Below are 70,352 nucleotides of genomic sequence, written 5' to 3'. Positions count from 1 at the left end.
CCTACAAGAAGCACTGCCTGAACATAAAGCAAAAAGTGGGCGCTAGAAAAAACATCATACGAAAGCTGACTGGCACAACCTGGGGATCACAACCAGACACAGTGAAGACATCTGCCCTTGCGCTGTGCTACTCTGCTGCTGAGTATGCATGCCCAGTGTGGAACACATCTCACCACAATAAAACAGTAGATGTGGCTCTTAATGAGACATGCCGCATTATCATGGGGTGCCTGCGCCCTACACCACTGGAGAAATTACACTGCTTAGCCGGTATCGCACCACCTGACATCCGCCGGGAAGTAGCAGCCAATAGTGAAAGGACCAAGGCAGAGACATCTCCAGCTCATCCCTTGTTTGGGTATCAGCCAGCACGTCAACAACTTAAATCTAGAAATAGTTTTCTAAGATCTACAGAGACACTCACTGGAACATCTCAGCAAGCGAGAGTCCAAAAGTGGCAGGCCCAAACCCAGCACCTCAATCCGTGCGTAATACCAGATGAGAGATTCCCTCTTGGGCACACAGAGGACTGGGAGACTTGGAAGGCTCTGAACAGACTGCGCTCTGGCACCACGAGATGCAGAGCCAACCTTCAGAAATGGGACCACAAAGTGGAATCCACGACATGCGAGTGCGGAGAAGAGCAAACCACTGACCACCTGCTGCAATGCACCCTGAGCCCTGCCACATGATGCACAAGGGAGGACCTTCTTGCGGCAACACCAGAGGCACTCCAAGGGGCCAGAGACTGGTCAAAGGACATTTAATCAGCTACCAAGTTTGCAAAATTTGTGTTTTGTCTGTTTGTTTGCTTTGTTCTGTTAGAAATGTAATATAATGGACTGGTTGCTCTGACACAACAAATAAATCCCAACAACCAGTCTCCCCAAGTGGGCCCATCAGAGGCCTTTGCTGCCCCCACAAAGAGACTGAATGCCACAAAAGGGGGGTTGCCACCAAAAAGGCTCTGCTACTGCCTGACTTCCTTCCTAGAGGGCCGTGCTGGAGGAAGTGGGTCAGCCGAAGTGTCCGACTCGCTCCGTCCCCACACCTACCGCCCTCGGTGGAGTAAGGCTACCCCTTTAAGAGAGGCTGGAGCAGGATTACAAAACAGAAAGAGACCCGCTTTGATCTCTCTGCAAAGGAAAAAAGAAGGCAACTGGAAAAGCAGCCCCTTCAGCATAAACAGGGGATGAGTCGCAGCAAACGCCAGCCAAGCGGAAGCCAACGCTAAGAATAGCAGCTTAGCAGCCGATGCCGCCTCCGCCACTGCATAGCCTTCCTTCAGGGGGGCAAAGGCAGCTCAATGGGGATTTGGGGAGGGGGAGATAGATAGGCCTGAAGAGACCCTTATGTGTGTCCCACTCCCACCTTCAGCTGTTGCCTTCTTGCAAACATGGCCCTTGCCTCCTGCCTGCTTGCCACATGCCACCAACGCCTGCCTCGAGCCGCCAGTTCAGGTCTTTGCAAGCAGACCGGTCCCAGGCCGTTCCCTTTTGAGCAAGTGCTCCGCTTGACCGTCAAATGTCACTTTCTGTTTGATGGGATCCTTTGAGAGCTGCACGTGGATGCTTTTGGCTCACACTTGCAAGATAATTGGGTGCCGGCTGCAGACGGGGACACACAAGGACACCCTCCAGAACCACCCGTGAAGAAGTTGCAACTTTGGCCATCTCTCCGGGTGTTTTGGACTTCAACTCCCACCATTCCTCAGCCTCAGCCCCCTTCCTTTCCCCCCTCAGCGGCTTAAGTGTTGCTTATGAGCCCAACAGTCAGTTTGACTATGGTTATGGGCCCAGCACTCAGCTTAACTTTGGTTATGGGCCCAGCACTCAGATTAATACCGCCCTGAGTCGCCTTCGGGCTGAAATGGGTGAGATAGAAATAATGTAAATAAATAAATTAACTATGATTATGGGCCCAGCACTCAGCTTCACTTTGGTTATGGGCCCAGCACTCAGCTTGACTATGGTTATGGGCCCAGCACTCAGCTTCACTTTGGTTATGGGCCCAGCACTCAGCTTCACTTTGGTTATGGGCCCAGCACTCAGCTTCACTTTGGTTATGGGCCCAGCACTCAGCTTGACTATGGTTATGGGCCCAGCACTCAGCTTCACTTTGGTTATGGGCCCAGCACTCAGCTTGACTATGGTTATGGGCCCAGCACTCAGCTTCACTTTGGTTATGGGCCCAGCACTCAGCTTGACTATGGTTATGGGCCCAGCACTCAGCTTCACTTTGGTTATGGGCCCAGCACTCAGCTTGACTATGGTTATGGGCCCAGCACTCAGCTTCACTTTGGTTATGGGCCCAGCACTCAGCTTGACTATGGTTATGGGCCCAGCACTCAGCTTCACTTTGGTTATGGGCCCAGCACTCAGCTTGACTAAGGTTATGGCCCCAGCACTCAGCTTCACTTTGGTTATGGGCCCAGCACTCAGCTTGACTATGGTTATGGGCCCAGCACTCAGCTTCACTTTGGTTATGGGCCCAGCACTCAGCTTGACTATGGTTATGGGCCCAGCACTCAGCTTCACTTTGGTTATGGGCCCAGCACTCAGCTTGACTATGGTTATGGGCCCAGCACTCAGCTTCACTTTGGTTATGGGCCCAGCACTCAGCTTGGCTATGGTTATGGGCCCAGCACTCAGCTTCACTTTGGTTATGGGCCCAGCACTCAGCTTAACTATGGTTATGGGCCCAGCACTCAGCATAAATAGAAGTTGGCAACAAAATAAGGAGAAAAGAGACCTTGTTCACAAGGAAGGAAAGGAGGAAGGGAGGGAGGCAGGAAGGAAGGAAGAGAGGGAGGGAGGGAGGAGAGAAGGAGAGAAGGAAGGAAGGGGAGAGGTAAAGAAGGAAGGAAGGGAGGGAGGGAGGGAGGAAAGGGAGAGGGAAGGAAGGAAGGGAGGGAGGGAGTGAGGAAGGGGAGAGAGAAAGAAAGAAAGAAAGTAGAGGAGAGAAGGAAAGAAGGAAGGAAGTGGAGAGGTAAAGAAGGAAAGAAGGAAGGAGGGAAGGAAGGAAGGAAGCGGAGAAGGAAAGAAGGGAGGGAGGGAGGGAGGGAGGGAGGGAGGGAGGAAAGGGAGACGGAAAGAAGGAAGGAAGGAAGGAAGGAAGGGGGAGGGAAAAAAGGAAAGAAGGAAGGAAGGGGAGAGGGAAAAGGAAGGAAGGAAGGAAGGGAGGGAGGGAGGGAGGGAGGGAGGGAGGGAGGGGGGGAGAGGTAAAGAAGGAAGGAGAGAAGGAAGGAAGGAAGGAAGGAAGGAAGGAAGGAAGGAAGGAAGGAGAGAAGGAAAGAAGTGAGGGAGGGAGGGAGGAAGGGAGGAAAGGGAGAGGGAAGGGAGGAAGGAAGGAAGGAAGGAAGGGGAGAGGGAAAGAAGGAATGAAGGAAGGAAGGGGAGAGGGAAAGAAGGAAGGAAGGAGAAAAGGGAGGAAGGAAGGAAAGGGTTAACTTTGGTTATAGGGCCAGCACTCAGCATAACTTTGGTTATGGGCCCAGCACTCAGCTTAATTTGGTTATGGGCCCAGCACTCAGCTTAACTTTGGTGATGGGCCTAGCACTCCACTTTGTTTATGGGCCCAACACTCAGATTAACGATGGTTATGGGCCCAGCACTCAGCTTAACTTTGGTTATGGGCCCAGCACACAGCTTAACTATGGTTATGGGCCCAGCACACAGCTTAACTATGGTTATGGGCCCAGCACACAGCTTGACTATGGTTATGGGCCCAGCACACAGCTTAACTATGGTTATGGGCCCAGCACACAGCTTAACTTTGGTTATGGGCCCAGCACTCAGCTTAACTTTGGTTATGGGCCCAGCACTCAGCTTAACTATGGTTATGGGCCCTGGGCACAGCTTAACTATGGTTATGGGCCCAGCACTCAGCTTAACCTTGGTTATGGGCCCAGCACTCAGCTTAACTATGGTTATGGGCCCAGCACTCAGCTTAACTTTGGTTATGGGCCCAGCACTCAGCTTAACTTTGGTTATGGGCCCTGGGCACAGCTTAACTATGGTTATGGGCCCAGCACACAGCTTAACTATGGTTATGGGCCCAGCACACAGCTTAACTATGGTTATGGGCCCAGCACACAGCTTAACTATGGTTATGGGCCCAGCACACAGCTTAACTATGGTTATGGGCCCAGCACACAGCTTAACTTTGGTTATGGGCCCAGCACTCAGCTTAACTATGGTTATGGGCCCAGCACACAGCTTAACTATGGTTATGGGCCCAGCACTCAGCTTAACTTTGGTTATGGGCCCAGCACACAGCTTAACTATGGTTATGGGCCCAACACACAGCTTAACTATGGTTATGGGCCCAGCACACAGCTTAACTATGGTTATGGGCCCAACACACAGCTTAACTATGGTTATGGGCCCAGCACTCAGCTTAACTTTGGTTATGGGCCCAGCACACAGCTTAACTATGGTTATGGGCCCAACACACAGCTTAACTATGGTTATGGGCCCAGCACTCAGCTTAACTTTGGTTATGGGCCCAGCATGCAGCTTAACTTTGGTTATGGGCCCAGCACTCAGCTTAACTATGGTTATGGGCCCAGCACTCAGCTTAACTTTGGTTATGGGCCCAGCACTCAGCTTAACTATGGTTATGGGCCCAGCACACAGCTTAACTATGGTTATGGGCCCAGCACTCAGCTTAACTTTGGTTATGGGCCCAGCACTCAGCTTAACTATGGTTATGGGCCCAGCACTCAGCTTCACTTTGGTTATGGGCCCAGCACACAGCTTAACTATGGTTATGGGCCCAGCACACAGCTTAACTATGGTTATGGGCCCAGCACGCAGCTTAACTTTGGATATGGGCCCAGCACTCAGCTTAACTATGGTTATGGGCCCAGCACTCAGCTTAACTTTGGTTATGGGCCCAGCACACAGCTTAACTATGGTTATGGGCCCAACACACAGCTTAACTATGGTTATGGGCCCAGCACTCAGCTTAAGCAGCTGAGGGGGGGAAAGGAAAAGGCCTTAGGCTATTAGGAATGGTGGGAGGTGAAGTCCAAAACACCTGGAGGGAGGGCCAAAGTTGGCCCAAGCCTGCTTTAGCCAGTCCTTGACTCACAAAAGCAGGGAAAGCAATGCAATGGCCCATTGAGGGAACCATTGCTGGATGTACATTCCTACTCTGCCATGGAGTACAATCCCCTCAGGATCATTGCAATCCTCTTCCAGGGAAGCAAACAATGCTTGGAATCCCACACCAAGGATTGCATAGGGCTCTCATTCATGGCATCCCAACAGATTGACAGCAACTTGGCAGCAGTTCACAACAACACTTATAGAATCCTAGAGTTGGAAGGGTCTCCAAGGGCCATCCAGTCCAACCCCGTTCCGCCAAGAAGCAGGGAAATTGCATTCAAAGCACCCCCGACAGATGGCCATCCAGCCTCTGTTTCAAAGCCTCCAAAGAAGGCGCCTCCACCACACTGAATCATAGAATCCTAGTCTTGGCAGAGACCTTGTGGGCTGGGATTGCAAAGCGATGGGAGTTGCAATACCTGCACTCCCTTCCTAAGACCATTACAACTGCCAACAATGATGGATCAGGACCACAATTTACACAGAGAGACCACATGACCCACTCTACATCCTGGTGCGGTTTGGAAGAATTTGACCATGGATGATGGGACTTGCAGTCACTTCACTCACTTCCTGAGACCACTGAGACTACTGAGACCTCCTTTTCTCCTTCCTGAGACCAATGACTGATCAAGACCAAACTTGGCACACAGAGTCCCCATGACCCACTCTACATCCTGGTGCACTTTCAAGGAGGACAGACCATGGATGATGGGACTTCAAGTACCTCCACTCCCTTACCAAGACTGCTGCAACCGTCATCTAATGTCCGTTCAAAACTAAACTTGGCCCACAGAGCCCCCATGACCCACTCTACATCCTACTGCGGTTTGGAGTAGGGCATACCATGGATGATGGGACTTGAAGTACCTCTACTCACTTTCTGAGACTGCTGTGACCTTTAACAATGACTGAAAAACACCAAACTTGACACATAGACCTCTCATGACCCACTTTACGCCCTGGTGTGGTTTGACTGTGGATCGAGCATGGATTATGGGAGTTGCAGTACCTTCACTCACTTCCTGAAACCGCAGTGACACTCATCCAAATACCAATAAAGACCAAACTTGGCACGGAGAGCCCCCATGGCCAACTCAACATTCTGGTGATGTTTGAGGGAGACTATGGATGACGGGACTTGCAGTACCTTAACTCACTTTCTGAGACTGCGGTGACCCTCATCCAATGACTGATCAAGACCAAACTTAACACAGAGAGCCTCCATGACCCACTCTCCATCCTGGTGCAGTTTAGAGGAGGATGAACCACAGATGATGGGACTCGCAGTACCTTCACTAACTTCCTGAGACCACTGCGAGCCATATAAATAACTGATAAAGACCAACCTTGATATACAATTCCTTTCTCAAATAACCCGGGCAACGCCGGGTCCCCAAGCTAGTAATAATAATAAAAACTTTATTTATACCCCGCCACCATCTCCCCATTGGGGACTCGGGGCAGCTTCCATGGGGCCAAGCCCACACAACAAATTACAACAGAATAAAACCGAAAACGCAAACAATAAACAACAACATCATCATAATTACAAACACATATGAATACATAATAATATAAAATTACAATAAACACAATCACAATGACATTGGGTGGGCTACATGCAATGGTTGAAAGAAAACTAATTAAAAACTAATTAAAAACTCGAGTGAGATGGGAGAAGCAGGTTATTTGGGGAAGAGGGCTCATTAAAACGGGCTTTGTGGAATTAAGCTTTCCTATACTCCAATGACAGGTGGATACTCCTTTCCTGTAGTTTGAAGACACAATCCAAGCCCTCCTGACAGATGTACATCTAACCTCTGCTTGAAAACACCTAGAGATGGAGACTCACTACCTCTGAGGATGCTTGCCATAGATGCAGGCGAAACGTCAGGAGAGAATGCCTCTAGACCATGGCCATATAGCCCGAAAAAACCTACAACAACCCACCAGAGGCGGTCGCATAATATCCCACTTTGAGGCAGGACTGGTCAAAACAATTCTAGAGACTGAAAAGATGAGGGAGGGAGGGAGGGAGGGAGGGAGGGATCCCAGAGGTCATCCAGCCCAACCCTCTTCTTTCTGCAGGTAGGGAGGCACCATCCAAGCCTTCCCGACAGACAACCATGCAGCCCCTGCTTCAGAATCACAAGAGAATCATAGAATCATAGAATCCTAGAGTTGGAAGAGACCTCCTGGGCCATCCAGTCCAACCCCATTCTACCAAGAAGCAGGAATATTGCATTCAAATCACCCCTGACAGATGGCCATCCAGCCTCTGCTTAAAAACCTCCAAAGAAGGAGCCTCCACCACACTCCGGGGCAGAGAGTTCCACTGCTGAACAGCTCTCACAGGCATAGAATCATAGAATCATAGCATCCTAGAGTTGGAAGAGACCTCCTGGGCCATCATCCAGTCCAACCCCATTCTGCCAAGAAGCAGGAATATTGCATTCAAAGCACCCCTGACAGATGGCCACCCAGCCTCTGTTTCAAAGCTTCCAAAGAAGGAGATTCCTGGACAGGAATGGGCAAATTTCGTCCTTCTAGGTGTTTTGGACTCCAACTCCCACTTTCCTCCAGCCTTGAGAAGGTGCTGCTTCCAGGATTCATGGGGTTGGAGACCCCCTCCCCCAAAAGGAGCCCTCCCTCGCCTTCCCACGGTTACCCACGCGAAACTCTCCGGAGCGAAGTTCTGCCGCCGCCGCCGCCGCTGCGCCTTCAGCCGGGATTGCGAAGGGAAGCAGCAGCGTGGGGAGGGAGACTCGCGTGTCTGTGGAGGGCAGGGCTTTGAGGGGGGCGGGGCCTGCGAGGGGAGGGGGAGAAGGGGAGGGCGGGGGAGGGACCCTCAGCTAGCCTTGGGCTGCGACTCCCCAGCACACATGGAAAGCACAAGAATGGCCATCAGGCAGCTTCATGGGGTAACATTAGGAAATGTGGACCATTTCTGCTCCCTTGGCAGCCACCTCTCCACCAAAGTCAACATTGACACTGAAATTCACCACCGCCTGAGCTCTGCGAGTGCAGCATTTTTCCGAATGAAGCAGAGAGTGTTTGAGGACCGGGACATCCGTAGGGAGACCAAGGTGCTTGTCTATAAAGCTATTGTCCTCCCAACCCTGATATACGCCTGCGAGACATGGACTGTCTACAAACATCAAGACTGAAATACAACACCGCCTGAGCTCTGCGAGTGCAGCAATTTTCCGAATGAAGCAGAGAGTGTTTGAGGACCGGGACATCCGTAGGGAGACCAAGGTGCTTGTCTATAAAGCTATTGTCCTCCCAACCCTGCTATACACCTGCGAGACATGGACTGTCTACAAACATCAAGACTGAAATACAACACCGCCTGAGCTCTGCGAGTGCAGCAATTTTCCGAATGAAGCAGAGAGTGTTTGAGGACCGGGACATCCGTAGGGATACCAAGGTGCTTGTCTATAAAGCTATTGTCCTCCCAACCCTGCTATACACCTGCGAGACATGGACTGTCTACAAACATCAAGACTGAAATACAACACCGCCTGAGCTCTGCGAGTGCAGCATTTTTCCGAATGAAGCAGAGAGTGTTTGAGGACCGGGACATCCGTAGGGAGACCAAGGTGCTTGTCTATAAAGCTATTGTCCTCCCAACCCTGCTATACACCTGCGAGACATGGACTGTCTACAAACATCAAGACTGAAATACAACACCGCCTGAGCTCTGCGAGTGCAGCAATTTTCCGAATGAAGCAGAGAGTGTTTGAGGACCGGGACATCCGTAGGGATACCAAGGTGCTTGTCTATAAAGCTATTGTCCTCCCAACCCTGCTATACACCTGCGAGACATGGACTGTCTACAAACATCAAGACTGAAATACAACACCGCCTGAGCTCTGCGAGTGCAGCATTTTTCCGAATGAAGCAGAGAGTGTTTGAGGACCGGGACATCCGTAGGGAGACCAAGGGGCTTGTCTATAAAGCTATTGTCCTCCCAACCCTGCTATACACCTGCGAGACATGGACTGTCTACAAACATCAAGACTGAAATACAACACCGCCTGAGCTCTGCGAGTGCAGCATTTTTCCGAATGAAGCAGAGAGTGTTTGAGGTCCAGGACATCCGTAGGGAAACCAAGGGGCTTGTCTATAAAGCTATTGTCCTCCCAACCCTGATATACGCCTCCAAGACGTGGACTGTCTACAAACATCAAGACTGAAATACAACACCGCCTGAGCTCTGCGAGTGCAGCATTTTTCTAAATGAAGCAGAGAGTGTTTGAGGACCGGGACATCCGTAGGGATACCAATATGCTTGTCTATAAAGCTATTGTCCTCCCAACCCTGCTATACACCTGCGAGACATGGACTGTCTACAAACATCAAGACTGAAATACAACACCGCCTGAGCTCTGCGAGTGCAGCATTTTTCCGAATGAAGCAGAGAGTGTTTGAGGTCCAGGACATCCGTAGGGAGACCAAGGGGCTTGTCTATAAAGCTATTGTCCTCCCAACCCTGATATACACCTGCGAGACATGGACTGTCTACAAACATCAAGACTGAAATACAACACCGCCTGAGCTCTGCGAGTGCAGCATTTTTCCGAATGAAGCAGAGAGTGTTTGAGGTCCAGGACATCCGTAGGGAGACCAAGGGGCTTGCCTATAAAGCTATTGTCCTCCCAACCCTGCTATACACCTGCGAGACATGGACTGTCTACAAACATCAAGACTGAAATACAACACCGCCTGAGCTCTGCGAGTGCAGCATTTTCCCGAATGAAGCAGAGAGTGTTTGAGGACCGGGACATCCGTAAGGAGACCAAGGGGCTTGATCCCTCCTTGGACAAGTAAGATGGTCTTCCATGATGGATTTCCTTGTGGATTCGTAGGTGGCTGTGGAGCCCTACACTTGATCTGCATCTTCTCCCACAGTGAGGGCATTGGTTTCCAGGTGGAAGGCGGTCCCGGTCGGGGTTGGCTTGACGCACCTTCCTTCTGGCACATTTCTCTTTTTCACCCTCCACTCGTGCCTCCTTGAATTCTGCAGCACTGCTGGTCACAGCTGACCTCCTGCTGGAGCAGTCAAGGGCCAGGGCTTCCCAGTTCTCAGTGTCTATGCCAGAGATTTTAAGGTTGGCTTTGAGCCCATCTTTCAGTCTCTTTTCCTGCCCGTCAACGTTCCATTTTCCATTCTTAAGTTCGGAGTAGAGCAACTGCTTTGGGAGACGGTGGTCAGGCATCCGGACAACGTGGCCGGCCCAGCGGAGTTGATGGCAGAGGACCATCGCTTCAATGCTGGTGGTCTTTGCTTCTTCCAGCACGCTGACATTTGTCCACTTGTCTTCCCAAGATATTTGCAGGATTTTCTGGAGGCAGCGCTGATGGAATTGTTCCAGGAGTTGCATGTGATGTCTGTAGACAGTCCACGTTTTGCAGGCATAGAGCAGGGTTGGGAGGACAATAGCTTTATAAACAACCTCCTTGGTCTCCTTACGGATGTCCTAGTCCTCAAACACTCTCTGCTTCATTCGGGAAAATGCTGCACTCGCAGAGCTCAGGTGGTGTTGTATTTTGGTGTCGATGTTGACTTTGGTGGAGAGGGGGCTGCCAAGGGGAGCGGAAATGATCAACATTTTCTAATGTTACACCATTAAGCTGTATCTCTGGCATTGGGGAGGGGATGGCAGGTGTCTTCTGCTGGAACAGCACCTTGGTTTTTTCAATGTTCAATGAGAGGCCGAGCTTCTCGTATGCTTCTGCAAAGGTGTTTAGAGTGGCTTGTACATCTTCTGAATGTGCATAGACGACGTTATCATCAGCATACTGGAGTTCTATAACAGATGTTGTTGTAACCTTGGTTTTGGCTTTCAGTCTGCTGGGGTTGAATAGCTTGCCATCTATCCGATAGATGATTTCCACTCCGGTGGGAAGCTTCCCATCAACAAGGTGGAGTATCATACCGATGAAGATGGAGAATAAGGTTGGGGCAATAACACATCATCCTTGTTTGATACTCTGTAGATTTCTAAGATCTACAGAGACACTCGCTGGAACCCCTCAGCAAGCGAGAGTCCAAAAGTGGCAGGCTCAAACCCAGCACCTCAACCAATGGCTGATACCAAATGAGAGACTCCCCCCTGGGCACACAGAAGACTGGGCGACTTGGAAGGCGCTGAACAGACTGCGCTCTGGCACCACGAGATGCAGAGCCAACCTCAAGAAATGGGGCCACAAAGTGGAATCCTCGGCATGCGAGTGTGGAGAGGAGCAAACCACTGACCACCTGCTGCAATGCAACTTACATGTACAATGGAGGACCTTCTTGCGGCAACACCGGAGGCACTCCAAGGGGCCAGCTACTGCTCAAAGGACATTTAATCAACTACCAAGCTTGATTAAATGTGTTTTGTTTGTTTGTTTGTTAGAAAATGCCATACAACTGTTTGGTTTGCTCCTGACACGATACATAAATAAATACCACAACATGAGGAACTGTTTTCAGGGGTGGCAGCATTGGGAAGGTTGAGAAACACTGATTTATAGAATTATTTAATTGGAAGGGACTCCCAAAGGTCATCCAGCCCAACCCCCTTCCTTCTCCCATCCAGACAGGCACAATCAAAGCCTTCCTGACAGATGGGCAGCCAGCCAGAGAAGGGGACTCCATTGTGCTCCCAGGAAGCGACACATTCCATTGCCAAACAGCCATAAACACAGCTGGGAAATTAATAGACAAGACTAAGACTCTGTTCCAAGAGGGTGGGGCTTCGAGGACAAACCTGCGATGTGATTGGCTGGCCGAAAGAGGGGCGGGGCCTCGAGTAATAGCCAGGTGTGAGTGACGTCATGGAATGGGTGGAGCGCCAGGCCGGAAGTGGAGCTGCTTTCCCCTTCTGCGATTGGCCAAGACGCGCTGCGGGGGAAGAGGGGGGCTGCGTCACGAGGAGGGGCGGGGCCAAGGCGCCTCACGGAGAAGGCGGAAGCGGAGACCCACCGGAAGCGAGGCAGGGGTGGGTCTCACCTGGGGAAAAGGCCGGAAGCAGCCCCCCCCTCTTTACCTGCCTCCACCTGTTGGGCGTAGGAAGGGGCTGCACTTCCGCCTCCTTCTGCATCCCCCTCCTTTTCCTTCCTTTCCCCTTCCTCTTCCGCCTTCTCTTCCCATCTTCCTGCTTCTTCTTCCCCTTCTTCTTCTTCTTCTTCCAACCCACTTCCTCCTTTTTTCCCCTTCCTCTTCCGCCTTCTCTTCCCATCCTCCTTCTTCCTCTCCTCTTCTTTTTCCTCCTTCCTTTTCTTCCTCTTCCTCCTTTCCTTCCTTTCCCCTTTCTCTTCCTCCTTCTCTTCCCATCCTCCTGCTTCTTCTTCCCCTTCTTCTTCCTACCCACTTCCTCCTTTTTCTCCCCTTCCTCTTCTTCTCTTCCCATCCCCCTGCTTCTTCTTCCCCTTCTTCCCCTTCTTCCCCTTCTTCCTCTTCTTCTTCTTCTTCTTCTTCTTCTTCCCTACTTCCTTTTTCTCCTCTTCCTCCTTCTCTTCCCATCCTCTCACTTCTTCCCCTTCTTCCTAACCACTTCCTCCTTTTTCTCCCCTTCCTCCTTCTCTTCCCATCCTCCTGCTTCTTCTTCCCCTTCTTCTTCCTCCTACCCACTTCCTCCTTCTTCTCCCCTTCCTCCTTCTCTTCCCATCCTCCTGCCTCTTCTTCCTCTTCTTCTTCCTACCCACTTCCTCCTTTTCCTCCTTCTCTTCCCATCCTCCTACTTCTTCCCTTTCTTCTTCTTCCTTCCCACTTCCTCTTTTTCTCCTCTTCCTCCTTTTCTTCCCATCCTCCTGCTCCTTCTTCCCCTTCTTCTTCTTCCTACCCACTTCCTCCTTTTTCTCCCCTTCGTCTTCCTCCTTCTCTTCCCATCATCCTACTTCTTCCCCTTCTTCCTAACCACTTCCTCCTTTTTCTCCCCTTCCTCTTCCTCCTTCTCTTCCCTTCCTCCTGCTTCTTATTCCCCTTCTTTTTCCTACCGACTTCCTCCTTTTTCTCCCCTTCCTCTTCCTCCTTCCCTGCATCCTTCCTTTACTTCCTCCTCCTCTTCTATCTTCTCCTTTCTCTCCTCACCTCCTCCTGTTTCTTCTTCCCCTTCTCCTTCCTCCTTGTTTTTCTTCTCCTTCCTCCTCTTCCTTTATTTCCTCCTTCTCTTCCTCCTAACCCCCTTCCCTGCATCTCACAAGTTTTCCTTCCTTCTCTCTCCCCTCCTTCCTATTCCTATTTCCTCTCGTTTTCCTTCCTTCTCTCTCCCCTCCTTCCTCTTCTTATTTCCTCTATTTCTCTTCAAGTTTTCCTTCCTCCTCTCTCCCCTCCTTCCTCTTCCTATTTCCTCTATTTCCTCTCATTTTCCTTCCTTCTTTCTCCCCTCCTTCCTCTTCCTATTTTATTTCCTCTCAAGTTTTCCTTCCTTCTCTCTCCCCTCTTTCCTCTTCCTATTTCCTCTATTTCCTCTCATTTTCCTTCCTTCTTTCTCCCCTCCTTCCTCTTCCTATTTTATTTCCTCTCAAGTTTTCCTTCCTCCTCTCTCCCCTCCTTCCTCTTCCTATTTCCTCTATTTCCTCTCAAGCTTTCCTTTCTTCTCTCTCTCCTCCTTCCTCTTCCTATTTCCTTTTTTCCTCTCAAGTTTTTCTTCCTTTTCTCTCCCCTCCTTCCTCTTCCTATTTCCTTTACTTCCTTCCTTCTTCTTGCTCCTTGGCCAGGGAGAGTATCCTTGGGGCAGACCTTCTAAGTCCCTCCCCATCTCTCCTTTCTGCAGGTCTTCCTTCTCATGGCGTCTTCTTCGTCAGAGGGGCAGGAGCCCCCCTTGGAGGATGGGGAGGGGGTCCCGGAGGAAGAGGCAACCTTGGCGGAGGAACTATCGCTGGGTTTTGGGGGCGACCTGGAAGTGAACCCCTTTGATGGGCTGCCCTTCTCCTCCCGCTACTATGAGCTGCTGCGCCAGCGCCGGGCCCTGCCCATCTGGGGGTCCAAATTCGCCTTCATGGAGCTGATGGAGGGCGAGGCTGGGGGTGTCGTCCTCATCTCCGGGGAACCGGGCACTGGAAAGAGCACCCAGGTGAGTGGATTGTGCCCGGCCTCCCTTTGGGGTTCCCTCCTGGCTCTTTTGAGTGGCAGGGGGAAATAACAGAAGAAACCGTGCAGAGACTCGTTAGCAGTACGTGTAAAAATATATATTGTAGACCTTGTGGACAACAAGTTAAACATGAGCCAGGAATGTCATGCAGCAGCTCAAAAAGCCAATGGGATTTTAGCCTGCATCAATAGGAACCTAGTGTCTAGATCCAGGGAAGTCCTGCTCCCCATGCTCTATTCCACTTTGGTTAGACCACTTTACCTGGAATATTGTGTCCAATTCTGGGCACCACAATCCAAGAGAGATATTGACAAAATGATCAAGGGTCAACTAAAATGATCAAGGGTCTTGAGAACAAACCCTATGAGGAGCGGCTTGAAGAGCTGGGCATGTTTACACTGCAGAAGCGAAGACTGAGAGGAGACATGATGAGGGCCACGTGTAAATATGTGAAAGGGTGTCATAAGTGCGAGGGAGCAGGCTTGTTTTCTTCTGCCCTGGAGACTAGGATGCAATGGAACAATATATTGTCGAAGGCTTTCATGGCCGGAGTCACTGTGTTGTTGTAGGTTTTTTCAGGCTATATGGCCATGTTCTAGAGGCATTCTCTCCTGACGTTTCACCTGCATCTGTGGCAAGCCTCCTCAGAGGTGTTGAAGGCCTTCATGGCCGGAATCACTGGGTTGTTGTAGGTTTTATGGCCATGGTCGAGAGGCATTCTCTCCTGATGTTTCGCCTGCATCTGTGGCAAGCATCCTCAGAGGTAGTGAGGTCTGTTGGAACTAGGCAAAAGGGGTTTATATACCTGTGGAATGACCAGGGTGGGACAAAGGACTCTTGTCTGCTGGAGCTAGGTGTGAATGTTTCAACACAAGCCTGTGGACAATTTCAACAGAAAGGAGAAAACAATGAATATGAACAAAATCTGGCTAGCAGTATTTAAAAAACTCTAAGATTACAACAGCACAACAACAGAGAGGAAACAAACAAGGACATCTAATCACCTCTCAACAAAAGATTGCCCCAGGCACTTTCAAGCCATTATATGCTAATCAGGGTGGTCAGTTGAAACATTCACACTTAGCTCCATTCATGCTTAAAACTGGCTGGGTTGGCCTACCTGGGACAGATATGTCTTTAAATGGGTTTTAGATTCCAACAACTCATTTAATTGTCGGAGCTCTTCCGGCAGGTCATTCCACATTCTTGTTTTCTGCCAGGCCTCCTTTTGGGGTTCCCTTCTGGCCATTCTAAGTGGCATCGCAAAGGAGAGGAAGAAGGGGCAGTGGGAAGGGGATTTCTTGAGGCTAGAGTTGGGGGTCCCTGCCAAAGGCCCAAGTCAAGCATAGCCCTTTCTGTTGGGTGAGTGGGCTTATTAACAAAAGACCCTCCTCATAACTTTATTAAGTTATTAGCCACAGCATGACCCGGCACCAGTAGCGTTTAATAGCCTAGCAGTTCCAGGCGTAACTTCTAACTGCCTGGGGGAATCCTTTGTTGAGAGGTGGTTAGCTGTCCCTTATTGTTTCTTGTCTGGAGTTCCCCTGTCTTTGAATATTCTTTCTTTACTGTTCCAATTTTAGAGTTTTTTAAATACTGTGAGCCATATTGTGTTCATTTTCATGGTTTCCTCCTTTCTGTTGAAATTGTCCACATGCTTCACGTGGATTTCAGTGTGTGTCGCCCGACATGGTGGTTGTGAGAGTGGTCCAGCATGTCTGCGTTCTCAAATAATATGATGTGCCTGGGTTGGTTCTTTAAGTGCTCTGCTATGGCTGACTTCTGTGGTTGAAGTAGTCAGCATGCCTTTCATGTTCCTTGATTTATTTCTGGGTAATGCTGCATTTGGTGGTCCCTATGTGGACTTGTCCACAGATGCATAGTATGTGGTAGCTTTACACACAGCAGCCTTCACACTGGAGCTTTCTCAAACGAGGCTTCTCTCACACAGAGGTTTACCTCACACTCTTCAGGACGATACTAGCCTTGGCTCACTAACTGTAACAGGCTTTGGCCTACTCACTCTCCTCAGGACGACACTAGCTTTGTCCCACTGACTCTTACAGGCTTCGGCCTACTCACTCTCCTCAGGACGACACTAGCTTTGGCCCACTGACTCTTAAAGGCTTCAGCCTACTCACTCTCCTCAGGACGACACTAGCTTTGTCCCACTGACTCTAACAGGCTTCAGCCTACTCACTCTCCTCAGGACGACACTAGCTTTGGCCCACTGACTCTTAAAGGCTTCAGCCTACTCACTCTCCTTAGGACGACACTAGCTTTGGCCCACTGACTCTTACAGGCTTCGGCCTACTCACTCTCCTCAGGACGACACTAGCTTTGGCCCACTGACTCTTAAAGGCTTCAGCCTACTCACTCTCCTCAGGACGACACTAGCTTTGTCCCACTGACTCTAACAGGCTTCAGCCTACTCACTCTCCTCAGGACGACACTAGCTTTGGCCCACTGACTCTTAAAGGCTTCAGCCTACTCACTCTCCTTAGGACGACACTAACTTTGGCCCACTGACTCTTATAGGCTTCAGCCTACTCACTCTCTACAGGCTTTGGCCTACTCACTCTCTTCAGGACGACACTAGCTTTGGCCCACTTACTCTTAAAGGCTTCAGCCTACTTACTCTCCTTAGGACGGCACTAGCTTTGGCCCGCTGACTCTACAGGCTTTGGCCTACTCATTCTCTTCAGGACGACACTAGCTTTGGCCCACTTACTCTTAAAGGCTTCAGCCTACTCACTCTCCTTAGGACGACACTAGCTTTGGCCCACTTACTCTTAAAGGCTTCAGCCTACTCACTCTCCTTAGGGCGACACTAGCTTTGGCCTACTCACTCTCCTTAGGACGACACTAGCTTTGGCCTACTGACTCCTATAGGCTTCAGCCTACTCACTCTCCTTAGGACGACACTAACTTTGGCACACTGACTCTAACAGACTTTGGCCTACTCACTCTCCTTAGTATGACACTAGCTTTGGCCCACTGACTCTCACAGGCTTTGGCCTACTCACTCTCCTCAGGACGACACAAGCTTTGGTCCACTGACTTTTAACAGGCTTCAGCCTACTCACTCTCCTTAGGAAAACACTAGCTTCGGCCTACTCACTCTCCTCAGGACGACACTAGCTTTGGCCCACTGACTCTTACAGGCTTCGGCCTGCTCACTCTCCTCAGGACGACACTAGCTTTGGCCCACTGACTCTCACAGGCTTTGGCCTACTCACTTTCCTCAGGACGACACTAACTTTGGCCCACTGACTCTAACAGGCTTCGGCCTACTCACTCTCCTTAGTACGACACTAGCTTTGGCCCACTGACTCTCACAGGCTTTGGCCTACTCACTCTCCTCGGGATGACACTAGCTTTGGCACACTGACTCTACCAGGCTTTGGCCTACTCACTCTCCTCAGGACGACACTAGCTTCGGCCCACTGACTCTAACAGGCTTTGGCCTACTCACTCTCTCCAGGACAACACTAGCTTTGGCCCACTGACTCTAACAGACTTTGGCCTACTCACTCTCTTCAAGACAATACTAGCTTTGGCCTAGTGACTCTTATAGTCTTCAGCCTACTCACTCTCCTTAGGACGACACTAGCTTTGGCACACTGACTCTAACACACTTCGGCCTACTCACTCTCCTCAGGACGACACTAGCTGTGGCACACTGACTCTAACACGCTTCGGCCTACTCACTCTCCTTAGGGCCACACTAGCTTTGTCCCACTGACTCTAACACGCTTCGGCCTACTCACTCTCTTCAGGACGACACTAGCTTTGGCCCACTTACTCTTAAAGGCTTCAGCCTACTCACTCTCCTTAGGACGACACTAGCTTTGGCCCACTTACTCTTAAAGGCTTCAGCCTACTCACTCTCCTTAGGGCGACACTAGCTTTGGCCTACTCACTCTCCTTAGGACGACACTAGCTTTGGCCTACTGACTCCTATAGGCTTCAGCCTACTCACTCTCCTTAGGACGACACTAACTTTGGCACACTGACTCTAACAGACTTTGGCCTACTCACTCTCCTTAGTATGACACTAGCTTTGGCCCACTGACTCTCACAGGCTTTGGCCTACTCACTCTCCTCAGGACGACACAAGCTTTGGTCCACTGACTTTTAACAGGCTTCAGCCTACTCACTCTCCTTAGGAAAACACTAGCTTCGGCCTACTCACTCTCCTCAGGACGACACTAGCTTTGGCCCACTGACTCTTACAGGCTTCGGCCTGCTCACTCTCCTCAGGACGACACTAGCTTTGGCCCACTGACTCTCACAGGCTTTGGCCTACTCACTTTCCTCAGGACGACACTAACTTTGGCCCACTGACTCTAACAGGCTTCGGCCTACTCACTCTCCTTAGTACGACACTAGCTTTGGCCCACTGACTCTACCAGGCTTTGGCCTACTCACTCTCCTCAGGACGACACTAGCTTTGGCCCACTTACTCTTAAAGGCTTCAGCCTACTCACTCTCCTTAGGACGACACTAGCTTTGGCCCACTTACTCTTAAAGGCTTCAGCCTACTCACTCTCCTTAGGGCGACACTAGCTTTGGCCTACTCACTCTCCTTAGGACGACACTAGCTTTGGCCTACTGACTCCTATAGGCTTCAGCCTACTCACTCTCCTTAGGACGACACTAACTTTGGCACACTGACTCTAACAGACTTTGGCCTACTCACTCTCCTTAGTATGACACTAGCTTTGGCCCACTGACTCTCACAGGCTTTGGCCTACTCACTCTCCTCAGGACGACACAAGCTTTGGTCCACTGACTTTTAACAGGCTTCAGCCTACTCACTCTCCTTAGGAAAACACTAGCTTCGGCCTACTCACTCTCCTCAGGACGACACTAGCTTTGGCCCACTGACTCTTACAGGCTTCGGCCTGCTCACTCTCCTCAGGACGACACTAGCTTTGGCCCACTGACTCTCACAGGCTTTGGCCTACTCACTTTCCTCAGGACGACACTAACTTTGGCCCACTGACTCTAACAGGCTTCGGCCTACTCACTCTCCTTAGTACGACACTAGCTTTGGCCCACTGACTCTCACAGGCTTTGGCCTACTCACTCTCCTCGGGATGACACTAGCTTTGGCACACTGACTCTACCAGGCTTTGGCCTACTCACTCTCCTCAGGACGACACTAGCTTCGGCCCACTGACTCTAACAGGCTTTGGCCTACTCACTCTCTCCAGGACAACACTAGCTTTGGCCCACTGACTCTAACAGACTTTGGCCTACTCACTCTCTTCAAGACAATACTAGCTTTGGCCTAGTGACTCTTATAGTCTTCAGCCTACTCACTCTCCTTAGGGCCACACTAGCTTTGGCACACTGACTCTAACACACTTCGGCCTACTCACTCTCCTCAGGACGACACTAGCTTTGACACACTGACTCTTAACAGGCTTTGGCCTACTCACTCTCCTTAGGACGACACTAGCTTTGGCACACTGACTCTAACAGGCTTCGGCCTACTCACTCTCCTTAGGACGACACTAGCTTTGGCTCACTGACTCTAACGGGCTTCGGCCTACTCACTCTCCTCAGGATGACACTAGCTTTAGCTCACTGACTCTAACAGGCTTCGGCCTACTCACTCTCTTCAGGACGACACTAGCTTTGGCGCACTGACTCTTAAAGGCTTCAGCCTACTCACTCTCCTTAGGACGACACTAGCTTTGGCCCACTGACACTTAAAGGCTTCAGCCTACTCACTCTCCTTAGGACGACACTAACTTTGGCCCACTGACTCTTATAGGCTTCAGCCTACTCACTCTCTACAGGCTTTGGCCTACTCACTCTCTTCAGGACGACACTAGCTTTGGCCCACTTACTCTTAAAGGCTTCAGCCTACTTACTCTCCTTAGGACGGCACTAGCTTTGGCCCGCTGACTCTACAGGCTTTGGCCTACTCATTCTCTTCAGGACGACACTAGCTTTGGCCCACTTACTCTTAAAGGCTTCAGCCTACTCACTCTCCTTAGGATGACACTAGCTTTGGCCTACTCACTCTCCTTAGGACGACACTAGCTTTGGCCTACTGACTCCTATAGGCTTCAGCCTACTCACTCTCCTTAGGACGACACTAGCTTTGGCCCACTGACTCTCACAGGCTTTGGCCTACTCACTCTCCTCAGGACGACACTAACTTTGGCACACTGACTCTAACAGACTTTGGCCTACTCACTCTCTTCAGGAGGACACTAGCTTTGGCCCACTGACTCTAACAGGCTTCGGCCTACTCACTCTCCTTAGTATGACACTAGCTTTGGCCCACTGACTCTCACAGGCTTTGGCCTACTCACTCTCCTCAGGACGACACAAGCTTTGGTCCACTGACTTTTAACAGGCTTCAGCCTACTCACTCTCTTCAGGACGACACTAACTTTGGCACACTGACTCTAACAGGCTTTGGCCTACTCACTCTCTTCAGGACAGCACTAGCTTTGGCCCACTGACTCTTAAAGGCTTCAGCCTACTCACTCTCCTTAGGAAAACACTAGCTTCGGCCTACTCACTCTCATCAGGACGACACTAGCTTTGGCCCACTGACTCTTACAGGCTTCGGCCTGCTCACTCTCCTCAGGACGACACTAGCTTTGGCCCACTGACTCTCACAGGCTTTGGCCTACTCACTTTCCTCAGGACGACACTAACTTTGGCCCACTGACTCTAACAGGCTTCGGCCTACTCACTCTCCTTAGTACGACACTAGCTTTGGCCCACTGACTCTCACAGGCTTTGGCCTACTCACTCTCCTCGGGATGACACTAGCTTTGGCACACTGACTCTACCAGGCTTTGGCCTACTCACTCTCCTCAGGACGACACTAGCTTCGGCCCACTGACTCTAACAGGCTTTGGCCTACTCACTTTCTCCAGGACGACACTAGCTTTGGCCCACTGACTCTAACAGACTTTGGCCTACTCACTCTCTTCAGGACGACACTAACTTTGGCCCACTGACTCTAACACGCTTCGGCCTACTCACTCTCTTCAGGACGACACTAGCTTTGACACACTGACTCTTAACAGGCTTTGGCCTACTCACTCTCCTTAGGACGACACTAGCTTTGGCACACTGACTCTAACAGGCTTCGGCCTACTCACTCTCCTTAGGACGACACTAGCTTTGGCTCACTGACTCTAACGAGCTTCGGCCTACTCACTCTCCTCAGGATGACACTAGCTTTGGCTCACTGACTCTAACAGGCTTCGGCCTACTCACTCTCTTCAGGACGACACTAGCTTTGGCGCACTGACTCTCAAAGGCTTCAGCCTACTCACTCTCCTTAGGAAGACACTAGCTTTGGCCCACTGACTCTACAGGCTTTGGCCTACTCACTCTCTTCAGGACGACACTAGCTTTGGCCCACTTACTCTTAAAGGCTTCGGCCTACTCACTCTCTTCAGGACGACACTAGCTTTGGCACACTGACTGTAACAGGCTTTGGCCTACTCACTCTCCTCAGGACAACACTAGCTTTGCCACACTGACTCTTAACAGTTTTCGGCCTACTCACTCTCCTCAGGCCAACACTAGCTTTGGCACACTGACTCTAACAAGCTTCGGCCTACTCACTCTCTTCAGGACGACACTAGCTTTGGCACACTGACCGTAACAGGCTTTGGCCTACTCACTCTCCTCAGGACAACACTAGCTTTGGCACACAGACTCTAACAGTTTTCGGCCTACTCACTCTCCTCAGGACGACACTAACTTTGGCACACAGACTCTAACAAGCTTCGGCCTACTCACTCTCTTCAGGACGATACTAGCTTTGGCCTAGTGACTCTTATAGGCTTCAGCCTACTCACTCTCCTTAGGACGACACTATTTTTGGCCTACTCACTCTTATAGGCTTCGGCCTACTCACTCTCCTCAAGACGACATTAGCTTTGGCCTACTCACTCTCTTCAGGACGGCACTAGCTTAGGCCCACTATACAGGCTTTGGTCTGCGAACTCTTTCAGTGCTTGACTTAGACTTTTGTCATCCAAAATACCCATTTAATTTTTAATATTTCTGACTCTTCCTTCCTTTTGGAGCTTGTTGGCTAGGACTCAGGTGCAACTCCTAGTCTCAGGAAGGGCCTGGCCTTCCTCCCCAAGGTGCAGCGACTACCACCTCATCTTCCGGTCGCGGCTGTTGTCTTGGCCACCGAGCCTGTGGGGAAGCTTGCAAGGAGGCGGACTTTGGCCGGGTGTGGCCCTTCCTTGTCGCTCTCAGTCAACAATCCCTGAGCAAAGAGGAGCGACAGCACCTGTCCGACCACGGACGACCGCGGTGCCATCCTGGCTGGGCTCTCAGCCTGCAAATCAGAAAGATTCACAAACCTGTTGTGTTTCCTTTGCTGCCTGCACCCTTGTCCAGAGTCTCACTTTTTATCTCTGGATCAAAAAGGCTTTTGCAAAAATAAACAAGAATATCAAGCTTCAGTGGAGACACCTTTTCCTCATTGCAACAGCTTTTTCAGGAGTGGATTTCCCTTCCTTCCAAGGGGAAGATTCCTCTCACATCCTGTTGTCTCAGCCTCGTTTGCAACTATGTGTTGTTTGCAAGTCAGATGTTTATAACTCTGGGACTGCCTGTATATTAAATAGATATCAAGCATTTGCTGGTAACAAAGCAGCATTTGGATAGCTTGCTAAACAGCCTGATTTTCCTTTTTTCCCCCTGGACTACAGTGGAAACATTTTCTGCAGAGTCCATTGTAAACACTGCACGTTGTTGCTAACAGATTTGTGTTAATGGGTGCCATCCAGAAACTAGATCTAGGGAAGTCATGCTCCCCATGCTCTATTCCTCCTTGGTTAGACTACACCTGGAATATTGTGTCCAATTCTGGGCACCACAATTCAAGAGAGATATTGACAAGCTGGAATGTGTCCAGAGGAAGAGGGCGACTCAAATGATCAAGGGTCTGGAGAACAAGCCCTATGAGGAACGGCTTAAGGAGCTGGGCATGTTTAGCCTGAAGAAGAGAAGGCTGAGAGGAGATAGGATAGCCATGTCTAATAAATAGGTGAGAGGAAGCCACAGGGAGGAGGGAGCAGATCAGGGGTCTGGAGAACAAGCCCAATGAGGAGCAGCTTAAGGAGCTGGGCATGTTTAGCCTGAAGAAGAGAAGGCTGAGAGGAGATAGGATAGCCATGTCTAATAAATAGGTGAGAGGAAGCCACAGGGAGGAGGGAGCAGATCAGGGGTCTGGAGAACAAGCCCAATGAGGAGCGGCTTAAGGAGCTGGGCATGTTTAGCCTGAAGAACAGAAGGCTGAGAGGAGATATGATAGCCATGTATAAATATGTGAGAGGAAGCCACAGGGAGGAGGGAGCAGATCAGGGGTCTGGAGAACAAGCCCTATGAGGAGCGGCTTAAGGAGCTGGGCATGTTTAGCCTGAAGAACAGAAGGCTGAGAGGGGATATGATAGCCATGTATAAATATGTGAGAGGAAGCCACAGGGAGGACGGGGCAAGCTTGTTTACTGCTTCCATGAAGATTAGGACAAGGAACAATGGCTTCAAACTACAAGAAAGGAGATTCCATCTGAACATGAGGAAGAACTTCCTGACTGTGAGAGCCGTTCAGAGTGTGGTGGAGGCTCCTTCTTTGGAATCTTTTAAGCAGAGGGTGGATGACCATCTGTCAGGGGTGATTTGAATGCAATATTCCTGCTTCTTGGCAGAATGGGGTTGGACTGGATGGCCCATGAGGTCTCTTCCAACTCTTGGATTCTATGATTGCTGGCAATTTACCAGCTGTGCTAAAGCCTAGCCCAGAAGAGAGCCCCTTACCCCCTATTTCTATTCATTCCCCCCTTCCCCCCCCCCCTCCCCAGGTGCCCCAGTGGTGCGCGGAGCATGCCCTCTCACTGCAGTTCGCCCACGGCCAGGTGGTCTGCACCCAGCCTCACACCCTGGCTGCCCTCAGCCTTGCCCTCCGTGTGGCCGACGAGATGGACCTCAACGTGGGCCACGAGGTGGGCTACTGCGTCCCCTACGACGACTGCTGCACCTCTGAGACAATCCTCAGGTGGGGGACCTCTTCTTGGGACAGGGGGGTGGGGTGTTTACCTTCTGGAGGTGAGTGCTAATAAGGCAGGCATGGGCAACTTTGGCCCTCCAGTAGGCTGTTAGGTATTGTGGGAGTTAAAGTCCAAAACACCTGGAGGGCCAAAGTTTGCCTGTCCTGTAATAAGGGGATGGCAGGGTCAAAACATGCCCTCATCAGCTTCCTTGCTCCTTCCAAGGTTTCTGATCCAGATCCTGGATGGCAGAGGCCTGAACATATACCTGCATACCTGCCTTTCTCCTTTCTTGGGCGCTGCAGGTGTGCAGTTGTGTTTCTCTGCTCCTGTCGAACTTGTGTGGGTTTCAGGTTCTGCTCGGATGAGGTGCTTCTGCGAGAGATGACCTCGGACCCTCTGCTGCGCCAGTACGGGGCGGTGGTCCTCGACGAGACCCAGGCCCGCACGGTGCCCACTGACCTCCTGCTGGGCCTCCTGAAGGACGTCCAACGCCAGCGGCCGGAGCTGCGCCTTGTGGTGGTGACGGAGCCCCCCATGGAGCAGTCCCTGGGCCGCTTCTTCCCGGAAGCCCCCCTAGTGAGGGTCCCAGGGTCCGGCCCAGCACCCCACCTTGCCCACCAGGAGACCCCGCCGGGGGAACGTGTCTCAGCCGCCTCCCGGGCTGCCCTGGAGCTCCATCGGCGGAAGGAGCCTGGAGATGTGATGGTCTTCTTGGCCAGCGAACAGGTGAGCCTGGCGACAGAGGGGTCTCTGTGGGGACTGCTCACTCTACAGAATAGGAAATGAGAGCCTCTGTGGCCCTTGAGTACCAGCATGGGGATGTCCTCCATATATATTGCCGTAGTGTAGATTGCTAGAGGATGGCTGGGTGGGCGAGATGTTCATCCTCTTTTCTGCTGCTCTGGGACCCTGGTTGTAGCCCCCTTTGCAAAGTGCTTGAAGGCTTCACCTGGTTGAGGATGACTTGTTGGGTGAGTGGGCTTATTAACAAAAGACCATCCCCATAAATGTATAGCAGAGTAACTTAGCAGCGTGACCCAGCACTAGCATCCCAAAGTGATAAAAAGAATAAAAACACAGGGACCAATGTTATCTCTTCCATAGGAGGCGTTTCTTTATAGTAAAATAATAGTTTGCACTATTTACAAGAAGAAGGTAAAGTCCAACCTTCGCCCTGTAGCTTCACACACGAGGCTTTCTCATACCAAGGCTTACCTCACAGACAGGCCTTTTCTCCCACAGGGAGGCCTACTAACAATGAAGCCTATTTTCCCACTGAAGTGACCTCTCACACAGAGAGGTTTCTCTTACACAGAAAGGCTTCTCTCACACTGAGAGCTTCATATTGGAGCTCCACACACGAGGATTTCTCATACAGAGGCTTACCTCACAGACAGGCCTTTTCTCCCACAGTGAGGCCTACTAACAATGAGGCCTATTCTCCCACTGAGGCTATCTCTCACACAGAGAGGCTTCTCTCACACTGAGAGCTCTCTCAGACTGAGGCATTATTAAGCAACAGGCAAGCAATAGGTACGCCTGCTTATATTGCATCCATGTAATGAAATAATATGGTTGCACTATTTACAAAAACAAGGTTTCCATGACAAAGTTCAACCTTCACACTGGAGCTTCACACATGAGGCTTTCTCTTACCAAGGCTTACCTCACAGACATGCCTTTTCTCTCACAGTGAGGCCTACTAACAACGAAGCCTATTCTCAGAGAGGCTTCTCTCACACTGAGAGCTCTCTCAGACTGAGGTGTTACTAAGCAACAAGCAAGCAATAGGCACACCTGCTTATATTGTATTCATGTAGCGAAATAATATGGTCGCACTATTTACAAGAACAAGATTTCCATGACGTATAAAGTTCAGCCTTCACACTGGAGCTTCACACACAAGGATTTCTCATACAGAGGTTTATCTCAAAGACAGGCCTTTTCTCCCACAGTGAGGCCTACTAACAATGAAGCCTATTCTCCCACTGAAGCGATCTCTCACACTGAGGGCTCTCTCAGACTGAGCCGTTATCAAGTAACAGGCAAGCAATAGGCACGTCCGCTTATATTGTATCCATGTAGTGAAATAATATGGTTGCACTATTTACAAGAACAAGGTTTCCATGACAAATAAAGTTCAACCTTCACATTGGAGCTTCATACATGAGGCGTTCTCATACAGAGGCTTACCTCACAGACAGGCCTTTTCTTCCACAGGGAGGCCTACTAACAATGAGGCTTATTCTCTCACTGAAACGACCTCTCTCACACAGAGAGGCTTCTCTCCCACTGAGAGGCTTCTCTCCCACTGAGAGGCTTTTCTCACACTGAGAGGCTTTTCTCACACTGAGAGCTCTCTCAGACTGTTACTAAACAGACTGAGGTGTTACTTATATTGAACTGTAGCCTTGCTGAGTCATTGTACCCTTTCAGTGCTTTACTCACATTTTTGTAATTAAAAATATCTAGTTCGTATTTAATATTTCTAACATGGCTGCCTCCAGGTTGTGCGCAATTGCAGTTTGTGGGGCGAGATGTTCCTTGCTGATTGAGCCACTCCACTGTCTGGCTGTAGAGGGTGACCCTTAAGTGCCCATTTGGGTCCTTAACCTTCTACGCTTCCATTTGCTCTTTGGCCCCTGACCAGGATCTTCCTTCCGCAGGAGGTCAGTGCGTGTTGTGAGGCCATCCGCCTGGAGGCTGCCACCCTGGACCCTGCGCTGGGTCCGTTGTTGGTGCTGCCCCTCCACCCGGCCGTGGGGCGAGAGGTCCAGCGGGTGTACGAGGCCAGCCTGGATGCAACAGGCGGGGGCCGGATGCGCCGGATCATCGTCTCCCACTGGATGGCGGACGCGGCATTCTCCGTGGGGAGCGTCAGGCACGTGATTGACGCTGGTCTCGAGCTGCGTAGTGTGAGTATTTGCACGGCCATATATCTCTATCCAAGGGCCCAGAGACCCGAAGTGTATGGGGAACAGATATTGATCGGCCTATTGCTCATGCTAGCATTGAATGACCACTCCAGTGAGGTCTAGCTGGTGGCAGGGGATGGAAGGTGTTGTCCAGGCTTCTGGACAAGCCTGCATGGTGGGCATCTTGCCTTCCAGAGGATGGTAAAATTTATTTGTTTATTATTTACAATATTTATTTTCCTCCCTTCTCACCCCGCAGGGGACTCAGGGTGGATTACAATGTACATATGCATGGCAGACATTCAATGCCATAGACACACAACATATATAGACAGACACACAGAGGCTATTTAACATTCCAGCTTTTTTCATGAGAGTATTCTGGCCACCAGGGGAGCGGTCACTTCACCGTCCATTTGTGACACTGATGAAGTACTTCCTCATTCTTTGCATGCTTGCTGGAGATTTTTATGGCCTCGTAAATTAGCCTCCCCACATAAGCGGTACCTAAATTGTATTGTCGAAGGCTTTTATGGCCGGAATCACTGGGTGGTTGTAGGTTTTTTCGGGCTATATGGCCATGTTCTAGAGGCATTCTCTCCTGACGTTTCGCCTGCATCTATGGCAAGAATCCTCAGGGTTGTGAGGTCTGTTGGAACTAGGAAAATTGGGTTTATATATCTGTGGAATGACCAGGATGGGAGAAATGACTCTTGTCTGCTGGAGCTAGGTGGGAATGTTTCAACTGACCACCTTGATTAGCATTTGATGGCCTGGCAGTTGTTTGGTGTGGCTTGTTAGTGCCTGGGGCAATCTTTTGTTGAGAGGTGATTAGGTGTCCTTGTTTGCTTCCTCTCTGTTGTTTTGCTGTTGTAATTTTAGAGTTTTTTTAATACAGGTAGCCAGATTTTGTTCATTTTCATGGTTTCCTCCTTTCTGTTGAAATTGTCCAAACAACAGAGAGGAAACAATCAAGGACATCTAATCACCTCTCAACAAAAGATCGCCCCAGGCACCAACAAGCCACACCAAACAACTGCCAGGCCATCAAATGCTAATCAAGGTGGTCAGTTGCGAAGCTTTTTACAGGTGGGGTAGAGAAAAAGCCCACACGTCCTACTGTAGGGCTCCAAACTATGAGACTGAACTGAAAGTCCCCCTTTCCCTCCAAAACCTGGGGAAAGGGGCGGATCTAAAGGCTCTAATGATGATTGATAGGTTGTTGGCCCTAGGCACCAACAAGCCACACCAAACAACTGCCAGGCCATCAAATGCTAATCAAGGTGGTCAGTTGCAAAGCTTTTTACAGGTGAGGTAGAGAAAAAGCCCACACGTCCTACTGTAGGGCTCCAAACTGTGAGACTGAACTGAAAGTCCCCTTTTCCCTCCAAAACCTGGGGAAGGGGGTGGATCTAAAGACTCTAATGATGATTGATAGGTTGTTGGCCCTATGACTGCAACCTGGGGAATTGCAAAAAAGCATAGCTGGAATAGATTCATGCAAACTAACAGTGCAAGAAAAGGAATCAAATCTCCTGGCACAGCCGTCTGTTTTGACAAGGCCCTCCATTGATCGGTCTTACACTGTGCCTCTCCCCCTGGAAAACACAGGTGTACAACCCCCAGATCCGCGCTGAGTCTCAGGTGCTGCGGCCCATAAGCAAGAAGCAGGCCGAGGCAAGGAGGCTGAGGGCAGCTGGGAGCCCCCCAGGTGAGCCCTTCCTTCAGGTGTGGTGTCTTGGGAGCGGGGGCCAATCAGCCTTCCCTCCTGCCCCACACTTCAGCCACGACACCTTCTCTGCTCCCTCGCAGGGTCCTGCCTGCGCCTCTATGCCGAGTCCGCCTATGCGCAGTTCCCAGACTTCCCTCCGGCCGGCATCACTGAGGCCAACTTAAGCCGCCTGGTCCTGCTCCTGAAGCGCCTGGACATTGCCGACATGGGGCAGTGCGACTTCCTTGACCGGCCAGGTGTGGGGTTCAGGGATGGGAGGTGGGAAAGGGATGGAAGGCGGTGTGTTGTCGTCCCCGCTGTGGGCCTGACCAGCCTGCTCTCCCTTCCCTGTCCAGGGCCTGAGTCTCTCATGCAAGCCCTGGAAGACCTGGACTACCTGGCCGCCCTGGATGACGACGGGAACCTCTCCGAGGTGGGCATCATCATGTCCGAGTTCCCCCTCGACCCCCAGCTTGCCAAGGCCCTCCTGGCCGCCTGCGAGTTCGACTGCGTGGATGAGATGCTCACCTTGGCCGCCATGCTGACAGGTACGCGCTCTGCCTCTAACCAGGTTGTGTTGCAGTGTCTGGCCCCCTCCTTGCTGGACTCTCACCCCCCTTTGTCTCTTCTCTGAGGCCAGAGCAGACATGGGGAAACTCTGGCCCTCCAGGTGTTTTGGATTTCAACTCCCACCATTCCTAACGGCCTCTGGCCCTTTCCTTTCCCCCTTCAGCTGATTAAGAGTTGCAATTAATCACCCTGATTAGTATTGAATAGACTGTTGCAACCCAGAGCAGGAAACTGGACCCTCAGACACAATCCACAACATTTGACTTCGGGAAAAACAATCCTTTTTTATTGAAGAAAGATGAGTAAAAAAATAGAGGAAATATGCAAGGTAAAAAGCCACAGTAAAAATCAGCAACAAGAAATGTCCATGAACAAGATCAAAAACCCACAGTAACGCTGCTAAATCCTGGAACCTATTAGCAATCCACTAACCGTACTTGAAGCAACTAGGAAGCCTCTTAGGAATAAGGCAGCTGGAATCAGGAGACCTGCCAAGGATGATGCTTGAATCTGGAACGATGCCTGGTCTGAATTGGCTTCCAGGCGTGAGGTAATTAAGGCCGAGAAATCTATTACGTGACACGCCAGAAGGCTTTGTTTGCATTTCTTTCAATCTAGCTGACCTTCGTACACTTTGAGATTCCCCCCTGCTCTGCCAAATCTGCCTCATTAGAGAGACCAGGTGTCAGATTCTCTGGAGAACTGAGATTGGAAGGAAAAGGGAGTGAAAGTTCACCGCTTGGCTCTGAAACATTCTCATGGGAACTTTTGCTTTCCAAGCCTGCAGGAGTTTCACTACACAAACCGTCATCTTCTACATTGACCTCAGAACTGACATCTTCATTGGCATCAGGAAATACAATCAGAGAATCAGGTTCAGGTTCACGCACAGGCTGAACCCCAACGTAGCCTTGCAGCTTCAAGGCCTGGCTGATTCCTGCCTGGGGGAATCCTTTGTCGGGAGTTGTTAGCTGGCCCTGATTGTTTCATATCTGGAATTCCTGTTTTGTTCTTTATTTACTGCACTAGTGGCCAGATTTTGTTTATTTTCATGGTTTTCTCTTACTACTAGTATTAAAAAACTCTAAAATTATGGCAGTAACTAAAGATGAATTGCGTTGGACTACGCTCCCCTCACTTCTTTAAAACCCTCCTACCAAATATATCCTACCTTGTTCATGCCCAGCAATTAATTTTTAAATTTTAAACTATTACATTTGGCCTGGCCATAGGTTTTTAAATCCTTGTGTGTTATTGTTTATATGTGATTTATATTAATTTGTATTGCATTGTATTGTTTTGCTTATTGCTTTCCTGTTTTATTGACGTGTTGTTGGGCTTGGCCTTATGTAAGCCGCACCGAGTCCCTTGGGGAGATGGTGGCGGGGTATAAATAAAGTATTGTCATTATTACTAGCTGTCCCCTGCCACACGTTGCTGTGGCCCAGTCTTGTGATCTGGAAAATACGGTAATGAGAAAGTGTTGGTTTCTAATATATGTGATTCCTTTCTGCTTGTGAGTAAACAGGATTTCTTGTTGTTTCTTTGTCAGTGTTGATGTGGAGATTGACTGGTTTGCCTACTCTGGAATATGCAACATATCATTGTCCTTCTTTAGGGGTCCCTTTCAAATCTATGACACTATATCTCTGTGTGAGAGAGAATCATATCTATCTATCTATCTATCTATCTATCTATATTTATGACTGGATGGCTCTTTGTCAGGAGGGCTCTGATTACATTTTCTTGCCCTGGTGAAGAGAGTTGGACTGGATGGCCTTAAGTATTTTCTGTTGGTCATGGGGGTTCTGTGTGGGAAGTTTGCCCCATTTCTGTCGTTTGTGGGTTTCAGAATGCTCTTTAATTGTAGTGAACTATAAATCCCAGTAACTACAAATCCCAAATGTCAAGGTCTATTTTCTCCAAACTCCATCTGTGTTTATAGTTGGGCATATGGAATTTTTGTGTCAAGTTTGGTCCAGATCCATCATTGTTTGAGTCCACAGTGCTCTCTGAATGTAGGTGAACTACAACTCCCAAACTCAAGGTCAATGCCCACCAAACCCTTCCAGTGTGTTCTGTTGGTCATGGAAGTCCTATATACCATGTTTGGTTCAATTCCATCATTGGTGGAGTTCAGAATGCGCTTTGATTGTAGGTGAACTATAAATCTCAGTAACTACAAATCCCAAATGTCAAGGTCTATTTTCTCCAAACTCCATCTGTGTTCATATTTAGGCATATGGAATTTTTGTGTCAAGTTTGGTCCAGATCCATCATTGTTTGAGTCCACAGTGCTCTCTGAATGTAGGTGAACTACAACTCCCAAACTCAAGGTCAATGCCCACCAAACCCTTCCAGTGTGTTCTGTTGGTCATGGAAGTCCTATATGCCATGTTTGGTTCAATTCCATCATTGGTGGAGTTCAGAATGCGCTTTGATTGTAGGTGAACTATAAATCCCAGTAACTACAAATCCCAAATGTCAAGGTCTATTTCCTCCAAACTCCATCTGTGTTCATATTTGGGCATATGGAATATTCGTGCCAAGTTTAGTCCAGATCCATCATTGTTTGGTCCAGGTCCATCATTGTTTGAGTCCACAGTGCTCTCTGGATGTGGGTGAACTACAATTCCCAAACTCAAGGTCAATGTCCACCAAACCCTTCCAGTTTTTCTGTTGGTCATGGGAGCCCTGTGTGCTAAGTTTGGCCCAATTCCATCATTGGTGGAGTTCAGAATGCTCTTTGATTGTAGGTAAACTATAAATCCCAGCAACGATAATTCCCAAATGACAAAATCAATTTTTTTGACTGGAGGACATACATTGAGTTGTTAGGTGTCTTGTGTCCAAATTTGGTGTCAACTCCCCCAGGGGTTTTTGAGTTCTGATGGTATCACAAACGAACATTACATTTTTATTTATATAGATTATTTATTACGACCACTCTGAAAGGAGGGGAATTCCAGACAAGAAACAAATCAGGGCCAGCTAACCCCCTAGTCAAGAGAGGCCTTTCCCCGAACCCCGTCTGCCATGCAACGTCCTTTGGTGGCTTCCAGAGCCACCGGGAGTGGGGCGTGGCAGAATTTTGATTGGGGGGGGGGTAGCTTCTAGAGCAGCTGGGGGGGGCAGCATTGTGATTTGGGGGGGGGGGGCATCCTTTTTCTGTGCTTCTGCCTGAATTGGCCTTCTGTCTCTTTCTCCCTCCGCAGCCTGGCCGTGCTTCCTGACTCCCCAGAATCGTTGGGAGGAAGCGGTGTCCGCGCGGCAACGAGCCTTGCTTCACCCGGCGGGAGACCACTTCACCCTCATCAACATCTTCAATGCTTTCCACCAGCGTGAGTGACACCTCTGGGTAGTGGGAAGGTGCTGGGGCCACTGGACAGCTACCCACTCCTACCACTTCCCTTCCTGCTTTGCCTCCCTCAGAGAGTGACCCGGAGAGCTGGTGCCGGAAGCATGGGGTGAGCGAGGGGGCGCTGCGTCTGGCGGGGGCCGTGCGGGCAGAGCTCCTGGAGGTCATGCAGCGGATCGAGCTGCCTGTCTCCCCGCCGGCCTTCGGCTCGGACAGCAACGTCCTCCAACTCAAGCAAGCCCTGCTCTCGGGCTTCTTCCTCAAGGTGAGTCCATGGGACTGGGGCAAACTGGGAGAAGTCCAGTCAAGCCAGGGCAGGGCAGGGGAAGAGGTCTCAGGCAGAGAGGGGCTGAGGGGGGCACAAGCCAAAGAAGGGGTTTTGGATGCCTCCTTCCCTCCTTGGAAGGTCCCATCTGGGCAGCTTCTTCCTTGTTCCACTGTGTCTTCCAGTAATATCATAGAATCATAGAATCCTAGAGTTGGAAGAGACCTCCTGGGCCATCCAGTCCAACCCCATTCTGCCAAGAAGCAGGAATATTGCATTCAAATCACCCCTGACAGATGGCCATCCAGCCTCTGCTTAAAAGCTTCCAAAGAAGGAGCCTCCACCACACTCCGGGGCAGAGAGTTCCACTGCTGAACAGCTCTAACAGTCAGGAAGTTCTTCCTCATGTTCAGATGGAATCTCCTCTCTTGTCGTTTGAAGCCATTCTTCCCTTGCATCCTAGTCTCCAAGGAAGCAGAAAGGAAGCTTGCTCCCTCCTCCCCGTGGCTTCCTCTCGCATATTTATACATGGCTATCATATCTCCTCTCAGCCTTCTCTTCTTCAGGCTAAACATGCCCAGCTCCTTAAACCGCTCCTCATTGGGCTTGTTCTCCAGACCCCTGATCTGCTCCCTCCTCCCTGTGGCTTCCTCTCACCTATTTATTAGACATGGCTATCCTATCTCCTCTCAGCCTTCTCTTCTTCAGGCTAAACATGCCCAGCTCCTTAAGCCGCTCCTCATAGGGCTTGTTCTCCAGACCCTGGATCATTTTAGTCACCCTCCTCTGGACACATTCCAGCTTGTCAATATCTCTCTTGAATTGTGGTGCCCAGAATTGGACACAATATTCCAGATGTGGTCTGACCAAGGCAGAATAGAGCATGGGGAGCATGACTTCCTTAGATCTAGACACTATGCTCCTATTGATGCAGGCCAAAATCCCATTGGCTTTTTGCCGCCACATCACATTCTTGGCTCATGTTTAACTTCCTGTCCACGAGGACTCCAAGATCTTTTTCACACGTACTGCTCTCGAGCCAGGCGTCCCCCATTCTGTCTCTTTGCATTTCATTTTTTCTGCCAAAGTGGAGTATCTTGCTGGCTTTATCCTCCATTCTATGTCATCAGTGAGGATGGGTGTTGTAATCCAGAGCAGGGAACGAGGCCCTAAGATAACTATCCACCACACTTGGCTGTGAAAAACAATCCTTTTTTATTGAAGAAAAATAGTTACAAAATAAAGGAAAAATGCGTCAAAAGCCACAGCAAAATCAGCAAACATGAATTTAAATGGACAAAACAAAACCCAAAGCCACACTGTAACATACTGGAACCGGTTAGCAATCCACTAACCGTGCTTGATATCCTAGAAATCTTTCAAGACCATGGCCAGGGAAACCAGCCATCAATCTGAAACGATGCCTGAACTGAGAAAGTCAGCCCGGCGGAAGGCACTTCAAGCCGAAGAATTGGTTCCGTGAACCGCCCCTCTGCTTTGAAGCCATTGTTTGTATTTCTCTTAATCGGGAAGACCTACGCAAGCTGAGTGATTTACTTCTGTCTTGCCAAATTTGGCCCCTTCTGTTGTCATTGCAGTTAACAGGTGCAGAAGGGAGGGAAAGGTCATGGCTTTCCTCTGAAACATTCTCATGAACACTGGTACTTTCATTTTCCAAATCTACAGAAGTTGCTTCCTCACTAATTTCAGGAACATTGGCCTTTTCCAAACCTACAGAAGTTTCTTTCTCACCAATTTCAGGAGCATTGGCATCAAGAGGTACATTTTCATTAGCATCAGTAAATATATTTTCATTAGCATCAGGAGGAACAAACAGAGAATCAGGTTCAAGTTCAAACTCAGGCTGAACCCCAACAATGGGAAGAGGAAGGATAGTGACTGGGTTGCTGTGTGTTTTTGGACTGTATGGACACATTCCAGTGGCATTCTCTTCTGACATTTTCCCTGCATCTGTGGCTGTTGGAGACCAGTCAATTGGAGTGTGTGTGTGTGTATGTGTGTGTGTATCTGCCTTTGAACTGATTGACTTGGCAGTTTCATGGCAACTCAGTGCTATTCAAGCTTCCATGAAACCAGGACAAGATCTTAACTTGATTCCAAACGATGCTTCATCTGACTACGTATCCTGTACTTGGGACTTTTATCTCCTCGTTAGCTGTGTCGCTTGCGCTCAGAAACTGGTTCGCTTTAGCTGAGAATTTCTTATCTTTTTCTCTCAGAGCCTGGCAGAATGCCGAAGCCACTGTTCTGCTTTCCTGTTTTGACTGATCTCCTCCCGTCTATCTATTTGCTCATTAATTTCTGCAGCTGGGCCAGTGCCGAGCTGTTTTCATGTTCCCAATCATGGCAACTTTCTGGTAACAATTCAGAGAGCACACCATCATCTCTGCACCCCTCAGGGACATTCTCATGGAAAATACACTTTGAACAGGGATCTCCTGATCATTCTCTGCATCAATATCACTGACCAAACCATTGCCATCTTGAAACCCATCTTGAAACTCATTGACATCACTCCCCACATCCATCCTGAAACAAAATCACAGGCAGAGCTCCAACAATACTCTGCTTGCCTTTCTAATGTAGACAGAATCATAGAATCCTAGAAACAAAGAGTTGGAAGAGACCTCCTGGGCCATCCAGTCCAACCCCATTCTGCCAAGAAGCAGGAATATTGCATTCAAATCACCCCTGACAAATGGCCATCCAGCCTCTGCTTAAAAGCTTCCAAAGAAGGAGCCTCCACCACACTCCGGGGCAGAGAGTTCCACTGCTGAACGGCTCTCAAAGTCAGGAAGTTCTTCCTCATGTTCAGATGGAATCTCCTCTCTTGTAGTTTGAAGCCATTGTTCCATTGCGTCCTAGTCTCCAGGGAAGCAGAAAGGAAGCTTTCTCCCCCCTCCCTGAGGCTTCCTCTCACATATTTATACATGGCTATTATATCTCCTCTCAGTCTTCTTTTCTTCAGGCTAAACATGCCCACCTCCTTAAGCTGCTCCTCATAGGGCTTGTTCTCCAGTCCCTTGATCATTTTAGTCGCCCTCCTCTGGACACATTCCAGCTTGCCAATATCTCTTGAATTGTGGTGCCCAGAATTGGACACAATATTCCAGGTGTGGTCTGACCAAGGCAGAATAGAGCATGGGGAGCATGACTTCCTTAGATCTAGGCACTATGCTCCTCTTGATGCAGGCCAAAATCCCATTGGCTTTTTTTGCCGCCACATCACATTGTTGGCTCATGTTTAACTTGTTGTCCACGAGGACTCCAAGATCTTTTTCACACGTACTGCTCTCGAGCCAGGCATTGTCCCCCATTCTGTATCTTTGCATTTCGTTTTTCCTGCCAAAGTGGAGTATCTTGCATTTGTCCCTGTTGAACTTCATTGTGTGAGTTTTGGCCCATCATCTCTCTAATCTGTCAAGATCGTTTTGAATTCTGCTCCTGTCCTCTGGACTATTGGCTATCCCTCCCAATTTGGTGTCGTCTGCAAACTTGATCCTGCCTTCTAGCCCTTCATCTCAGTCATTAATCAAGATGTTGAACAGGACCGGGCCCAGGATGGAACCCTGTGGATGGCTCTCCGCTCGTCACTTCTTTCCAGGATGAAGAGGAGGAAACCTTGGGGAGAATCACCCTCTGGGTTCGTCCATTTAACCAATTCCAGATCCACCTCACCGTAGTTTTGCCTAGCCCACACTGGACTAGTTTCCTTGCCAGAAGGTCATGGGGGACCTTGTCCAAGAAGGCCTTCCTGAAGTCCAGGTACGCTCCATCCACGGCATCATTCCTCGCATCTACCCAGCTTGTAGCTCTATCAAAAAAAGAGATCAGATGAGTCTGGCATGACTTGTTTTTGATAAATCCATGTGGACTCTTAGCAATGACCGCATTTGTTTCTAAGTGTTTGCAGACCACTTCCTTAACAATCTTTTCCAGAATCTTGCCTGGAAAGCCGCTCCATTGCCCTTCAAAGACTGATAAGGGCTTCTTTGTTAATAAGCGAGCTGACCTTCGATGTGCTCCATGAGATACTCTATGTTGATGAAACATTCATCTTCGATCTAACCGTTGCTCATTAGCTCCTCCGCCTGGAGTTGTCTCTTCCTCCCCTGAGCTCATTTCTGCCTCTGATCATCCATCTCTAGGGAACTGCCTTTCTGGAATGTGGGGCAGAGAGCTCTCCTTTTCAGGGCTTGAACTCTCCTGATTCTCTTGCTCATCAGCAGGCCCAGAATCCCCAGTGAGATCAGGCACAGGCACCATCAAAGGCTGGACTACAACAGTGAGGTTGAATTCCAACGCCCCCTCCCTCCCTCCTTCTCCACAGGTGGCCCGGGACATCGATGGCTCCGGCAACTACCTGCTGCTGACCCACAAGCACCTGGCCCAGCTGCCCCCCAGTTGCTGCTACCGCCTGCGCCGGCCTCCCCCGCGGCCTCCCCCCTGGCTGCTCTACCACGAGTTCACCATCTCCCAGGACAACTGCCTCAGCGTCGTCTCCGAAATCCAGCCAGAGATGTGAGCATCACCTTGGGGTGGAGGGGGGTGGGGTGGTGGTGGTGGTATAGACGTCATGCATGTCTATGAGGGCATAGCTGGGCCTGTGGGGGCCTCACTTTGGTTTGTGCCTTGAGCTTAATAAACAGCCTTCCGAAAGATGTTGACCTCGTCTTCCCTCCCTGCAGGCTGGCCCAACTGGCCCCCCAGTACTACCTGAGCAACCTCCCGCCCAGCGAGAGCCGGGACCTGCTGCTGGAGCTGCGAGAGAAGCTCTCCGGCGAGGAGGAGGAGGAGGGGGAGGAGGAGTCGTCACCCACACAAGACGAGGGGGCCAACACCTCCAAGGCTGCCACTGCCTCTGAGGGCAGAGAAGACGTCTGCGTGGTGCAATGAGGCCGGAGTGAGGCTAGCTTGGATCTGCCCAGCTCCCCAAAGTGTCTCTCCTGTCCTCACTGGGGAAAGGAAGAGAAGGAGAAAGAGGGCCTCAGGCCTGCATCGTGGTCATTGTCTGGGGTGGGACGTGGTCCTCTGGGTCACGGGGACGCCTGGTGTGTAGAAGTCTGGGTGCTTTCCTGGAAGAGGAAGGGACTCAAAGCCATGCATCCCATGAGCGCCTTGTGGAGCAGCTCCCACCTGCCCCCAGCCACCTGGAGGCCAGGTACGAGGCCAGGTACGAGGCCAGGTAGGAAGCCAGGTAGGAGGGGCTGAGCTGGGGTGATGGTGCTCCTCTCAACGTAGACTCACGCCCTTCCTTCACCTGCAGAGGGGATTCTGGGAGTGCCAGTGAACTCCTCCCCAGAGCAATAGCAGTGCTCAACTCAGAGGACCACCAAGCTCCTACCTGCCCTCAAAGCCACTGGATGGGACTTGGCTGGTCAGCGGTCGTCTGACTCACCGCTAGACCTTCCTGGGGCAGGAGACCCCTCGTGATGAGTTGGGGGCGAGAAGAAGGCCACTCACGAAGGAAACAGCCTGGGGAGCCCTTTCCTTTGGAGGTCTTGCTCGCCCTTGACTTCCCAGCGGTCTTGATCTCCCATTGGTTTTGGCCTGCATCCCTTTGGCCTTCTGTGTGGCAGGAAGCCCCAGACGGGGGATTTTCCCACAAGGGAGGAGGGTGGGCGCGGGATATGTGTATGTGATTTGCCTGTGGAATTCTCACGGCAGTGATTGTGAGTGTTTTGTCTTTGTGGGCCGATCGGGATGGACACAAGCACAATCTGGCTGCCCTCCGCGTTGACTCCTTTCGGCCCGAGAAGCCGCTTCGTCAAGAGGTCCATTAAACCTTTTACACTCCTGAAATGTGTCCGGTGCAGTTTTGAATGGGCAAAAGGCAAGGGCTGTGTCACTGAGCACGGGGGGACGCAATCTGCAGGCTTGACCGTTCAACCAGGGCAGAAGGTGCATCAAACCAAATCCTTGCCGGTCATAAGAAGTGGGCTGGAACCCCCACTGGTGCAATGGGATAAACCCTTGTGCCGGCAGGACTGAAGGTCAGAGGTTTGAATCTGGGAAGAACATGGGTGAGCTCCCTCTGTCAGCTCCAGCTCCCCATACGGGGACATGAGAGAAGCCTCCCACAAGGATGCTAAAATATCAAAATATTTTATTAATTTATTTATTTAGAGCATTGGTATCCCGTCCTTCTCAACTCCCGAAGAAAATTCAGGACAGCTTGCAATTGGCAGTCATTAGATGCTGACAAAGAATTTCGAGACGCAGACTCCTTAAAGAGCCACACACAGTAAAAGTTCCAAAGTAGAGTTTATTGCATCAAAAACAAAAGCTCAGGAACACTTAACCTGCAGTGATTCTGGCCAAAACAAAAAAAAATAATAACCAAACTTGGTTCAAAAAGCCAAAGGAAATATAATCCGGATTAACCAGAGAAAAAAGTCCGGATTAAAGCGCAGTACTTAGCAGCAAACAAACAGCGCTAGAACATTCATTTGTTTTGTTTTCTACATACACTATGAAACAATTAAAAAAAATTAAAAATCAAGTTTGTAGATGACACCAAATGGGGAGGGAGAGCCAATAGTCCAGAGGACAGGAGCAGGATTCAAAACGATCTCGACAGATTGGAGAGATGATGGGCCAAAACTCACAAAATGTTCAACAGGAACAAATACAAGATACTCCACTTTGGCAGAAAAAAACGAAATTCAAAGAGTCAGAATGGGGGACAATGCTTGGCTCGAGAGCAGTACGTGTGAAAAAGATCTCGTGGGGAGGAAGGGGAACATGAGCCAGGAATGTGATGCGGCGGCAAAAATAGCCAATGGGATTTTGGCCTGCATCAAGAGGAGCATAGTGTCTAGATCTAAGGAAGTCATGCTACCCCTCTATTCTGCTTTGGTTAGACCACATCTGGAATATTGTGTCCAATTCTGGGCACCACAATTCAAGAGAGATATTGACAAGCTGGAATGTGTCCAGAGGAGGGCGACTCAAATGATCAAGGGTCTGGAGAACAAGCCCTATGAGGAGCGGCTTAAGGAGCTGGGCATGTTTAGCCTGAAGAAGAGAAGGCTGAGAGGGGATATGATAGCCATGTATAAATATGTGAGAGGAAGCCACAGGGAGGAGGAGGGAGCAAGCTTCCTTTCTGCTTCCCTGGAGACTAGGACGCAAGGGAGCAATGGCTTCAAACTACAAGAGAGGAGATTCCATCTGAACATGAGGAAGAACTTCCTGACTGTGAGAGCTGTTCAGCAGTGGAACTCTCTGCCCTGGAGTGTGGTGGAGGCTCCTTCTCTGGAGGCTTTTAAGCAGAAGCTGGGTGGCCATCTGTCAGGGGTGCTTTGAATGCAATATTCCTGCTTCTTGGCACAATGGGGTTGGACTGGATGATGGCCCAGGAGGTCTCTTCCAACTGTAGGATTATAAGATTCTATGATAAAGGGAGAGGACATCCTTTGAGGGAAAATGAAGTGGAGAAGAGTGTGAGCCAGGCCTTCCATAACATCATTCCGGTCTTGCTCTGAAGTATCCATGTACCAACCAATGGAAGTCCAATGCAATACTTGGGAAGCCTGATACTCCTCCTCAGATCTGCCCTGGCCGTCCCTTCCCACTGAGGTCAAGCAGGGAACGATTAGTGACAATAGAATTGTAGAATAGTAGAGTTGGAAGAGACCCCATGGGCCATCTAACCCAACCCCTTGGCATGAAGGAAAAGCACACTCAAAGCCTCCCTGACAGATGGCCATCCAGTCTCTGTTTAGAAGTTGTCAAGGGAGGATCTTCCACCCCACTCTGAGAAGCCCCCCTGAGTCAATGGGCATCACCCACTGAGGCTGACGCTTACTTAGGAAGCCCAGCCAGTCATCTTGTGGAAAGCACAGCGGAGAAGGGAAGGAAGGGGTTGGAGGAGGAAGTGGGGGCACCCCACCCTTCCCCTGAATGCAAGGCTTCCCTCCTGAAGTGTGTGTGTATGGGGGGGGGTCCCTCCCCTCCATGCCTCCTTTGGGGGTTCTCCTGCTGAGTCAGGTGGAAAGTGGGGAGAAGGAGCAGTTGGGGAGAATTCTGACTCAACCTGAAGGCCAATATTTGAGGGGAAGGAGGGAGTAGGGGTCAAGGAGTCAGTATGTGTGGCAGTGGGGAGGGGTCTCAGGGTAGGGGGTGGAGAAGGGGTCAAAGAGTCAGTATGTGTGGCAATGGAGGGGGGGGTCTCTCTTCTTTCCTTAGGGAACAGAGCAGAAGCAGCATCTTCCATTGCTAAATAGCTTTTGCTAGGAACATGGCACAAGTTGTTGACAAAGGCTTTTATGGCCGGAATCAATGGATTGCTGTGAGTTTTCTGAGCTGTATGGCTATGTTCCAGTAGCATTCTCTCCTGAATGAGTAAGAGGTTTTGCTGGTATCTACAGACTTCTGAAGATGCCATTAGAATCGTAGAATCCTAGAGTTGGAAGAGACCTCCTGGGCCATCCAGTCCAACCCCATTCTACCAAGAAGCAGGAATATTGCATTCAAAGCACCCCTGACAGATGGCCATCCAGCCTCTGTTTAAAAGCTTCCAAAGAAGGAGCCTCCACCACACTCCGGGGCAGAGAGTTCCACTGCTGAATGGCTCTCACAGTCAGGAAGTTAATCCTTGAGTTGGAAGAGACCTCATGGGCCATCCAGTCCAACCCCATTCTGCCAAGAAGCAGGAATATTGCATTCAAATCACCCCTGACAGATGGCCATCCAGCCTCTGTTTAAAAGCTTCCAAAGAAGGAGCCTCCACCACACTCTGGGGCAGAGAGTTCCACTGCTGAACGGAGCGTAGTGGAGGCTCCTTCTTTGGAAGCTTTTAAACAGAGGCTGGATGGCCATCTGTCAGGGGTAATTTGAGTGCAATATTCCTGCTTCTTGACAGGGGGTTGGACTAGATGGCCCATGAGGTCTGTTCCAGCTCTTTCCAGCTTCAGTTCTTTGTCGCAGGCAGATGGTGTTTGTGGCACAAGTTCCAATGAAACATCTGAGCAAGGGTGTTGTGCCTCTGCTTGGAGTCTGTCTGCGCGATCTTCTTGCAGCAGCTCAGGATGGGATCTATTGTTTCCTCTACTTCCTTGCAGAGTCCACACATGGGATCTGTTGTCGACTTTTCAATTCTGGCTCTGATGGCCTTGGTTCGAATGGCTTGTTCTTGGGCTACCAGAATCAGGCTCTCCTTTGTCTCCTTTTCCAGAGCTGCATTTGTTGTTGTTGTTATTGTTGTTGTTATTATTATTATTATTACTAATGGACTCTTTGACTGTGTAAAGGAGGTGAGGTTTTCCTCCTGAACTAACCCGGAATCACACCGCGTCCAATTCTGAGGAAGAGGGAGACCAAAAGGACCAAAGGCCTGGAGACCACGAATAATCCCTCTGAGGAGCGGCTTAAAGAGCTGGGTCTGTTTAGCCTGCAGAAGAGAAGGTGGAGAGGAGCCATGTACAAATATGTGAGAGGCTGTCCTAAGGAAGAGGGAGCAGGCATCCTTTCTGCTGCCCTGGAGACTAGGACTAAATGGAAACATGGGTTGAAATGACAGGAAAGAAGAACTGTTCAACAGTGGAACTCTCTGCCTTGAAGTCCAGTGGAAGCTCCTTCCTTGGAGGCTTTGAAACAGAGGCTGGATGGCCATCTGTCAGGGTACGTTGTGCTTTTCCTGCATGGACTAGATGGCCTTGAGGGCTCCCTTCCAAGTCTCTTATCATACAATTCTATGAAAGCAGAACCTAAGGGCTGGACCCAACTTCCCTTTGTTGCCAGAGCCACCCCCGGAAAGGCTTCCCCCGAAAGGCTTCCTCCCACGCGGGGCTCCCCGGCTGACAGGTGTGGAAATGGGCGCGTGGGCGAACTGAGGAACCCCTCGAGGCGTGGCTCAGCGTCGACTCATCCCTTACTACTGCTATTGTCCTGACCTTAAAGCCCAGGCATGGGCCAGCTTGGGCCTTCCCTCTCTCCCTCCCTCCAGGTGTTTTGGACTCCAACTCCCACCATTCCTAACAGCCGGCAGCCGGCAGGCTGTCAGGAATGGTGGGAGTTGGAGTCCAAAACACCTGGAGGGAGGGAGAGAGGGAAGGCCCAAGCTGGCCCATGCCCCTTGCATCTTAACCCAAAGCCCATTCTCCTAACTAAACAGGTGTGGCTGCATCCCATCTCCCATCCCCTTTAGCCTAAGGATGAGTAATAGGAGTTGTAGTCCTCCCCCAGAGGGAGATCCCCCTTCCTCCGCCCAAGGGGGACATATAGGGCACCCTCCAACCTTCGCATCCAGAGCGAGAAGGAGCTGGAACTCAGATCAGCAGGCAGGTAAGCGATGCATTATTATTGTTATTATTATTATTATTATTATTATTATTATTATTATTATTATTACTATTATTATTATTATTATTATGCAGGTAAGTACTACTGCTATTATTATTGACTAGCTGTACCCGCCACCTCTTGCTGTGGCCAAACTTCCCTCCCTCTTTCTCTCCTTCCTTCCTTCTTTCTCTCCTTCCTTCCTTCCCTCCCTCTTTCCTTCCTTCCTTCCCTTTCTTTCTTTCTTTCTTTCTTTCTTTCTCTCCTTCCCACCCTCCCTCTTTTTCTTTCTTTCTTTCTTTCTTTCTTTCTTTCTCTCCTTCCTTCCCTCTCTCCTTCCTTCCTTTTTATCTTTCTTTCTCTCCTTCTTTCCCTCCTTTCTTTTCTTTCTTTCTTTCTTTCTTTCTCTCCTTCCTTCCTTCCTCTCCCCCCACCCTCCCTCCTTTCTTTCTCTTTCTTTCTTTCTTTCTTTCTTTCTCTCCTTTTCTCCTTCCTTCCTTCCCTCTTTCCTTCCTTTTTATCTTTCTTTCTCTCCTTCTTTCCCTCCTTCCCTTTCTTTCTTTCTTTCTCTCTCTCTCTTCTACCTTCTTTCCTTCCTTTTTATCTTTTTCTTTCTCTCCTTCTTTCCCTCCCTCTTTCCTTCATTCTTTGTCTTTCTTTCTTTCTCTCCTTCCTTTCCTCCTTCCTTCCTTCCTTCCTTCCTTCCTTCCTTCTTTCCTTCCTTTTTATCTTTCTTTCCTTCTTTCCCTCCCTCTTTCCATCCTTCCTTTTCTTTCTTTCTTTCTTTCTTTCTTTCTTTCTTTCTTTCTCTCTCTCTTTCTTTCCTTCCTTCCTTCCTTCCTTCCTTTTTATCTTTCTTTCTTTCTTTCTCTCCTTCCTTCTTTGTCTTTCTTTCTTTCTCTCCTTCCTTCTCTTTTTCTTTCTTTCTTTCTTTCTTTCTTTCTTTCTTTCTTTCTTCTTTCTCTCCTTCCTTCCTTCTATCTCTTCCTCTTCCCTTCCTTCCTTCCTTCCTTCTTTCCTTCCCCCTTTTTCTTTGTTTTCCTCTTTCCCTCCTTCCTTCCTTTTCTACCTATTCTCGGACTGGAACTCCTAGCACATTATCTGCTTCAAAGTGAATTATATGAGTCTACACTGCCAGATAATCCAGTTCAATGCAGATGATCTGGATTTTATATGGCAATGTAGACAACGTAGGCCCCCTGGTGGCTCAGTGGGTTAAACTGCTGAGCTGTTGAACTTGCTGACCGAAAGGTTGGTGGTTCAAATCCGGTGAGCTCCTGCTGTTAACCCCAGCTTCTGCCAACCTAGCAGTTTGGAAACATACAAATATGAGTAGATCAATAGGTAGGTAATGGTGCTCCATGCAGTCATGCCAGTGGCCACATGACCTTGGAGGAGTCTATGGACAACGCCAGCTCTTCAGCTCAGAAATTGAGATAATGGTTTGTTGTAGGTTTTTTGGGCTTCCATATAATCCAGTTGGAATCAGATAACCTGGATGTCATATAGCAGTGTAGACGGGGCTTTCGTTCAAGCTGATCAACCCTCTCCTCCCGCCTCCCTTCTTGCAGGCTCAGCACCTTGGTTGAGACCCCAAACGCCCCTCATCTGAACCTACAGCAAACCATGGGGCTGGGATCCCTGCTGCTGGGGTTGACCCTCCTCTTCCTCCTCCTGGGGAGACCCTCCTCTTCTGCCTTTGCCTGGACCGCCTTCCGAGACCCAGGTAAGGTCATTTTGTGGGGAGGGGATTCAGGAAAAACCTTGGCAAGTCACACTCTCTCAGCCTCTTGCACTTCAGGACAGGAATAACCCTCTGAGTTCAAAACATCACACACTGAATAAGAAAACAATCCTTTTATTGAAGATAAGTAAAAACAGCAAAGTAAAAAACACTTTAAAGGGATAGGTAAATCCAATTAGGTAAGAAGATAAGCAGGAACAAAATTAGTCTAAGGAAGAATTCAGCAATGCCCAAAAACAAAGTCCACAACTCTCTAACAAAATCCAAAGAACCAGGGAACGTAGATCCAAGGAATGAGCAGATAATCGCAAGAGACAAAAAACCAAATTAGGAAAAAATAAATCTTTACGCACGAATCTTCAAAGCAAGGCTTCTCTAAGATGAGGACAAGAACTTGATTCTAAGCTATGCTTCTTCTGCCTGTATTTTCCATGCTTGGAACCTTTAAGCCTTTCCAAGCACTCAAAACTGGTTTCGCTTTCCTTGAGTGGCCCTTATCTTTTTCTGTTGAAGCCTGGCAGAACGCCGAAGACATTGCTCGGCCTGTCTGTTTTGACTAATTTCCGCCCGCCTATCTATATGCTCATTAGGGGAAAGCAGGTGCCGAGTTGTTTACAAGCCCCAAATCCTGGGAACTCTCTGGCCTGTCTGTTTTGACTAATTTCCGCTCGCCTAACCCTAACCCTATACCCTGTAGGAACATTCTCATGGGAAACTACACTTTGAACAGGTGTCTCTCTGTCATTCTCTGCATCAGTATCACTGACCAAACCATTGCCATCTTGAACCTCATTTACATAATTCCCCACATCCAAAGCACCCTGATCCTGAAACACAATCACAGGCTGAACTCCAACACAGCCTGGTTTCGCTTTTCTTGACTGGCCCGTATCTTTTTCTGTTGAAGCCTGGCAGAACGCCGAAGGCATTGCTCGGCCTGTCTGTTTTGACTAATTTCCGTCCGCCTAGTTTCTGCAGGTACCGAGTTGTTTTCAAGCCCCAAATCCTGGGAACTCTCTGGGAGCAATTCAGGGAGTAAACCATCATCCCTATATCCTGTAGGAACTTTCTCATAGGAAACTATGTTTAAGATTAACTGCTGCGAGTGTTTGCTTTGTTTGAGAGGTGGGGCGAGGGTGCATTCTTTTAGCCAGCAGTGACACAGAGGCTATTTAACTTTCCAGCTTCATGAGGGTATGCTTTACCCTCATGAAGCAGCCACTGGGGGAGCTGTCGCTTCACTGTCCACTTGTGACACCGATGGAGTACTTCCTCATTCTTTTGCATGCTGCTGGAGATTTTTATGGCATCATAAATTAGTTAAATTAGCCTCCCCGCATAAGCGGTACCTAAATTTCCTACTTGACTGATGTAACTGTCTTTCAGGCTGCAAAGGTCGACAGCAAGGTAGGCAAATGGTCAGGAGCTTACTCCGACCTGGTCTGATTCATGACCTTTCAGTCAGTAGTGATCTAAATGCAGCTGACTCCCAACCAGCTGCATAAATCCAGTCTTTATATGGCTGTGTGGACTCATATAATCCAGTTCAAAGCAGATCATCTGGATTGTTTTGATAATCTGGATTATATAGCCGTAGTCTTATCCTGAGTGTTTGCTATCATGCATGATTAAGGACAGGAATGGAAATACTATTAAGGGGGCATTTGACCCTGAAAGCAGACCGTCCCTTGGGGGAGGGGCAGTCGGGACCCTTGCCCATTTGACCCTTTGCCTTGACCCCACAGCCGGCTTGACCTGCGAGACCTCGTCCTACAACAGCGCCACTCTCCGCTGCTCCTGGGAAGCCCTCCGCCCGGCCACCGTCTGCCTCCACCTCCGGCAAAAGTGAGTAGGACCCCCGGGGACCCTTCCTCACTCCACTGTTGCAATTGGGGATGGAGGGAAGCCTGTGTTGCTGGCCTGTTTGCACCTCTAGAGCTCTGCAGCTCAAAGTGTTTGGCTTCCTGTCTGGAGAGACCACTTCCCCTTCTTTCCTTCCTTCCTTCTTCCCCAAAGCCTTGTTTAGTGCCTGCTTTATGACAGCTTTGAGAAGAGCAAGATTCTTGGTCTCACTCTGTGTCTTGCAGGGGAGGTTTTGGGCCCAGCATGCTTATGCTGCACTCTACCCTGGTATAGATGCCAAATACATATCCTATAGACTTATCTGGCGCAGTTAAAGGCAGCCAGGACCCTTCCAACATGCCCCTGCGCATGTGCAGAGTGTCCTGCTAACTCTTGGTTTCTCTCTGTGTGTATCTTAAGGGAAGGTTATGGGCCCAGCATGCTTCTGCTGCACTCTACTCTGGTATAAATGCCAAATACATATCCTATAGCCTTTTCTGGGGTAATTGAAGGCAGCCAGGACCCTTCCAACATGCTCATGTGCAGAGTGTCCTGCTTACTCTTGGACTGTGTGTGTGTGTGTTGTAGGGGAGGTTATGGGCCCCCCATGCTCCTGCTACTCTCTGCTCTGGGATAGATGCCAAATATGTACATATTGTATAGCCTTGTCTAGGGACAGTTGAAGGCAGCCAGGACCCCTCCAACATGCTTATGTGCATGTGCAGAGTGTCCTGCTGACTCTTGGTCTCCCTTTGTATGTATCTTGTAGGGAAGTTTATGGGCCCAGCTTGCTTCTGCTGCACTCTACTCTGGTATAGGTGCCAAATACATATCATAAAGCTTTATCTGGGGCAGTTGAAGGCAGCCAGGACCCTTCCAACATGCCCCTGCGCATGTGCAGAGTGTGCAGAGTGTCCTGCTGACACTTGGTCTGTGTGTGTGTGTGTATTTTGTAGGGGAGGTTATGGGCCCAGCATGCTTCTCCTGCACTCTACTCTGGTATAGATGCCAAATACCTATCCTATAGACTAATCTGGGGGCAGTTGAACGTAGCCAGGACCAAACATGCCCCTGCGCATGTGCAGAGTGTCCTGCTGACTCTTGGTCTCTTTCTGTGTATGTTTTGTAGCGGAGGTTATGGGCCCACCATGCTTTTGCTGCACTCTACTCTGATAGAGTAGAGCTCCAAGAGGAGCTGTTAGGCAGCCAGGACCTCTCTAACATGCTCCTGCGCATGTGCAGAGTGCCCTGCTAACTCTTGGTCTCTCTCTGTATGTTATGGGAGGTTATGGGCCCAGCAAGCTTCTGCTGCATTCTACTCTGGTATAGATGCCAAATACATATCCTAAAGCCTTATCCGGGGACAGCAGAAGGCATCCAGGACTTCTCTAACATTCCTCTGAGCATGTGCAGAGTGTCCTGCTGACTCTTGGTCTGTGTGTGTGTGTGTTGTGGGAAGGTTATGGGCCCAGCATGCTTCTGCTGCACTCTACTCTGATATAGATGCCAAATACATATCCTAAAGCTTTATCTGGGGCTGTTAAATGCAGCCAGACCCCTCCAACATGCTCCTGCACATGTGCAGAGTGTCCTGCTGACTCTTGGTCTCTCTCTCTCTCTGTGTGTGTGTGTGTGTGTGTGTGTGTGTTGTAGGGGAGGTTATGGGCCCAGCATGCTTCTGCTGCACGCTACTCTGGTATAGATGCCAAATACATATCCTATAGCCTTAACTGGGGTAGTTAAATGCAGCCAGGACCCTTCCAATATGCTCATGTGCATGTGCAGAGTGTCCTGCTGACTCTTGGTCTGTGTGTGTGTGTCATATAGGGGAGGTTATGGGCCCAGCATGCTTCTGCTGCGCTTTATTCTGGTATAGATGCCAAATACATATCCTAAAGCCTTATCTATGGACAGTTAAGGCAACCAGGACCTCTCCAACATGCTCCTGCACATGTGCAATGTCCTGCCGACTCTTGGTTTCTCTCTGTGTGTATCTTATAGGGGAGGTTATGGGCCCAGCATGCTCCTGCTGCACTCTACTCTGGTATAAATGCCAAATACATATCCTATAGCCTTTTCTGGGGTAATTGAAGGCAGCCAGGACCCTTCCAACATGCTCATGTGCAGAGTGTCCTGCTTACTCTTGGACTGTGTGTGTGTGTGTTGTAGGGGAGGTTATGGGCCCCCCATGCTCCTGCTACTCTCTGCTCTGGGATAGATGCCAAATATGTACATATTGTATAGCCTTGTCTAGGGACAGTTGAAGGCAGCCAGGACCCCTCCAACATGCTCCTGCGCATGTGCAGAGTGTCTTGCCGACTCTTGGTTTCTCTCTGTGTGTATCTTGTAGTGGAGAATATGGGCCCAGCATGCTTCTGCTGCACTCTACTCTGGTACAGATGCCGAATACATATCCGAAAGCTTTATCTGGGGCAGTTGAAGACAGCCAGGACCCTTCCAACATGCCTCTGCACATGTGCAGAGTGTCCTGCTGACTCTTGGTCTCTCTCTATGTGTATCTTGTAGGGGAGGTATGGGTCCACCATGCTTCTGCTGCACTCTACTCTGATATAGATGCCAGGGGGCAGTTGAAGGCAGCCAGGACCGAACATGCCCCTGTGCATGTGTAGAGTATCCTGTGGACTCTTGGTGTCTCTGTGTGTGTGTCTTGTAGGGGAGGTTATGGACCCTGCATAATTCTGCTCCACTCTACTCTGGCATAGATGCCAAATACCTATCCTATAGACTTATCCGGGGGCAGTTGAACGTAGCCAGGACCAAACATGCCCCTGCACATGTGCAGAGTCTCCTGCTGACTCTTGGTTTCTCTCTGTGTGTATCTTGTAGGTGAGGTTATGGGCCCAGCATGCTTCTGCTGCTCTCTGCTCTGGTACAGATGCCAAATATGTATCCTAAAGCCTTATCTGGGGGCAGTTGATGCCAGCCAGGACCCTTCCAACATGCCCCTGTGCATGTGCAGAGTGTCCTGCTGACTCTGGGTCTCTCTCTGTGTGGGTCTTGAAGGGGAGGTTATGGGCCCAGCATGCTTCTGCTGCGCTCTGCTCTGGTACAGATGCCAAATATGTATCCTAAAGCCTTATCTGGGGGCAGTTGATGCCAGCTAGGACCCTTCCAACATGCCCCTGTGCATGTGCAGAGTGTCCTGCTGACTCTGGGTCTCTCTCTCTGTGGGTCTTGAAGGGGAGGTTATGGGCCCAGCATGCTTCTGCTGCGCTCTGCTCTGGTATAGATGCCAAATATGTATCCTAAAGCCTTATCTGGGGGCAGTTGATGGCAGCCAGGACCCTTCCAACATACCCCTGTGCATGTGCAGAGTGTCCTGCTGACTCTGGGTCTCTCTCTCTGTGGGTCTTGAAGGGGAGGTTATGGGCCCAGCATGCTTCTGCTGCGCTCTGCTCTGGTATAGATGCCAAATATGTATCCTAAAGCCTTATCTGGGGGCAGTTGATGGCAGCCAGGACCCTTCCAACATACCCCTGTGCATGTGCAGAGTGTCCTGCTGACTCTGGGTCTCTCTCTCTGTGGGTCTTGAAGGGGAGGTTATGGGCCCAGCATGCTTCTGCTGCGCTCTGCTCTGGTATAGATGCCAAATATGTATCCTAAAGCCTTATCTGGGGGCAGTTGATGGCAGCCAGGACCCTTCCAACATGCCCCTGTGCATGTGCAGAGTGTCCTGCTGACTCTGGGTCTCTCTCTCTCTCTCTCTCTTGTAGGGGGGAACTGGGCGCCAATTGCTCCTCCCAGGAAATGAGGTCTGGCCGGGGCCCCGCCTGGGTCCAGATGGTCAACTGCCCTTCTGCCTGTTCCTCCGCCGCAGAAGAGACCCCCATGGAGCTGGAGGTCGAGGCCGGGGGCAACGGGGGGCAGCGCCAGCGCCTGAGCAGAAGCCTCCTCTGGAGAGACCTGGGTAAGGAGACTGAAACCCCCTAGGAAGACCCCTCCCTTCCAGAGGGCTGGTGTTGGAGTCCAGCCACATCCTGCTCAAGTTTCTAGTCCTCATCAAGGAAATACAAGCCATCCCCAAGTTACAAACATCTGACTTACAAATGACTCCTAGTTAGGAACGGAGCTGAGACAACAGGAAGTAAGAAATCTGCCTCTTGGAAGGGAAATTATGTCAGAACATGGGTTAAAATGTAGTGAAATATTGTTATAGTTTAAACTGTGTGATGTAGCAATGTAATGCAAGTGTTAAATGCATAGAGCTGTGATAGATTCATGGAGTGTAACTTTGGAGAGTTCCGGTGATGTAGTTACATTCCACAAGATCTGATAACCATGTGCTTTCTTCCTTCCAACAATGTATGGCTAGGTGATGAGATGTGTTTTTGTTACTTCTGTAAATAGTTTGTAGTTTAGTATTTGCAATAAAGTAGGCCACTTCAGGCTTTGGGGTGATCTAAAGTAGCATGGTATATGTACTGTCGCACGCTGGGCCTGTGCATAAGACTGTAGACAGGACATAAATTCTGTGTGCCCAACGGGACGCCTGGGCTGCCTCAGATTAAAGGCCTTTGGATTTCCTTAAACAGAGTCTTTAGATTGCTTAAAGGTTCAACAATGTTCTTTATTATTGATGAAAACAAACAGGTACTTTAAAGCTTTCTTAACAGTCTATTGCAGCGGTTCTCAACCTGGGGGTCGCGACCCCCAGGGGGGTTGCTGGGCCATTTTCGGGGGGTCACGAAGGGGCCTCGGTTGGCCCCGCCCCCTCAAAATGGCTGCCTTGCACCCAGCAGGAGCAAGATCTAGGGGAGGGAGGCTTCGTGCGGGGCCTAGCCTTGCACGAAGCCTCTCTCTCCTAGATCACGCCCCCGCGGCCCGGCGGGAGCTCGATCTAGGCGAGGGAGGCTTCGTGCGGGGCCTAGCCTTGTTGACCGAAAGGGTGCAGGTTCAAATCCAGGAAGCTGCATGAGCTTCTGCTGTCAGCCCCAGCTTCTGCCAACTTAGCAGTTCAAAAACATGCAAATGTGAGTAGATAAATAGGTACTGCTCTGGTGGGAAGGTAACCATGCTCCCTGCAGTTATGCTGGCCACATGACCTTGGAGGTGTCTACGGACAACGCTGGCTCTTTGGCTTAGAAATGGAGATGAGCACCACACCCAAGTCAGACATGACTAGACATAATGTCAGGGGAAAACCTTTACCTACAACTCCCAAATGACAAAACCAACCCCCCCCCCCCAACCCCACCAGTATTTAAATTTGGGTGTATCTAGTAATTGTGCCAAATTTGGTTGGGGGGTCACCATAACATGAGGAACTGCATTAAGGGGTCACGGCATTAGGAAGGTTGAGAACCACTGGTATTGGCTCTCTCTCAGTCTTGTCCACAGGGAACAGGCACTATCTTCTTAACTGTAACTAATGGGGAAATCCTTAACTTCTAATCTGGGCAGTCTGCCTTTGCCTCTGTTGGTGTGGAGCCCCTGCACCCGGTACCAACTACTTCTGGCTTCTGCGAGTGACCCTTACCAAGCAGAGCTTTGTAGACTTCCAGGGGAAAAGAACTCAGGTTTCCGTGATGGCTGACTGAAGTCCTTCAGCAAAGGAGCTGTAAGGCTGTACAATCCTCGGCCAAGCTGTGGGCTGTATAACCCCGGCCAAGCTGTAGAAGACGAAGCTTTCTACAGGAGCTCTTGATATTATGTCCTGCATGGAAAGCTTCTCTGTGTGGACTGAACCCAAACTGGCTCCTATTCCCTCCAAAAAAGGGGGACGGGACAAGGGAACCTAACTATAATTGACAGGTGGCTTGCCCTATGATTGCAACCAAAAGAGGTCACCTATCTGCAGAGTCTCTGAAACAACGTTTTTGCAGTTTAATAAACTTTCCGCATGTTTTTACAATAGAACCAATTAGGAAATGATATTCACAACCCAGGGACAAAAATGGTGTCACCTCTTATTGTTTCCCCCTTCCTTGCAGTGAAGCCCGCTGCCCCGGAAGGTCTGTGGGTGTACCAGGAGGAGCACACAGGGCAGGTGCGGCTGAGGTGGGCACCTCCAAGTACCTGGGACCGGCCCGCCTCCTTCTTCCCGCTCCGCTTCCACCTCCACCTGGAATACTTTGGCAACCTGGACAAAGGCGCCCACCACCAGGACCTCTTCAGCGTGGGTTCACATTCCTTTGTTATACCCGTTGTATATAACTTCATAGCCAAAATCTTGGGCCAAAAGATGTCCCAAGTTTTGTTTTTTTCGTGTCAGGAGCAACTTGAGAAACAGCAAGTCGCTTCTGGTGTATTAGAATGGGTTATCTGCAAGGACGTTGCCCAGGGGACACCCGGATGTTTGATGTTTTATCATCCTTGTGGGAGGCTTTTCTCTCATGTCCCTGCATTGGAAGCTAGAGCTGACAGACAGGAGCTCATTCCACTCCCCAGATTCGAACCATCAACCTGTCAGTCAGCTGGTGTGAAAGAACTGGCCATCTGCAAGGACGTTGCCCAGGGGACGTTGGCCAGATGTTTGATGTTTTACCATCCTAGTGGGAGGCTTTTCTCTCATGCTCCTGCATGGGAAGCTAGAGCTGACAGACAGGAGCTCATTCCACTCCCCAGATTTGAACCATCAACCAGTCAGTCAGTTGGTGTGAAAGAATTGGCCATCTGCAAGGACGTTGCCCAGGGGATGTTGCCCGGATGTTTGATGTTTTACCATCCTGGTGGGAGGCTTTTTTTCATGTCCCTGCATGGGAAGCTAGAGCTGACAGACAGGAGCTCATTCCACTCCCCAGATTTGAACCATTAACCTGTCAGTCAGCTGGTGTGAAAGAATTGGCCATCTACAAGGACGTTGTGTAGGGGACGTTGCCCGGATGTTTGATGTTTTGCCATCCTTGTGGGAGGCTTTTCTTTCATGTCCCTGCATGGGAAGCTAGAGCTGACAGACAGGAGCTCATTCCACTCCCCAGATTCAAACCATCAACCTGTCAGTCAGCTGGTGTGAAAGAATTGGCCATCTGCAAGGACGTTGCCCGGATGTTTGATGTTTTACCATCCTAGTGGGAGGCTTTTCTCTCATGTCCCTGCATGGGAAGCTAGAGCTGACAGAGAGGAGCTCATTCCACTCCCCAGATTTGAACCGTCAACCTGTCAGTCAGCTGGTGTGAAAGAATTGGCCATCTGCAAGGACGTTGCCCAGGGGACGTTGCCCGGATGTTTGATGTTTTATCATCCTGGTGGGAGGCTTTTCTCTCATGTCCCTGCATGGGAAGCTAGAGCTGACAGACAGGAGCTCATTCCACTCCCCAGATTTGAACCATCAACCTGTCAGTCAGCTGGTGTGAAAGAATTGGCCATCTGCAAGGACGTTGCCCAGGGGACGTTGCCCAGATGTTTGATGTTTTACCATCCTTATGGGAGGCTTTTCTCTCATGTCCCTGCATGGGAAGCTAGAGCTGACAGACAGGAGCTCATTCCACTTTCCAGATTCGAACCATCAACCTGTTGGTCAGCAGTCCTGCCAGCACAAGAGTTTAACCCATTGCTCCACTGGAGTTTCCAAGTGGAAAACTTTAAGAAGCCCTGATCTGGACTGTGGAATGAATGCAGTTCAACATCACATGCTCTATAGCCTAGGGAGTTGTAGTCTGGTGTCAATAAGCATGGATGCAGTTTGACCTCGCTTGGCCCCCTTCTATGGGACCCTGGGAGTTGTAGTCTAGGCCACAAACAAGGCAAAGACAAGGAAAGGCAGTGCAAGACAGGCATCCTCCAGCTGTTTGAACCTCCAACTTCCAGGATTCCTGACCACTGAACAAGCTGTCTAGGACGTCTGGGAGTTGGAGCGCCATCATTTGAAGAAGCCTGTTGGAAAACTACAGCTCTCAGGATTCCATGGCTTGAAGCCCTTGGCAGGATAAATGATGCCAGACTGCATTTATTCTGCAGTAGTTGTGGGCCCGGTATTTGTCTCATTTGTTTCTTTCGTGTTTTCGTTTCGTACTGTTCATTCGGATGGCACAAAACGGCACACTCCCTCCCCTGTACGGAAATATCAGTATTTATTTATTTATTTATCATGTCAGGAGAAAACAGTTGTATTGCATTTGTAACAAACAAACAAACAAAGCACAAAGTTTGCAAGCTTGGCGGTTGATTAAATGTCCTTTGAGCAGTCTCTGGCCCCTTGGAGTGCCTCTGGTGTTGCCGCAAGAAGGTCCTCCCTTGTGCATCATGTGGCAGGGCTCAGGGTGCATTGCAGCAGGTGGTCAGTGGTTTGCTCTTCTCCGCACTCGCATGTCGAGGATTCCACTCTGTAGCCCCATTTCTTAAGATTGGCTCTGCATCTCGTGCTGCCAGAGCGCAGTCTGTTCAGCGCCTTCCAAGTCGCCCAGTCTTCTGTGTGCCCAGGTGGAGTCTCTCATCTGGTATCAGCCATTGATTGAGGTTCCGGGTTTGAGCCTGCCACTTTTGGACTCTCGCTTGCTGGGGTGTTCCAGCGAGTGTCTCTGTAGATCTTAGGAAACTATTTCTTGATTTAAGTTGTTGACGTGCTGGCTGATACCCAAACAGGGGATGAGCTGGAGATGTCACTGCCTTGGTCCTTTCACTATAGGCTACTTCCCAGCGGATGTCAGGTGGTGCAATACCGGCTAAGCAGTGTAATTTCTCCAGTGGTGTAGGGCGCAGACACTCCATGTCTCATTCAGAGCCACATCCACTTTTTTAGCGTGGTGAAATGTGTTCCACACTGGGCATGCATACTCAGCAGCGGAGTAGCAAAGCGCAAGGGCAGATGTCTTCACTGTGTCTGGTTGTGATCCCCAGGTTGTGCCAGTCAGCTTTCGTATGATATTGTTTCTAGCGCCCACTTTTTGCTTTATATTCAGGCAATGCTTCTTGTAATTCAGGGCACGGTCCAGAGTGACTCCCAGGGATTTGGGTGCGCTGCAATGCTCCCGTGGGATTCCTTCCCAGGTGAGCCTCAGAGCTTGAGATGCTTGTCTGTTCTTAAGGAAATACCAGTGAAACAAAAGGTATGTAGGAATGGTAACTTTTTGGTTGGCTGATTTTCTTCAGCGCTTGTGCTTGCCAGGTCCTACAGCCATGTGCACCAGGCTCCAATGAGCCAAAAAGATTTGTTTTTGGGTTTTTTCGGACCTTGGACAACAAAGCTCATTCGGAAAGGTGTCTGTTTCCGGGAGGGGTGCACGAAAAGTAAAATGGGGCCTTACAAATGAAATAAGCTGGAATGGATAGTGATTCTGTACAAATGCACAAGACTGTTCTGCAGTGTGGACGCAGAAGAGTTACCATTCCCACTTACCTTTCATTTCACTGATATTATTATTATTATTATTATTATTATTTGGAAGTTTGCTATACCGGCCTTCTCACCTCAACGAGGGACTCAGGTCGGTTTACAACATATATGCAAATACAATAATATATAAGTACAACAGAGTGCAATGTCATTACAGATTAAAATAGTACAATAAAGTACAATAAAAACATCATCATAATTATTACCCAAGCCATCGTTCTAGTCATAGTCATAGTTCATCATCCTCCTTCCTTATGGACGGAGGTTAAAGATTCAGTCCTCGAATGCCACATTCCAGAGCCAGGTCTTTAGTAGTTTCCTGAAAGTCAGGAGGGAGGGAGCAGATCTAATCTCTAGTGCGAGGGAGTTCCAAAGCCGGGGAGCCACCACCGAGAAGGCCATGTCCCTCGTCCCCACCAACCGTGATTGCGAGGGTAGTGGGACCAGGAGCAGGGCCCCCCCGGAAGGTCTTAATAGCCTTGATGGTTCATAGGGGAGAATCCGTTCGGACAGGTAAACTGGGCCGGAGTCGTTTAGGGCTTTATAGGTCAAAACCAGCACTTTGAATTGTGCACGCAAGCTAATCGGCAGCCAGTGGAGCTGGCGTAACAGAGGGGTCGTATGGTCTCTGTACCCCGCTCCTGTTAGCAATCTGGCTGCCGCTCATTGGACTGATTGAAGCTTCCGGGCAGTCTTCAGAGGCAACCCCACGTACAGTGCGTTGCAGTAGTCTAGAAGGGATGTAACCAGAGCGTGGACCACCGTATAGGGGAGGGGTGTGCCGTTTCATGCCATCCGAATGAACACTCCATCCTGTGTCTCTCCCCCCCCCCCCCCCCCGGCCTCCTAACCCTGGGCTGTTTCTTCTTACAGGACCACCTTGAGGAGACCGCCGAGCCCCCACAGCCCCACCAGATCCTCCACCGGGCCAAGATCCGCTGCCAGGACCCCATTGCCGGCTCTGCCTGGGGCCCCTGGTCTGGATGGGCCCTTCCCTCGGAGGCCACACCACTCCCTTGAGCTGGAGCCCAGAAGAGGGGGTCTCGGGAGGGTGGGTGGGGATGTTTGCAAAGGACCCTCCACCTCACCCCACCCACCCACTTTCCTCACAGGGCTCCATGAAGACAGAGCACGTGTGGGTTTCTTTTAATAAAAGCATGGAGAGAGTGATGCTGGCCTGGCTGCTCCTGTTTGGGCTCAGGGACCCCTCTCAGTGCCCCCTTCCCCAAAGGCAGAGCTTTAGGCAGTCACCTCTGGGCCGAGAAGGGCGGTATATAAATGTGGTAAAGAAATAAAATAGGTAGGCAAACTTCCAAAAGAGTCCCAGCTGGCTAGGAGTTATCTCACAGGCACTCTCTAATATTGCACACAGCTAGGAACTCAGGGTCACATTCTCACAGCCTTCTATGTAAACATACATCCTGGCAATACAATCCTATTGCAATCACATTTCTACTACATGAAATTACATTTAAACATGAAAATATACACTGACACACTTCTGGTTCCCATTCACAGAGCTTTATTGGTTGGGAGGTTCCAGTGGGAAGAGGGGCCGCCGTGGATGAGGATGGATGGGGAACGGGAGGGGAAGGGTCCGAGCTGGTCATTTGGTGCTTTCACCTGCCCCACTTCCCAGGACAACTCTGACATTCCGCAACAAGTTATAGATCATATACTTGTAAGAGACCCCCAGAGGACATCCAGTCCAACCCCATTCGGTCATGCGAGAAGACACAATGAAAGCAGTCCTGACAGAAGGCCATTCAAACTCAGTTTAAAAGCCTCCACAGAAGGCAACTCCTACATTCTATTGACCTCCAATGTTAGCCCTGTTTCTGGATCTATTGGACCGGCTAATTCCAAAGAAGCAGTCTTATATATAATATATGTTCTGAGATGCAGAATAGATATTATATATAGGACTGCTTCATCTGCTCACCCATAGCAAACCTTGAGTCCTCTTTGGGGTAGAGAAAGGTGGGATATAAATAGAGTAAGTAAATAAATTAATAAATTAATTACTAAGTAACTAGAGCTGATGTGGTCTATCCAATGCCATTTTCTGAATCAGCGCCGTCCTAAAAACTAAGATGGTAATTAAAGAATTGTTTTTGTTGGGTATGGGGATGATGGGTATTATAGAATTATACAGTTGGAAGAGACCCCATGGGCCATCTAGTCCAACCCCCTGCCATGCAGGAAAAGCACAATTGAAGCACCCCAACAGATGGCCATCCATCATCTGTTTAAAAGCTTCCAAGGAAGGAGCTTCCACCAGACACTGAGGCAGAGAATTCCACTGCAGAACAGCTCTTCTTAAAGTCAGGAAGTTATGTTCAGGGGGAATCTCCTTTCCTGCCATATGAACCCATCGCTCCATTGAGTCCTAGTCTCCAGGGCAGCAGAAAACAACAACAACAAACACAGTCCTAGACACTTGGGAAGTGTTCGAATTGCGGTTTTGTGATACGAAATCCATAATATATATCTCGTTTGCTGTGACATACTGTGTTTTTGTGTCAGTAAAATAATAATAACAACAACAACAATCGGCGCTGACAAAATGACCACCTGCCAGCTGCAAAAGGCCACCTTACTGGGATCTGCACGCATTATTCGCCGATATATCCCACAGTCCTAGACACTTGGGAAGTGTCCGATGTGTGATCTAATGCAACAACCAGCAGAGTGATCTTGTCTGCTGTGGACTCATATTGTTCTGTTTCAAGTAATAACAACAACAACAATAATAATAATAATAATAATAATTATTATTATTATTATTTCTACCCCGCCACTATCTCCCAAAATGAACTCGGGGCGGCTTGCAAAGCACTCTTAATGGAACAATACATACAGTGCAATAAATACAGATACATCATACATATATCAAAAGTAAACATAATTATCATGATCAATACAGAAAACAATACCACAGTAAAATCAGTCAGTCTGCTCCCTCTTCCTTATGACACCCTTTCACATCTTTATACATGTCTCCTCTCAAACAGACCCAGTTCTTTAAGACGCTCCTCATGGGGCATAGGGCTTGTATGTGGAGAGGCAATACATCAGAAATGGGGCAGGTCTGTTTCCCAAAACAGCAGCAGCAGGGAGAAGTCTCACCTGGGGCAACCGCAATTGCATGGGTAGGGGGATAATAGGAATGGGAGTTGGGGGTTGTTACTTTGGAGGGGGGGACACTAGAGGGGCTATTTTGTGCCCCAAGAAAAGAGGGGGCCACTATTACATCTGGCCCAGCTCCAAGGTGCTCCAAACCGATGGGCACCACCCAGCCCCAGATATTCTGGGGACCAGCCCCTCTTCTCCCACCTCCCACGCCCCCTTTTTGCCTGAGTTGGGGGGGGGGCAGCTGGGGGCGGACATCATGGCGTGCGGTTTCACCCCCCAGGCCTTGGCGGGGAGGAGGGGGCTGGAGAACGTGTGGTTGCAGCACTGGCTTGCCAGGGCCTTGTACTTTTGGAGGGAGCGGAGGAAGGGAACTCAGAGGCCATCTAGTCTAGCTCCTAAACAACACAACACACAACCATTCGATGCTAAGGCGTCCCGCCAAAATGGAACTGTAGAGTCTACTGCCGGCCATAGCGACACCTGTGCAGGGCCATAGCGACACCTCTTTGGCCCTGTTGCCTTACAACTCCTGGGCAGGGCACCTCCATGGCCACACAGCCTTGTGGCGAGAGGACTTCAATGGCCGAGCTGCAAGGCCATAGCAACACCTATTGAATGACTCCTTGTGTCTTAACTGTATTACATCAAGACCAGAATGAAGTCCAAAGAAAATAATAATAATAACAACAACAACAACAATAATAAACCATCTCCCCAATGGGGACTCGGAACGGCTTACATAGGGCCGATCCCGGACAACATATTACAACAAAATAAAACCTGAGCATAAACAATAAACAACATCATCAAATTACATTAAAAAATTATTATAAATATAGCGCACAAATCTGAAACATTTCTATCATGTAAGCCACTCTGAGTCCCCTTCGGGGTGAGAAGGGCGGCATATCAATGTAGTAAGTAAGTAAATAAATAAATAAATAAATAATCAAGGTGACCATTTGCAACATTCACACTTCCCTCCAGCAGACCAGGGTTCTGTCTCTCACCATGGACATTATCCCACAGATATATAAACCCCACTTGCCTAGTTTCCAACAGACCTCTCAACCTCTGAGGATGCCTGCCATGCATGTGGGCAAAACGTCAGGAGAGAATGCTTCTAGAACATGGCCAGACAGCCCAGTAGACTCACTTCCAACAAACCTCAAAATCTCTGAGGATGCCTGCCATACATGTGGGCAAAACGTCAGGACAGAATGCTTCTGGAACATGGCCAGATTGCGTGGAAAACTCACTGCAACCCAGTGATTCCTGCCATGAAAGCCTTTGACAACACAGTCTCTACTGAGCCATCTCTTTCTTACTAAATGCTTACTATTTAAATGCTATCTTACTATTTAAATAGCGCCACCCAAGATCATGGAGAGAGACACCTAGGACCAAGATATGAATGGTGATCCACCCCATGCACAACCTCAAGGATCGACAGGTGGCCCACCTGCCCAAAGCCTGATGGAGAGACAGAGAGAGGCCCTTGCACACACCCCTTTCCTTCATGTGCCATTATCTCTGGCCCACAGGAAGCTCCCAGTTCCCAGGCCACTGGGGCACCATCCACCTGCCAAGAAAGGTTAGACCTCGAGCATCTTGAAGGGGGAAAGGGGAGGGGGAGATGCCAATGGAGATGAACCAGGCAAAGGGGCGGGAGACGTCAGGAGGGTCACTTGGTTGCATCTGGCCAAGTCGCAGCGCTCCACCACATCTCCTCTCCCTCCAGAAGCTTCCTGGAAAAAAAGAAGGGAACAAAGGAATCAGTTTAAGACCAAAGAACCCCCCTCTTTTCACCCCACTTTGCCTGTTTGGGTATCAGTCAGCACGTCAAAGACTTAAATCAAGAAATAGTTTTCTAAGATCGACAGAGACACTTGCTGGAACACCCCAGCAAGCGAGAGTCCAAAAGTGGCAGGCTCAAACCCAGAACCTCAATCCATGGCTGATACCAAATGAGAGACTCCCTCCTGGGCACACAGAAGACTGGGTGACTTGGAAGGCGCTGAACAGACTGCGCTCTGGCACCACGAGATGCAGAGCCAACCTTCAGAAATGGGGCTACAAAGTGGAATCCACAACATGCGAGTGTGGAGAAGAGCAAACCACTGACCACCTGCTGCAATGCAACCTGAGCCCTGCCACATGCACCAGGGAGGACCTTCTTGCAGCAACACCAGAAGCACTCCAAGGGGCCAGATACTGGTCAAAGGACATTTAACCAACTACAAAGCTTGCAAACTTTGTGTTTTGTTTGTTAAAAAATGCAATGTTTCTAAATACCCAACAGTGCCCTCTCCAGGCATTCAGAGGACAGAGCTGGAATTGGGAGTCTTGATTCTGTTCCAATCACAGAAGAGACTCTCAAGGGATTTGGGAACTACAAACTCCTAGTGATACCAGTCACTCCTGTGTGAGACATAGTGGGGTGGGGGGGAGGGGGTCCCCATGCCTGGCCTTACCTATAGGCAGCGATCTCCACGTCCAGCGCCATCTTGACCTTCAGCAGCTCCTGGTACTCCTGCAGGTACCGGCCCATCTCCTCCTTAGCTTCAGAGATCTCTTCTTCCAGTTCAGCCACTTTCTCCTGCCAGAAGAAGAGAGGAGTGGGCCAAGGGGCCAAGCAGAGGCTTCCCAGGATCCCTTAGACTCCATGGGCCCTTCTCCAGCCCACCTCCCAATTCACAAGCCCTAAACCCAGGAGGCAGCTACCTGTATTTACTCGAGTCTAATGCACCATCAAATCTAATCTACACCACAATTTTCAAAATCCTGAAACCAGAAAAAAAAATATTGAAAAATGTAATATGCAGCAGGAAAAGGTAGACTCAGTGGCTGCCGGCATAGAATTCCACCTTTAAAACCAACGTGTTAGAACAGCAAAGCTTCCAGCAACGGAAAAGAAAACCTTGGGGTGCATCTATGCTGTAGAATGAGGCCACTTTAATTGCCTGGGTTCAGTGATACCTGTTTGGATATCAGCCAGCATATCAACAACTTAAATCAAGAAATAATTTTCTAAGATCTACACAGACACTCACTGGAACACCTCAGCAAGCAAGAGTCCAAAAGTGGCAGGCTCAAACCCAGAACCTCAATCAATGGCTGATACCAAATGAGAGACTCTCCCCTGGGCACACAGAAGACTGGCCGACTTGGAAGGCGCTGAACAGACTGCGCTCTGGCACCACGAGATGCAGAGCCAACCTCAAGAAATGGGGCCACAAAGTGGAATCCTCAGCATGCGAGTGAGGAGAGGAGCAAACCACTGACCACCTGCTGCAATGCAACCTGAGCAAATTCCAGAACTGCATAGCACTGAGCCATAGCAATTAAATTAGAGATGATATCCCTCAAATAGGAGCTCAGGTGAAGTAGCTTCCCCTTTTGCTTTGGCTCAAATATTCCCTAATTTGGGGAGGCAGCTGAGCTAAAAAAGGTGAGCATTAGATTTGAATAAACACAGTATTAGGGTGACCCTGTGTAGGTCTCCCCTCCCACAGGTAGTACTCCCTACTCATCCCAGAGGAGGTGTAGCCCACCCATTTATTTATTTACTAACGGTCCCCTGCCACGCGTTGCTGTGGCCCAGTCTGTTGATCTGGAAAATAAAGTAATGAGAAAGTGTTGGTTTCTAATATATGTAATGTCTTTCTGCTTGTGGGTCAACAGTATTTCTTGCTGTTTCTTTGTCAGTGTTGATGTGGAGAGTGTCTGGTTTGTCTAATCTGGAACATGCAAGATATAATTGTCCTTCTTTAAGGGTTCCTTTCAAATCTTTGATACTGCATCTGTCATATACATATGTGTGTGTGTGTGTGAATAGCTGGATGGCCCTTTGTCAGGACGGCTTTGATTATGTTTTCTTGCCTGGTGAAGGGAGCTGAACTGGATGGCCTTAAGGCAGCATTTCCCAACCTAGGAAGTCAAGACCCCGGGGGAGAGGGGGGGGGGGTCACCAGGGGGGTGTCAAAGGGGTCACCAAAGACCACCAGAAAACACAGAATTTTCTGTTGGTCATGAGGGTTCTGTGTGGGAAGTTTGCCCCAATTCTATCATTGGTGGGGTTCAGAATGCTCTGTGATTGTAGGTGAACGATAAATCCCAGCAACTACAACTCCCAAATGTCAGGGTCTATTTCCCCCTAACTCCATCTGTGTTCATATTTGGGCATATGGAATATTCGTGCCAAGTTTGGTCTAGATCCATCATTGTTTGAGGTCACAGATATCTCTGGATGTAGGTGAACTACAACTCCAAAACTCGATGTTAATGCCCACCAAACCCTTCTAGTATTTTCTGTTGGTCATGGGAGAACTGTGTGCCAAGTTTGGTTCAATTCCATAATTGGTGGAGTTTAGAATGCTCTGTGATTGTAGGTGAACTATAAATCCCAGCAACTACAACTCCCAAATGTCAAGATTCTACGTTCCCCAAACTCCACCAGTGTCCACTTTTGGGCATATTGAGTATGCGTGTAGAGTTTGGTCCAGACACATCATTGTTTGAGTCTACAGTGATCAGGATGTAGGTGAACTACAAGTCCCAAACTCAAGGACATTCCCCTCCAAAACCCTTCCAGTATTTTCCGTTGGTCATGGGAGAACTGTGTGCCAAGTTTTGTTCAATTCCATCGTTGGTGGGGTTCAGAGTGCTCTTTGATTGTAGGTGAACTATAAATCCCAGCAACTACAACTCCCAAATGACAAAATCAGTTCTTTTTGAGTGAAGGACATACATTGGGTGGTTAGGTGTCTTGTGTCCAAATTTGGTGTCAATTCCCCCATTGGTTTTTGAGTTCTGTCAATCCCACAAACAAGCATTACATTTTTATTTATATAGATTATTATTGTTATTATTATTATTATTATTATTATTATTATTATTGTGGTGGTGGGGTTCAGAATGCTCTGTGATTGTAGGTGAACTATAAATCCCAGCAACTACAACTCCCAAATGACAAAATCAATTTTTGGAGCGAAGGACATACATTGGACTGTTAGGTGTCTTGTGTCCAAATCTGGTGTCAATTCCCCCATTGGTTTTTGACTTCTGTCAATCCCACAAACAAACATTACATTTTTATTTATATAGATTATTATTATTGTGGTGGTGGTGGGGTTCAGAATGCTCTTTGGTTGTAGGTGAACTATAAATCCCAGCACTACAACTCCCAAATGACAAAATCAATTTTTTTGACTGAAGGACATACATTGGGTTGTTAGGTGTCTTGTGTCCAAATTTGGTGTCAATTCGTCCAATGGTTTTTAAGTTCTGTTCATCCCACAAACAAACATTACATTTTTATTTATATAGATTATTATTATTGTGTTTGTGGGGATTGGGCGCACCTGCCTGCGTCCCAGCTGTGCTCCCTGCCGGGCGTGGAGCTCCCGGAGTCGGGCCTGGAGCGCTCGGATGTGCCTCCGGAGCCCCTCGGCTTCCCCGGCGCGGGCCTGGCGCTTGGCCCGGTAGTGGAGGGTCTCCCTCCGCACCCCTCGCAGGGCCTCCCGGCTCCTGGCCGCGCTCTGGGCCTCCGAGGCGAAGGCGGAGCGGCGCCACTCCTCCGCCGCCGCCCGGTTCCGCGCCGCCAGCCCTTCGTACTCCGCCCGGATCTCCCTCAGCGCTTCCGGTAAGGCTCCCTTGCCGCTCTCTAGGCCGCACTTCCGGTTCGGTCCTCCTTCCGCTTCCGGTTGGGCCCGTCCTTCAAGGCGCAGCTTCCGGAGGAAGGCCGCTTCACGACGGAACGAGCCTGGGAGGCGGAGGCGGCGGATATTGCTGCTCGGAGATCGTAACGTCTCGGCTTCCTTCCTCTCCGACAAGCGGTCGCTGAGGGACGCCATGCCAGCAACCCTCCCGGCAGCCTCCTTCACACGCTTCTGCGCCTTCTGAGGCGCCGGCAGCCGCTTTTATACCAGACACGCCCCCGCGGTGACGTCACTCACCCGGCAGCCAATCAGGGCGCGCTGCACCAAGAGAAGCCGCTGAAGAAGAATAGGCGGGGCTTCTGTCTGGTGGGCGGAGCTTCAAAAGGGGGAGGGGCCTTCCTGGCTCTTCCACAATGCCATAGCGCTTTTCTATCAGACACGCCCCCACAATGACGTCACGCGCCCGGCAGCCAATCAGGGCGCTCTGCACCAAGACAAGCCGCTGAAGGAAAAATAGGCAGAGCTTCTGTCTAGTGGGCGGGGCCTCAAAAGGGGGAGGGGCCTTCCGGGCTCTTCCACAATGCCATAGCGCTTTTATATCAGACACGCCCCCACAATGACGTCACTCATCCGGCAGCCAATCAGGGCACGCTGCACCAAGACAAGCCGCTGAAGGAGAATAGGCGGGTCTTCTGTCTGGTGGGCGGAGCTTCAAAAGAGGGAAGGGCCTTCCGGGCTCTTCCACAATGCCATAGCGCTTTTATATCAGACACGCCCCCACAGTGACGTCACGCGCCCGGCAGCCAATCAGGACACGCTGCACCAAGACAAGCCGCTGAAGGAAAAATAGGCGGGGCTTCTGTCTGGTGGGCGGGGCCACAAAAGGGGGAAGAGCCTCCCAGTCACTTCCACACTGCCATAGAAGCCAGAGCACCTAGAGCTGTGGTTCTCAACTTGGGGTCCCCAGATGTTTTTTGCCTACAGCTCCCAGAAATCCCAGCCAGTTTACCAGCTGTTAGGATTTCTGGGAGTTGAAGGCCAAAAACATCTGGGGACCCCAGGTTGAGAACCACTGACATAGAGCTTCGGAGAGCTTCTCAAAGCTCCCTGCTTGGGCAGTGATGGCACAATCATCAGCATAGATGAAGCTCTCTGTCCCTTCTGGCAGTGGCTGGTCATTTGTGTAGATGTTGAACATGGATGGAGCAAGCACGCTCCCCTGAGGCAGGCCGTTCTTCTGTTTCCGCCCTCGGCTTCTCTGGCCCTGGAACTCAACAAAAAAGCTCCTGTTCGGTAGCTGATTTCCTTGAGCGGTGATGGCACGATCATCAGCATAGATGAAGCTCTCTGTCCCTTCTGGCAGTGGCTGGTCATTTGTGTAGATGTTGAACATGGATGGAGCAAGCACGCTCCCCTGAGGCAGGCCGTTCTTCTGTTTCCGCCATCTGCTTCTCTGGCCCTGGAACTCAACAAAAAAGCTCCTGTTCGGTAGCTGATTTCCTTGAGCGGTGATGGCACGATCATCAGCATAGATGAAGCTCTCTGTCCCTTCTGGCCGTGGCTGGTCATTTGTGTAGATGTTGAACATGGATGGAGCAAGCACGCTCCCCTGAGGCAGGCCGTTCTTCTGTGTCCGCCATCGGCTTCTCTGGCCCTGGAACTCCACAAAAAAGCTCCTGTTTGGTAGCAGGTTTCCTATGAGGCGGGTGAGGTTGTCGTCCTTTGTGAGATTATACATTTTACTCAGGAGGAGGCAGCGGTGGTTCACAGTCTCATAGGCTGCTGACAAGTCTATGAAGACCACTCCTGCTGTGATCTGCTGCCTTTCAAGCTCTAGGTCAGTGGTTCTCAACCTGCAGGTCCCCAGATGTTTTGGCCTTCAACTCCCAGAAATCCTAACAGCTGGTAAACTGGCTGGGATTTCTGGCAGTTGTAGGCCAAAACACCTGGGGAGCCACAGGTTGAGAACCACTGCTTTAGGTGCTCTAACTGCCTATTACAGGGAAAACCAGCTGATCCCTAACCCATCTAAAACACAGACATGTGCTTTTCACCTTAAGAACAGACAAGCATCCTGAGGATCACCTGGGAAGGAATCCCACTGGAGCATTGCAGCACACCCAAATACCCGGGAGTCACTTTGGACCGTGCTCTGACCTACAAGAAGCACTGCCTGAACATCAAGCAAAAAGTGGGTGCTAGAAACAATATCATACGAAAGCTGACTGGCACAACCTGGGGATCACAACCAGACACAGTGAAGACATCTGCCCTTGTGCTATGCTACTCTGCTGCTGAGTATGCATGCCCAGTGTGGAACACATCTCACCAAACTAAAACAGTAGATGTGGCTCTTAATGAGACATGCCACATCTTTATGGGGTGTCTGTGCCCTACACCACTGGAGAAATTACACTGCTTAGCCGGTATTGCACCACCTGACATCCACCGGGAAGTAGCAGCCAATAGGGAAAGAACCAAGGCAGAGACATCTCTGGTCCATTCCTTGTTTGGGTATCAGCCAGCACGTCAATGACTTAAATCTCGAAATAATTTTCTAAGATCTACAGAGACACTCGCTGGAACACCCCAGCAAGCGAGAGTTCAAAAGTGGCAGGCTCAAACCCAGAATACTGGATGAGAGACTCCCCCTTGGGCACACAGAAGACTGGGCGACTTGGAAGGCGCTGAACAGACTGTGCTCTGGCACCACGAGATGCAGAGCCAACCTTCAGAAATGGGGCCACAAAGTGGAATCCACGACACGCGAGTGTGGAGAAGAGCAAACCACTGACCACCTGCTGCAATGCACCCTGAGCCCTGCCACATGATGCACAAGGGAGGACCTTCTTGCGGCAACACCAGAAGCACTCCACGGGGCCAGAGACTGGTCAAAGGACATTTAATCAATTACCAAGTTTGCAAATTTTGTGTTTTGTCTGTTTGTTTGCTTTGCTCTGTTAAAAATGTAATATAATTTGACTGGTTGTCCTGACACGACAAATAAATAAATAAATAAAAATAAATATGAACACAGATGGAGTTTGGGGAAAATAGACCTTGACATTTGGGAGTTCTAGTTGCTGGGATTTATTTAGTTCACCTACAACCAAAGAGTATTGTGAACCCCACGGACAATAGAATTGGGGCAAACTTCCGACACAGAACCCCCATGACTAACAGGAAATATTTAAGGCCATCCAGTCCAACTCCCTTCACGACGGCAAGAAAACTTAATCAAAGCCCTCCTGACAAAGAACCATCCAGCCATAGAGATAGATTGATATATATGATTCACACACAGAGAGATATCGTATCATAGTTTTGAAAAGGACCCCTAAAGAAGGACAATGATATGTTGCATGTTCCAGAGTGGGCAAACCAGACACTCTCCACATCAACACTGACAAAGAAACAGCAAGAAATACTGTTGACTCACAAGCAGAAAGACATTACATATATTAAAAACAAACACTTTCTCATTACTTTATTTTCCAGATCACCAGACTGGGCCACAGCAACACGTGGCAGGGGACGGCTAGTCTATATAAATAAAAATGTAATGTTCCTTTGTGGGATTAACATAACTCAAAAACCACTGGAGGAATTGACACCAAATTTGGACAATATATTCCTAACAGACCCTAACCCTAACGCTAACTCTACTCCCCCCCCCCAAAAAAAAACAACAATGGAAAGGACTTAAAAACCCCAAAATGCTAAATGATGAAAAGCTAAATGAAAACATAGGGGGAAAAGGGAAGGAAGGGGAGAAAGAAAGAGGGAGGGAGAGAAAGAAACAAGGAAACATGGAAGAAGAGAGCAAAGGAAGGAGAGAAAAAAGAAGGAAAAGAAAAGCGGAAGGAAGGAAAGATGGATGGAAGCAAAAAGCAAAGGAAGGAAGGAAAGGGGCAGAGAAGGAAGAAAGGAGAGAAAGGGGGAAAGGAAAGAAGGAAAAGAGAAAGAAGCATGGAAGCAAAAAGTCAAGGAAGGAAGGAAAGAGGTAGAAAAGGAAGAAAGAAGAGAAAGAAGAAGGAAAAGAAAAATGGAAGGAAGTAAAGAGGTAGAGAAGGAAGGAAGAAAAGGAAGCGAAGGAAGGAGAAAAAGAAGGAGAGGAAGAGGAAGGGAAGGATGGCCAAAGCAACGTGTGATGGGTACAGCTAGTCATTATTATTATTATTATTATTATTATTATTCCTAACTCCAAATTATCTGCTTTGAACTATATTATACGAGTTGAAGGTTGCCATATAATCAAGTGCAAAGAATAGAATAGAATAACTTTATTGTCATTGTACATTGCACAACGAAATTAAAGGCCTTCCTCCGCACACATCACAATAATAACACACCCATCCCTCCACACTCCAACCCCACCGCACAGTCCCCAATGCCACATCAATGCAAAACCATGGGAGTTCAACATAGTGACAGTTCTAGCATGAAAGCAGTCTCTTGACCTGTTTGTCCTTGTCTTTGTCACCCTGTAACATCTGCCAGATGGATATATATATATTCAGGTGGACTCAGAGATGGATTCCCAAGAATGCTCTGAGATTTCTTAAGGCAGTAGGACTTAACAAAGTTCTTCCAGAGAGGGGGAAATGAGGGCAACCCATGCTTCTCTGTGCAGAAGTGGTGACCCTTTGGGGTGCTTCCTGTTCACCCCTGTGCAGATACTAAACCATGTGCAGATGCAGGAGGTTACACACCCTGTAACACACCCAGTTTTCGATTCAGGTATGGGTTCCCTCAAAAGCAGATCACCTGGAAAGCAGGGGTCTTCTGACTTCAGCACCTTGGACAGCAGCTCTGGTTCCAGCTCCCCAAACAGCTCTCTTCTGTGGGTTGGAGGGGGGGGGGGCGATTCCTAGGGTGGGAAGGGTCCTCCAGAGACCATCTAGACCAGTGTTTCTCAACCTGGGGGTCGGGACCCCTGAGGGGGTCGCGAAGGGGTGTCAGAGGGGTCGCCAAAGACCATCAGAAAACACAGCATTTTCTGATGGGTCATGGGGATTCCATGTGGGAAGTTTGAGCCAATTCTATCATTGGTGGAGTTCAGAATGTTCTTTGATTGTAATGAACTATCAATCCCAGCAACTACAGCTCCCAAAAGTCAAGGTCTATTTTCCCCAGGCTCCACCAGTGTTCACATTTGCGCATATTGAGTATTTGTGCCAAGTTTGGTCCAGATCCACCATTGCGTGAGTCCACACTGCTCTCTGGATATAGGTGAACTACAACTCCCAAGCTCAAGGTCAATACCCACCAAACCTTTCCAGTGTTTTCCGTTGGCCATG

At 49.5% G+C, this 70,352-nt stretch overlaps 3 protein-coding genes across 4 annotated transcripts in view; 1 reads left to right on the top strand and 2 right to left on the bottom strand.

Moving 5' to 3' along the window:
• Positions 1 to 7,893, bottom strand: part of LOC132775526 (INSYN2B protein-like) — a 19,362-nt gene extending 11,469 nt beyond the window's left edge. Inside the window, exon 1 of one of the 2 annotated variants that reach the window (XM_060776245.2) lies at positions 7,787 to 7,893. The gene's annotated coding sequence lies outside the window, so the exon portion shown is untranslated. The remainder of the gene's footprint in view (positions 1 to 7,786) is intronic. The other variant, XM_067468446.1, reaches the window with a different exon arrangement.
• Positions 7,894 to 11,927: 4,034 nt separating this feature from the next.
• Positions 11,928 to 38,897, top strand: DQX1 (DEAQ-box RNA dependent ATPase 1). Its single transcript, XM_060779509.2, has 12 exons — positions 11,928 to 12,106; positions 13,883 to 14,182; positions 24,067 to 24,260; positions 24,606 to 24,981; positions 26,922 to 27,170; positions 28,782 to 28,881; positions 28,983 to 29,138; positions 29,238 to 29,429; positions 32,667 to 32,792; positions 32,884 to 33,074; positions 37,426 to 37,616; positions 37,784 to 38,897. The coding sequence occupies exons 1-12, from the start codon at positions 11,948 to 11,950 to the stop codon at positions 37,989 to 37,991; spliced, it is 2,442 nt and encodes an 813-aa protein (XP_060635492.2). The 5' UTR covers positions 11,928 to 11,947; the 3' UTR covers positions 37,992 to 38,897.
• A 20,424-nt stretch (positions 38,898 to 59,321) lies between these two features.
• LOC132777140 (alpha-internexin-like) lies at positions 59,322 to 65,342 on the bottom strand. Its single transcript, XM_060779508.2, has 3 exons — positions 64,756 to 65,342; positions 61,867 to 61,991; positions 59,322 to 61,140 (listed from the first exon to the last, which is right to left on the bottom strand). The coding sequence occupies exons 1-3, from the start codon at positions 65,245 to 65,247 to the stop codon at positions 61,077 to 61,079; spliced, it is 681 nt and encodes a 226-aa protein (XP_060635491.2). The 5' UTR covers positions 65,248 to 65,342; the 3' UTR covers positions 59,322 to 61,076.
• Positions 65,343 to 70,352: the final 5,010 nt, after the last annotated feature.

The sequence above is a fragment of the Anolis sagrei genome, chromosome 5, assembly GCF_037176765.1.
Source record: "Anolis sagrei isolate rAnoSag1 chromosome 5, rAnoSag1.mat, whole genome shotgun sequence".
Classification (NCBI taxonomy): Eukaryota; Metazoa; Chordata; class Lepidosauria; order Squamata; family Dactyloidae; genus Anolis; species Anolis sagrei.
This window is presented reverse-complemented; position numbering and strand designations above follow the sequence as displayed.

What these genes read in the sequence shown, in the direction of transcription:
- LOC132777140 (XM_060779508.2), bottom strand. Translation starts at nt 65,247, where the DNA reads ATGGCGTCCCTCAGCGACCGCTTGTCGGAGAGGAAGGAAGCCGAGACG. An exon ending in CACAGCTGGGACGCAGGCAG is followed by an intron (nt 61,992 to 64,755) that starts GTGCGCCCAATC and finishes TTCTTCTGGCAG; the next exon opens with GAGAAAGTGGCTGAACTGGA. An exon ending in GTGGAGATCGCTGCCTATAG is followed by an intron (nt 61,141 to 61,866) that starts GTAAGGCCAGGC and finishes CTTTTTTTCCAG; the next exon opens with GAAGCTTCTGGAGGGAGAGG.
- DQX1 (XM_060779509.2), top strand. Translation starts at nt 11,948, where the DNA reads ATGGGTGGAGCGCCAGGCCGGAAGTGGAGCTGCTTTCCCCTTCTGCGA. An exon ending in CTGGTCTCGAGCTGCGTAGT is followed by an intron (nt 27,171 to 28,781) that starts GTGAGTATTTGC and finishes TGGAAAACACAG; the next exon opens with GTGTACAACCCCCAGATCCG. An exon ending in CTTGGCCGCCATGCTGACAG is followed by an intron (nt 29,430 to 32,666) that starts GTACGCGCTCTG and finishes CTCCCTCCGCAG; the next exon opens with CCTGGCCGTGCTTCCTGACT.